This window comes from Sylvia atricapilla, chromosome 5, assembly GCF_009819655.1.
Source record: "Sylvia atricapilla isolate bSylAtr1 chromosome 5, bSylAtr1.pri, whole genome shotgun sequence".
NCBI classification, from domain to species: domain Eukaryota; kingdom Metazoa; phylum Chordata; class Aves; order Passeriformes; family Sylviidae; genus Sylvia; species Sylvia atricapilla.
This window is the reverse complement of record NC_089144.1, coordinates 59,596,259-59,668,347: the sequence shown is the minus strand read 5'-3', so window position 1 is coordinate 59,668,347 and position 72,089 is coordinate 59,596,259.

Here is a 72,089-nt window from a genome sequence, read left to right as displayed (position 1 = left end):
AGACCACAGCTCTGTTTGCCCTTTCTACCACAGCAGCAGTTAGTTTGTGTAATGAAGCCTTTCTTGTGTTGTAATCAAAACCGACTTACATGGTGCCACCAGCAAGGCAGGCTTATCACTTTGCCTGTGTCTACATGCACATCCAGAGACACCAGTTTTCCTCCAAAAGGAAAATAGAACCAGAACCTGGTCATGAGAAAATGCAAGCATTAGGGTAGGAAGGTCTTGTTGCATTAATAGATTTAAAGTACCAAATGATCACACATTTTACAGTCACCCATTCCACTGCAAAGCTGCTATGAAGTACTTCAAAGGCTGACTGCTCATCCATTTTAAGGTATAATAAATGACCACACAAGAGGCAGTGCCGTAAAGACTCAGATCTGTGATCTATAAGTATTCACACTGTGCAGCCAGCCAAGTCCTATCAAATCCTATATTGCTTTTGGCATTTCTACACTGTTCAATGCTCTTGTGAGTGCCAGGTTATCCTGAACTTTATTATATATGGCTTTGAACATTTCATCAAGTCCTTCTCTTGCTGGAACAATAAATAACCAGTCCTAACTAGGCGCAACTCTGGAAAATTAAAATTGCACTGACGTGGAAAATTAGCCCCTGATAGCAAGACTTCAGCATCTGGACCAGTGGGACTGTGCAGACCAGCCAGGGAAACACTGAAGCTGGTGGTGGGAAGGATTTAGCTGCTTGAAGCAGAGGTGTCTTGTGCTATTTTAGTCATGTGTGCGTGTCATGCCCAGCCCTTCCCTGCCAGTCCAGAAGGGCGTGGGACTCTCAGGGGCTGTGTGTCAGACATGCCAGGCCCATATGGGTGTGTGGGGCACTGTGGGATGTATAAACCAGCCAGTCAGAGGCTGGGCAGGGTAAACAAATGTGCTTAAAATAGCACTGCATGACTACATTTAGGCAAATGAATGTTTTCTTGGCACGTCTGAAACCTGCCCTGTGCTGTCATTGCCATACCTGGCACAAGGCAGGGGGGAGACTTGGTATCCTGGGCCACACAGATCACACTGACGCAGTGCTTAGAGAAAACCAAGGTGGGGAAGGAACGATGAGTTAGATGGAAACTGGACGGGTGTGGCCTTTTGGAGGGGTCACAGCTTGGGGCGTGAGGGTTTTGGTTCCCTTTAGGTCGTGCCTGAGATACCTACACCCACCTGCAATCGGATCCTGCCACGACCGACCCCTGCAGCCATTCCCTGCAGGCTGGAAGGGGCAGCCAGGGGTGTTTGCCTCACTGCTGGCTCCATGGGCTGCAAATGTCCGAGGGGATCCTGCACAGGAAAAGAGAAGTGAGGCCTCGTCAGTGCTGGGGGAACTCATTGTGAGCTCAGAGCAAGGAGGCTTCTCCCTGCTGGAAGCGTCTGCTGCAGCCAAGGAGGGAAAAAAAAAGTCTTTGTACACAGTCTTTATAAATAAGTAGGTTACACCGAGCTCATCCCTGACTCATGCTGCTGTCATCCCAGGGAAGCAGCTCTGGCAGGCTCTGAACTCTGGCTGCCCGGCAGGATTACGTGGAGAGGCAGCTCACTGGAGGGCTCGGGTTCAGCCACACCACACAGCTCCACTGCAAGCTCCTCTGGAAACAGCGCACAACCCTAAATCTGCCATCTTTTCTGGGCTTGGAGAGACAGGTTTTGCAGTGAGCAATGGCCCTGCTACATTTCCCGTCAGTTTGTGATCAGGCAGGGAGGAGAGACCACTCATCCCTGTAGCACAGAAGGCTCTCTCCAGGCAGCCTGTGTAGATTGCTGGGGGAAGGGAGAATAATTTTGCCTTTTGCCTCGTTTATAACTTAGCAAAGCATGACTTTGGTCTCTCTTTTTATTTCCAGTGATGATATCTGCACCAGTAAAGCAAAGAGAGTCCAGGCAAGGCGTCAAGCAGCAGCACAGAGCCCTATCTATATGGTTTGTAAGTGTTAGCACATTCCCTGCCACCGTTTTGGCCCAGAGTGCCCTGGGATGTCCCAGCTGGCAGCCCTGGGGCTGGTCCTGACCGCAGAATGGGTGAGCTCACCCTGTCCTGGGGAGAAAACGAGGTCAGCCCTGAGGACATGAGCTGGGCTCTGGGCATGCCTGCCTGACCTCAGGGCAGAGAATTGGCCAGTTGCTCACTGCTGCAGATACTGCCAACATGAATGGACTCTTTTGCTCGGGAAACCATAGCAGTGGTGCCATGTGCCACAAGAGTTAACAGTCTGACACCCTCCTTTCAACTGCTGGGGTGATCTCAGGGGCTGCCACTCAATTTGTAGGTTTTCTGTGGAAAGAAGAACACCCCGACCTCTGCTTTGGTAAATGCTTGGTGCAGATGCTTCCACAGGACATTGCTGCATCCTTAGAAAGCCCTCGTTGTGCTGGTGTGTGAAGTGGCTTCTGAAGGCCAGGTACAGAGCTGCAGACAGGCAGATGAGAGAGATGGAGCTTGTGCTGGAGCCAGGGAGCTGCAGCAGGTAAACCTCTCCTGCAGCCTGTCCCCACTGAAGTGCTAATGCAGAGCAGAGCTTTCAAGCAGCACTTCCAGCTGCTCAGCACTGTCAGCTTGCCGGCATCCCGACGGCGTTCTCCCAAAACTGCTGAGGAAGCACAGTGTGCCCCAGAAAAAAGTCCTCAGAAACTTCTGTGAAAGTTCAGTATAATGCTTTACTTTGCAAATTCCTACTCATGGCTGATGGAGGGACAGCCCTGCCCACATCCCTGAGGTCCCAGTGCAAGCAGTGGATGATTAACGATCCCCATGTTGGCCTGGGCTCCTCCTCCAGCCCATGTTCGAGGCTGTATCTCAGAGGACTGAGGTATCACTCCAGGGAGCAGGTGGCTATCCCCTGGCACCCTACACAGGCTAAGCAGGTCCAGTCCTTTCCTATATCTCACACCAAGGTAGGCTCCATTCTTGCCCTGTGTAAGCCTAGTTGGAAGCCTAAAGCATTGCCTTGTATGAGCAGGAAGGAGTCTGTGTGGGCTGAAAATGTTTCTCCTCCCAGAGAGAGGCACTTTTAGATGTAGGACCTGTGGCTCAGCTGCATCTGAGTGATGTTTCCTCCCAGCTGCTCATGGCCAGAGAGCTCCTGGCTGCAGCCTGGGCTGATGGCTCTGCATCCAATTGCAGCCTCAGGGAGACGATTTTTGGCATCCCATTGTGACAGTGCTTTTTCCTCAGCCACCACAGACCTTTGCTCCAGGCCATTCTGATGCTTTTGGAAGACAGCCTGTGTCTAAAATGCAAATGCACAGCTATGACAGCTTTGAGCTGAAAGATCACAGGACACCTTTGCAAGGAGTTAAATTTGCAGTCATGCAAAAACAAAAGCAGCAGTCTAAGCAGGTTTATTTAGGGCTCAAAAAGCAACCTGACATTTGAAGTCTGTCAGGTATTTTCAGAAGTCTGCCTCTGTCAACATCACCTCTACCCGTGGAGTCGCTTTGTGTCGGTGCTTATGTTCTACATTGTCATTTTTCCCCAGCACAACCACTGTGTATCAGTGGGGATGTCACAAAATGCCTTCTGAAGGCTGGAAAGAAAGAATGGAGCATTGGGGAGCCAGGAAAAACCAGGTACAAAGCTCCCACGGCATCTGAGCAGCACAGCCTTGGACACTCATCCAAAGCCAGGTCGTTGTCCTCACGGTACCTTGCTGGTTCTCAAAGCATCCAGTTAAAGGTAAGCCCTGCTGCATCCCTAAGGCACTAGGTGTGTAGCAAACAGATAAGGATGGCTACAAGTTTCTAGGACACTAAAGAAGTACTACCTATTTTCCCTGGAATTCAGATTATTCATAACATGCTAGTGATAATTTTGCATCTCACCCAACAGGTGGTCTATTAAGGTTTCTTGGCTGCAGTTGCAGAAACAGTACTTCTGGGCTTTACAAGCAGCATTTATCATGGCTGGCAAGGTAGTTTATTTGTGTCTTAAATACTTGTAATTAGACTGCCTCATAGCTAGTGCAGTGAGGAACAAAACAGACTTCAGTAACACGCAGATAAATAATTCAAAGAGCATTCCTTAAAAGAAGCATTTGTTTTTCCTCTCTGTTCTCACTGTCACTTTGAGTTCCTTGATCTAAAAGCTGGGATCAGTCTCCCCAGGGTTTGCAGGTCACATAGCTGCCACCCCTCCCAGGAAGTTTGAAAGTTCAGAGAAAACCAAAGCATTTAAGAGGGAAAGAAGTTCTGTAATGTCAGCTTCTCTATTCTGGAGAGCCAGCTCCCAGCTGCTGCCTCTCCAATAGCTACTCCACCCAGCCCTCAGATAATAATCACAAGCTATTTCGCCAGCTCTGTTTCCTTCTACATTTTTGCTGTTAACTCCATCAGCTGAATTGATAGCATTTAGCTCAAGAGCACAGAGACTTTATATAGCAAAAAGTTGTTACTTGGGTTCTGGGTGATAAAAAGTGTTGCCCCTTGTCCTACAAACAACACAAGCACACGCAAAGCTTTGTTTCAAGGAGAAAGAGTAAAGTTAAGCAGGGGTCTTGAAGAAACAGGGTCAAAAATGCATGGGGTGTTTTGCCAGGGTGAGCTGATTTCCTAAATGGATGTGGATGTTTGTAATGTCAGATTTGTAGGAAAAATCACTGCCATACCCTGCCCTTCTGGCTGTCCCTGGGGGAGGAACAGCTCTGCTGTCCAAAGACCCAGCTCTCCTGCTCCCATTCAGGCAAAAATCCCACTGAGAGCAAGAGTTGAGACAGCAGACAGGTAATTGCAAAACTGGATTCAGATTAGCACCTGGTCAAAAGCCAGGAATCTTCAGTGATAAAATGTTTTTATTTTTCAAAGCATGCATCAGATTCTGAAGCATATTTTAGTTTTCAAAAGTGTCATTTTCCCCCTCAGTTGCTCACAGTTTCCCTCACACACAGGATTATTTTAGCAGCCCCAAATACGTGTATCTGCATGTGCAAACTTCAGCAGCACGTTAAAGAGAACTGCCCAAAACACTTCAGTCCTCGTGAAATGAAACTCAGAGTGCCTGACATGGAAAGTTTGTATTAGCTTAAGCTTGAATAATTCAATCCATCTGCCACAGAGAGCTAATAAAACTCCTTTTGCTGGACTGGTTTTCTCTAAGACTTCCCTTCATCCACACAGGTCTCTAGGATTACTTTTCCTGGCCACATTTGCTGTACACAAACAGCATCCATACTCAGGACCTGGTATTTCCCAACAAAATCACCCTCATAAAACCCAGGAGGGTTTTCTCTCTCATCTGCTCACTTGACATGGCTTCAAAACATCAGCTCTGGTGTCCCAGTGTGTAACCCACGTCTGCAGGGAGCTATGAAGCTGTAGAGATGCACACATTTTCCCAAGGCATCAAAGAACACTTCAGCCAGCACAGCAAGGAACAGCTGAGGGAAGGTTACTGTGCATAGAGAACAGTACAGGCATGTTCCCACCTCTTTGAGGGCTTCCCTCTAAGTCCACTAAAGAGCTCAGTGTACTCTGTTACTCACAGGGGTTTTTTGGGGGGTCTCAGTTGCCCAGAGCAGGAGTTCTCAGTGCCCTGGGACAAGTTCGTGCTCAGCTGGTCAAAGCTTGCCCTGCAGTAGAAACCCTTTATTTCAAAGGCACCTGTACCCTCCACTGACTGATTCCCCACTTGGTGAACACTTCTTCCTTTTCCTGACATTTAGCCCTAGAAAACTAATGCAGCCTGGGTAGTTGCCTTCTCCAAATCCGAGGGCTCCAAATCCACAGCAACTGCAGCTGTGTTCAAGAGCTTTCCATTCCATGCCACCATGTCAAATTTCTACCCCCTCGCCATAGAGTAGAGTGGGTTGGAAGGGACCTTAAGGGTCATCCAGTTCCACCCCCTGCCATGGGCAGGGACACCTTCCACTATCCCAGATTGCTCACAACTCCATCCAGCTCCTTGGACACTTCCAGGATCAGGCAGCCACAGCTTCTCTGGGCAGACTTCACATATCTGTGTGGCCAAAATCCTCTAATCAACACCCAGCAAATGACAGCAGTTAAACGGGAGAGGGAAACTCAGCTGCGTACAGACAATTGGTGATGGTAATTTTCAGCAATGTAAACATGGGGAAGCTGTCCTAACCTTCTGCTCAGGGTGACAACACTCCAGGCAATATTCTGCCGGCTTTATTTATCCTGATTCCAGTGGGAACAGTCAGGGGCTGGAGCAATAGTTGCTGCAGGTCGATGACAGAGTCTGGCATGCAGAGGTGATCAGAGAGCTACAATTTCTTTTCACTGAGCTGATAGAAGTAGCTCAGATATCTCTGTTAAGCTCTCATTTATGGGATGGTTTGGCTGCAACCCTCTGCTTCATCACATTGTTTAGTTAGTCCTGGTTTCATACAGCACTGCTTCCTAGCAGCTATCACAAAGATGAGTTTCTCAGTGGGGAAAAGTTGATTTTAATAAAATCAGCAGCATCTTGCCATTAATTTCATGGCAGTAGGATTTGACCAAAGAAAATCTCTACAAGTCTTTGAGCATTTTGATTCCATGAAGAGCATGCAACTAGAAAAGGACTTTGCTCAAGAAAGTGTCTGTAAAGAAAAGGGAGTTCAGCTAAAACTGGGAGATGTGAGTCTGAACAAACTCAGCACACCCAGTATCTGCCAGTCTGATTTGTAGGCAGGAAGTTCCAAAATGATTGTTGTTTGGGCTCCATTTCTGAGCTAGATAATCAATATGGGCTGAGGCCAAACCCCACAGCTTTTCTAATGCTAGGCTATTTATTGCTTCGTATTATTAGGCACAAGAGACAGACCTGACTTGGATTTACAGAATCTTGGCTCAGACAGTTAGCATTAGCATGACTACTGAGGATGAGTGCATTCTCAGTTAAGGCCCCTTCAGGAATTGGGTCTTTTCATGGAATTTCAAAAGCCCAGGGGAGGTGCAGCATTCATTTCTACCGCAACATCACTTGTGTGTTGCGTGAGGAAGGATGAGATTACATCCAGGGTATATTTGGGTTGTAGAGTTTTTCCTGATTTCAGCCCTCAAGCTGAATGAGCCCAGGCATACCCTGGAATTGCTGCTCCCTCTGCATCCTCGCTGTCCCTGCCTATGGTCAGGCTTTCCAGTGTCAGGAGCCACATCAGAGGCTTCCATCAGGCACCCGAGTTCCTGCAGAAAAATCCTTTCCAAAGTGGTTTCCCTGTGCTGCACTGCTGGGATGCAGCTGACTGGAGATAGGCTGGATGCAGTGCAGACACACCACAGAGCAGCTCTGAATTTGAAGAGAAGAATAACTTCTCCCAGTAAAAACTCCAAAGGGGATTGAGACAGTGATTTTGGCAACAGCCAGGATGAAAAGCATCTTTTTCTCTGGGAGGGTTGTCTGGAGAGTTTTGGATGGCTCTGGGAACTTAGTACAGTTTTCCACGTTATCCAAAAGATGGCACTGTGAACATTGCAGCCATGCTCTGCTCCTGCCCTCGCCCTGCTCAGCTCCTGGGGGTGATCTCACAGCTCACCCTGCTTTGGCACCCAGATTTCTACAGCATTTTCCATAGCTGATTGTCTTTGTCCCAGAAAAAAGAGTAAATCAGAGCCTGACTTGGTTCAGGCACTGTTTGATTCCTCTAAAATCCCATTCCTCAGGTTTTGGATCAGCTTTTTGTTTTAAAGTGAGATGGGATACAAGGAGAAACAGGAGAAGGATGAGGGGGAGAGGGGATGAGAAGTTGTGAGAAGGAGCATAGGGTAGGACTTGTGTCAGGAGAGGGGAGAAGGAGGGAAGGAGGGAAGGAAGGAAAGGAGGGAGGAGGGAAGGAAGGAAGGAAGGAAGGAAAGGAGGGAGGAGGGAAGGAAGGAGGATCCCTCCTTTGCTCACCACGAGAATTACCTGGTTTAAGACCTGGAGGGGACATGTGTGACTGCCCAGAGCAGGATGGGCCTTCCACTTGGTCCAGCTCCAGCCTCACGCTCACACCGTGTCCCAACTAGACACCTTTGTAGAGAGGTATGAAAATAATGCATCAGGTTGTTAGGCAAGCACAGGAACATCACACAGGAGTGCTGGACAGGAAGCGAGAAATTTTGCATTAGCTTGAAACTACAGAAGTTTAATTATACTTACATGGCTTTCAATCCAATTTGTAACTTTCATGATGACCCCAGAGGGTTGTCAGTTTGAGTTTAATTGACCTATTTGCAACCGAGCCAGTTCATTCCTACAGCTGGGGACACTTTTTTAAGATTCCAATTCAGTGATTCAAGCTTCTGAGGCCAAAGGGACCATTAGATCATGTAGCCTGGCCTCTTGCATATGGACTTTCCTCCAGACATTTTTCTGAGCTGCACAAGATATGCCTGGCAAAAACCTGCATCCCAAAAAGGAGCTCAGGCTGGACCAGTGTTCCCAGGCATGGGCAATGCACCATTTCCCTTAATCACTTACTCCTGTGGGAAATCACTCATTTGGAGATTTAAATGGAAGCATCATCAGGATCTTGGCCATCCAAGATGTTGCCTGACCCAAAAACGTTTAATGAACAGTGTCTGATGGACATGCCATTGATTCTTTAAAGTAAATTTTTTAAAATATAAATTGGATTATGAAGTACTTAGGAGATGTTAATTTTGCTGAGTGGTCTCATTAGCTCCAGATCCAGACAGAGCAGACTAAACAGCAGGACCCATCAGTTGTTCTCTCAGCTTTAACTTATTTTCTTGTGAAAACTCAAGCCCTTCTGAGCAATGGCATGCACAGAACTCAGTTTTTTTAGTTACCCTTTGGAAGCTGTGACCAGGAAATGCCCCTGTAAGACACCACAGATGGCTCTTTCCACACGCTGCTTGGCAGATGTGCAGGAAAATTACACTGGAAAGTCAGCTCTCAGCAGGGCTTTGCAGTGAGGTGCTAAATGCATGTGCTGTAACACTCTGTGATGTCGTGCTTTGGGCTGCTGGATTGGTTTTTTCCAAATTTCTTTGCCAAATTACAAATCCAGTTGCTGGTTGGAAGCTCAAAATCTCCCATCTTTACAAAAAAGCAAACAGTGAACTGATGCCTTCCAGCCTGGGATGTGGTGATGCCTTCTGGGGTGCAGCTCTCCCTGTGGGCACAGGCACTGCTCTCCCAGGTCTAACAACACCTCTCAGCCCCTCCAAGCTCCCTTTAACCCCTGTTCCTCTTGCTTTAACCCCTGACTTCCTTCCCCACTCCCAACACCATCTTCTCTGCTGCTTTTTCCTGCAGCTCTTCAGCCCCTTCCCTCATGGCCATGAGCTGAGGGAGAGGAGGGTTTTCTTCTTCCCTGATGCCCAACTAACTGGAGACCAGCTGCCATGAAATAACTTTCTATAAAGCAAAACACTCACCTGCCAATCTGAGACACAGGAAAACACGGCCAGGGGCTGCACACTCGTACACTGGGCTTCTCTTCACACTGCAGTCAAACTCACTCACCACAAATGCAAGCATTGCAACAGCCCTGCAACACGTCCAAAAGTCTGTCCAGGGAGCTGGGAGAATCCCCTCTTCCCAAAACTCCAGCACACACAGAGTGCATGCAGGGCTGGGCCATGTTTGTTAGAAGCGCTTCATGTCTTTGCAGCCTGCCTGAGGATCAGGGCTTTGCCATAGACAAGGAGCTCCCTCTCCATTGTGCTTCCACTTCTTCCAGCACCAAGGCACATTGCTATTTTCCAGGGATTCAGGCAATCTGGGGAGTTTTGCTCTCTTTTGATGCTATTTAGGCCAGGCTGGGTGGAGCTGTGAGCAGTCTGGTCTAGGGGAAGGTGTCCTTGCCTGTGGCACAGGGTTGGAACTGTAGAATCTTTAAGGTCCTTCCAACCCAACCCATTCTTTGATTCTATGATTCTGTGGTTCCATGAATATTCTTATTATAGTTATTTGACCAAGAGAAGCAAGAAATTTGGCTCATCAAAAAATCTGAGGGCAAGGCACATCACACCTGCTGGCCACAGGACAGTGAAGCCCTGCAAACCCTGATGTGGCAGTCTCAGACAAAGGGGAGGTCTCAGCTCTTTGGAGCAGAAATGAGGAATGCTGTCACTAAAAAAATAAATTGCAAAGGGAATTTTAAATTAAATTGGGATTTTAAAATTTAACAGCATTTAAATTTTAAATAGTCCAGCTCTCTGAAAAATGAAAGCTATCTTTCTGTTCCAACATGGAACGGGCCAGATCCTCTGCAGCTGTAAGTTGGTGGCTCTCTCTGTCTGCTGGAATCAGAGGGACTTAATTGATTTGTAGCAGCTGAAGGTCTGCCAGCTCAGGCTGTCTCCTGAAAACACACCACTCCAATCTGGCTGGCAGTGCAGCCTTGATGTTTCATTAATTCACAAGAAAGCTCCTTCCAGGACAGACACACGTGGCTGCAAAAAAAGAAAGAAAATTACTCTAAAACTTGTTATCATCCATCATGTTATTGAAGCTAATTTAAAAAACACTTCCCAGGCTCCCAATCTCAAAGGATGTTGTTTCTCCTTCTGTGTGCCTGTGTTAGGAAACCAGCAGTCTCATTGTGTTTTTCAGGCTCTGTTTCTCTCAGGAGGGCGAGGGTAGGGAGTCAGTGAGGAGGAATGGGAAAGACCCTTCATGCCCTGTCAGCACAGAGCCATTCCCCACACTCTGGCTTTTTCCCCTCAAACTTCGCAATGACTCATTGATAAAGGCTCCCACTGCTTCCTTTGAGAGATATTTAACAGCCCCTTTGGGCTTCAGTGTTGGGATGTTTTTCTTGATAGTCAGCCTAGACATTGCTTTGCTCCATTTCCTCCCATTGCCCCTGGTTACACCTCGTCCCGCCCTAAACAATTCCTTATCCCCTCCTTGTGCTGATACTGTGCATATCAGAAAAGGAGGGGGTGACTGACACAGGAACAACACAAAAGCATGTTTTTAGTCCAGCCTGCAGAATAATTTCCAGCCAGAGCTGTCATAGATTACTACTGACCCATCATCTTTTGCATAAAGAGTGAGGACAGGGGTATAAAATGGAATCTGGGCTGTCTCAAGGATTTAACCACCCTTTAGGTACCACCACCACCCCTGGGAACTGGGCCTCCCGGTCCTTGCTCCTTTTAGTGGGCACGTGGCTCATTGTAAAGATTGAATGTAACAGAAGCTGAAAGATCCCTCTGGATGAGGCAGCATATGGAACAAAAAGATTTAATGGCAACGTTGTATCATAATCACAATCTGAAACGTACTTGAAACTTGTGTTTATTGACTTCTCTGCGGCAGTAACAGCCTGGCAAAACAAAAGGCAAGGAAAGCTGACAAATGCAGGGATACAAATGCAGTGCAAAGCAAAGAGCAGCCAACAGCTTTACTGATGAGAGATGCACTTTTCCTTCCTGGTTTATAGTAATTGTGCAGCTCCCTCTGTGCTGCTGAAGTGCAGCAGAAATTTTTGGCTTATCAATTGAAGTTGCTTCCAAAGCTGTGCTTTGAATATCTCTGTAAATTTCGGGGTAAAACCTCATCCTTCCCAGGTCTTTTGGCTTCCTGTAATGTATTAGACCCAGGATTTAAAGGCACTGCTCAAAATGCAAATGAAAAGGTTGCCTTTGTTTTTTGCAAAGAAACAGCAAAGAGAAGTTCATTGTCCCAACACTGCTGCACTGTGATATTCCCTGTAAAAAGCATCACCTACAGAACTGGGGTGGGCAGGGAAGGAGGAGAAAACTCACCTGGTGTGCTGGTGTGACCCACAATCAGATTTTGGAGGGAAAACTCCAGAAACACCTATTAATGAATATTTCTGCACATAATGCCTTAGAGCATCAAGTCAGGTCACCAGAACAGATTAATTCTGGGGAGAGATTCAAATGTAATCAGCCTGGGAGAAAGCTGCACCTCAGAGGCAGGAAATGGGAATTGTTTTGCCTCCTTGTATATGACTTCAGCCGACTTTCTCCTCAGATTTTGGGGTCACTGAAGGCTTTGAGCTGCTTTGGCTTTGTTGCTGCCATCTGGGTTGTTCAGTAGAATGTAAAGATCAGCGAGGTCAACAACACACCTCTGGGGATTCAGAGTGCAAGGCCAGGAATGCTGCCTGCATCCCTGAGCACTGAGGGGGAGCACAGGCACTGCCCCGGGTGGCAGAAATCTCACAGCTCCGTGGTCTCCTGCAGGGCAGCAATTCTCTGTCCAGGGAAGATGCTCAAAGCTGAGGGACTGGTTTATCAAAGCCTGTAGATGAAACAGGTCTGCAGAAAGAACTAAAGCAAGGTTTTCTTGCTGTCAGTGGGATTGAGGCAGAAGCACAGCTTTCCATACCTGGATTTAAACTGGGAATTTAGAGTCTGGATTTAAATTTCATAACCCTCTCATAATGAGGGAAATCAAAAGGGCCTTTGGGATCTCAGCACTCCTGTGTTTACAGGGAGCTGGGATCTAAAAAAAATTGCTTTGAAAGCCAGACTCTAGACAGGATAAACATATTCCTGGGGACAGATCTGATTAGGTGAGCTCCTCTGAAGGGGAGCCATGGTATAAATAGAGCTGTGGTTGGCCTTTCTGACTCAGATAATCTGATCATTACCTCCTGCTTGCCTTGAGGTCACCCTATCTGACCAGCTCTGCTGACCCCTTGGAATATCCCAGCAGCTCCCACTCCAGCAGGTGACTTGCCAGTGGCTTATAAAGCTAAAGAAGAAAGAAAATAGAGGGAGGGAAAGCACCCTGCAAAATCTTTTCAATATCCCTTCCTTCCTCATGCAAAATGGATGTTGCTTCTGAAGAGCTCCTGAGGTAAAATCACTGACCTATGTAGTAATGGGGTTTTTTTTTTTTCTCTTAAACATTGCACACAGGTGTTTGTACATAGAAAATTTATAGATTATACACACCTCAGTGTGCATCAATACAAATGTGGAATTACTGAGCAATGCTAAAGTTGAGAACAATTGAAATAAACATTATTATTAAAATACACTTATCAGTCTGTGCTGATAACTTTGACGGCCTCTGATGTCAACACAGAGCCAAATTTCTTCCTTTCTTGAAGAAATTGTTGTTTTGCAAAGGATTAAAAAAAAAAAAAAAAAGTCAAAAACTCAAGCCCAGATAATCTCTTCCTGTTCATGGAAGTGGTTCTGGAAGCTAAAGCAACTGATGTATTTGCAGCATGGAGATGTAAGGTGGAGTGACACAGTACTTCCAGAGAGAAGTGACAGATGGAGTGAGACCCTACAAAAATTACCAAAATTATGCTGGAAGGAAAAGAAACCCCAAGATCTCTTGTAAGTACTGGCAATGCACACAATTAATAACTTTTAACTTGATCCTTGCTGATTTAGTTTAGATTTTATTTTCCTCTTAGCAATCTAACTGCTCACCAATGCCTCTGGTTATTTATTCAGTATTTGGCTGGTTGAGCAACAACAGGAATATCCCTTGTGCCACTCCTGCTGCCTTGGCCCTGGCACCAAGGCTCCAGCAGATGTTCTTTCTGTGTCTGGGTCCTTTTCCTGAGACTTCCATGGGAGGCTAACTGGTGTTAGAGAAGATCATGGTGTTATTTCTATTTGCATTCATTTACTGGGCATTGGACTGTACATGATTTTATATTTAACTCTCCAAGCTGTAAACTGATCATTACCAGTAAATTCTATTGGAAAAAATAGTCAGGTGAGGACCCTGGTACTATAAACATCACTGTCCTTCCCTGTTCTATGACCCATATTGTCCCTGCCCTTTTTTCTGAAATTTCATCAGAGCAAAAGATAAGGAGCAAAAAGAGAAAATGAGATTTTCCAAGTGTGCTTCTGACCTTGGAGAATGAAGATGGTATTGCAACAGGGCCTGGTTTTCACTGAGTACAAACATTCATTCACTTTTAGAAAAATCAGTGGTTACTCAAGGTCATCACTTAAATTATAAAATGGTTTTGGTTAGAAAGGACCTTGAAGTTCACCCAGTCCCACCCCACTGCCACGGGCAAGGACACCTGCCACTATTCCGGGTTGCTCTGAGCTCCATCCAGCCTGGCCTTGGACACTGCCAGGGATGGGGCAGCCACAGCTGCTCTGGTTAGAATACCAAGGGATGGTAGATCAGTGGTCTCTTTCTACACAGAAAGTACCTAAACTGTTTTAAAAAGTGGTATTCAGGTAACATTCTGAAGTTCAAGACTTTACATTTTCCTCTTCACAGTGGGAAAAAAAGAAAAAAAGTATGTCTCAAATTTAGCCACTGCTTCTAAGAATGTGTGCCAACGAGTTGATATTTTCATTACCTTGCAGCCTTTAACTGCGTTTCTGGTAGAATGCAAGCAGGTGAAAATGGGAGATATTAGGAAAAAAATCTTTATTGTGAGGGTGGTGAGGCCCTGGCACAGGTTTTCTGGAGAACTTGGGGTAGTGGAAGGTGTCCCTGCCCATGGCAGGGGATGGGAATAATCTTTGAAGTCACTTCCAGTCTTCCAGGCCATTCTGTGATTCTATAATAGGAATTTTAGGTGGCTGCATAAAGAAGCACCAAGAAAGCAAAAAATGTAGTTCCTGAACCACTGAGGAGACAATTCAGTGATGCAATTACTGCTGAAGCACTCACAAAGGGAAGATCCAAACTTTGGGGTGGTCAAGGTCAACATGACTTTCCACAGCTTCCTGTGGGCTTCTGCACCTTAGCAATGCTCCTGCTTAAAAACAAAACTGCTGGGTTCTCCTTCTAATTCAGCTTCCATCAGGCCTTGTAAGCTTGAAAACAATGTTAAATCACTCTGAGCCCCAGGTGTTCCTCCAATACTTTGTTCAACCCAGCTGGAATTGTCCATTTAGTCAGAAGGAAAGGTGTAAGACACAGCTGACACGTTTGTCAAAATGTCTTGGCCAAGAGTCACTGGAATGACAAATATGATGTGAGATTGCAAGATTTATTTTTTTTTTAAATGTTTGCAGTAACTGCAGTGCCCTGCCTGGGAATTCATGGAGGACTAAGGAGGAGACTTTGCTGTGGAAGGATGTGGGCCAGTGGCTAGAGGAACAGTGTGATTTTCAAGAGAGACTCAGAGTTTTATTCCTGGCAGCTCTATGCACTGTGACCTTCAAAGGGTTACCTGAGGCATGAGGCTCATGTACCTAGGAAATAGGGGTAGTAGAGAGGCTTAATTAATCACAGCCTTGAAGTTTCAAATCCAGACAAGGGAGGTGAAAATCAGTATTATTTCAATAATGTGGGCCTTCTGGCTGATTATGTTCAGGATCAGATAGCCAGAGTGATTTAAAAAGGACGTGTTGGCAGTGCCTTGCAGCTGGCTGTGACAATTCCCTGCTAGGTGCAGGTATTTTTAGCTGCAAATGAACACACTGTATAACTCAAAGATTTCCCAGGCTGTGGCATGGAGAGCTGCTGTGGAATTTAGGAGCAGAGCTGTGCAAGTTTCCAGCCATGGAGCATGGACAGCACCAGAAGTTCCCAGAGAAGAGGAAACGGGGGCAGAAGTGGGAGTGAGTGGAGCAGCCACAGGGTAACTCCTGGGCAAAATTATACCTTGCAGTGAGAAGATCTCATCATTAACTGTACACTGTGGAGGAGAGTCCTCTTTGATCTGTTCTAAATGCTCAGTTTAATTAAATTCCTTTTATTCTTCTTGAGAAGAAATAATAAGTTTCACTGAAAGAGTTACCTCCTCTCCAGTGTTTTTCCTTTTATTCATTGCTAAATGACAGCTCCAATCTTTTGAGCTTTGCTTCCCAAGAACACTTTTATCTGGTAATTTCAATGTCCCATTTCTAGACCTTTTCTATTTCTGCCAAATACTTTCAATTAAAAAGACAACCAAGAATTAATACAGTATTTCAGATATGCCAATAAGCTTGATTTATCAAGGAATATTGTAATATTTGCGGAGCCTGTTTTGCATCCTGGGCTGTGCAGTATTCACAGAACTTGGTTCTTGGATGTCTCTGCATTTTAAGTGAGGATTTTTATTGTCACCAATGATGACCCACTCTTTTTTCTTTTTCCTGAGTGATTTTCAGCTTTTATGAACAGCTGACTTTTAGCGTTGCTTTTTTTTCCCCCTGCTAAACTCTGATTGCTTTGTATTTATTTCAAACAGAAAATTCTGCTTGATCTCATATTTCTATCTCATGTTGCTTTCCTAGAGCCCTCTAAAAGTTTTCATGGCCATCCCTAGTCCTCAGTGACCTTCAATCACTTTGTGTAATCGCCAACATTTCTGACTTTGCTGCTCACTTAGTTTTCCAGACTATTCATAAAACCAGCAAAGAACACATCTGACAATGTGGATCATTAAAGACACCTGCTTCTAATCCTTTGCCAAAGTGAAAATATCTAATTTTCTCACACATTATTTTCTCTGTCTTATCTAATTTCTAAGACTGAGTAGTAATTTGACTTTTGCTTAAGGTGCTTACAAGGAACCTGATAAATAAATCTCAGGTATTGGTGTTGTGAGATTACATAAAAAGTACTTTGAATAAGGAGTGCTGCATGAAAAGCTGTCTCTGATGATTGTCATCTTATGTTAATATTGTCTATTCTCCTTATGCTCCTAATGCCAAATTGCATTAGACCTTAAAATGATAATATTTTGGAACATAAAGGCAGCCTGCTGATATTTTTGATCTCTGTATTTAAGCACAATGTGCTCATCCAAACTGTTCTGTTATTTTTTCTTTATTAAAATAGGAATCTTAAGTATGTACCTGGGAAGAATAACTGGATTTTGATGGAATAGAAATTCCATTGCGTACAATGAGGGAAAACAGAATTATCTTTACCTGTTAAAGCCGGAGATCTATTCTAGGAATAAATCTGCTGGGACTGATATTCTGAACAGATAATTTCTGTACATTCATGAAACCACCTTTCAAAGCTATCTGCAAAAAAAAAAAAAAAAACCCAAACCCCAGACTGCTGTTCTCTGGTGTTTAGTAGGGCTGTAAATTCAAGAGGCTTTGACTATAGTAAATTGTTCTGAAATAATCTGATTTTAAGCAAATCAATTCATTAAGTGTTGAGTCCTTTAGTGGAAAGTGGAGGTGACTAAACTAACACATGTAGGAAATAAGTTTGCAAGCAGAAGAAAGAGGGCAGCAAAAGGACACCTGATGTTCATCCAGGCTGGTTTCACCTCGGGTTATCTGTGATCAGTGCAGCCCCGTGTGACACAGAGCTGTCCTGCATGGGACACTGCTCAGAACAACCCTCTGTGATGACACTTTGGCTATGGAATAATAATAAAAATAATAATCTCTAAAGCTGGAGCGATTAGCCGGGGGTAAAATCACCACCCTGCTGGAATTGTGATTCTGAGGGGGAGAAAGTCTGATGAGAAATGTACAGATTCTTCCCCTCCTCTGGCAAATGCAGCAGAGGCAGTGGATTCCGTGAGCTGTGTCAGTGCAATTCTGGGAATATTTGCAGCACAGTGAATCCCTGCAGCAGCAACCACTGCAGCTGAGTGTCCCCCAGGCAGGCAGCTCCCACAGCTGCAATGAAACTCCACCAAGTCACAAAAGCTCCCTCATTCAAGAAGGAGGCCAATGCTTAATTTTGGAGGGGTTTCAACGTGCATGACTGGTTTCCCCCTCATCAATTTCTCTGTCATTTGCCCCATTCTTGCTCCTGCTGTTGACAGAAGGATTGGGTGGTCACCCAAGGGAAATGGCCGTGTGGTCCTGGTGGCCTGGCTTATGGCCACATTAAAAGGACACAAACAGGAATGAATCAGAAAGATGGATCAGTTTAATCACTCTGCAGGCCTAGCAAAGGACCATCCATCTGTTAATGACAGCAAAGGGATCCTTACAGGGGTAATTACTAAACAGCACATTTGGAAGGCGGGTTGTTCCGCTTTAGTTTTTAATTACTGATAAAAAGGGAGAAATTAGAATATTTTAATGAACCTCCAGATGTCAACAAGTTGGTCTAATAAATAGGATGTGGAAGATAACAATTTACAGTTATGATTTGTCATCTCAGAAACTCTAGTGGGAAAGAACATCTCTCAGAGGCTCCCACATGACAAGATCGAGTCATGCTGAGCCCAGCTCCCACAAAACATTCAGCATCTTGAGAGGAGAGAGGGGTTTGTGTCTGCATTAAGGCCCTTCTGCTCCCTTTCATCCACACACACGTTACTCAGTGCAAACTTCATTGTAATACCAGGTCTTTCATGGACTGGTTTTTTTTTTTTACCTTGGGAATGAAATTATCTTTGCTATTGACTTCTGTTCACCTTACTCGATCTCTAGGAGGGTCCAAAGCCTCTACTGAAATTGAGAAACCCCAAAGGACTGTAACCAAATACCTTTCAGCACACCTTTCTCACAAATATGTGACCAACTAAAAGACAGACATCCCATCCAAGCTGGTCATACAGATTTTTCCTGGCAGTATGGAGAAAGATAACTCCACTGGGAAAATCATCCAGTCAGCTCTAGGCACCTATCTTTGGGCAGGATGAATCATCTTCTAAAAGCACCTCTCTCTTCACTGGCTACCAACAGAGCCCAGACTGAGACTAAAACTGATTTTTTTTTTTTTAATGCCTGGTGTTCAATGAAGGAAGCCTTACACTAAATCACAGTATCATTATGTTTCAATCCAAACAATTTATTGTTAAATCTTCACGGAGCAAAACCAACAATTTGCCACACAATCAAACAGAGATCCTGGTAATAAAATGGGAGGCATAATTTATTCTAGAAATACCAGTTAAAAAGTAGGAATGATCAAGGCTTAGGGCCTTCTCAGTAAAAATAGATGCCAATCTTAAACCTCAGTAAAGGAAGCTAGATTGGTGCTGTATTCTCAGTCCCTCCTTGCAAATACAGTAAAAGCTCTGGGTCTACCTCCTGCATTTCCTTGCTATTCCTCTGGCTTGGTACCTAGTGTAGTAAATAAGAATTATCTTTGCATACAAGATAAAGTTCTTAATATGTCACATTTATATAATTTCTTGGTGCCTCTTCAGGATCTTGAGTCAATAAATCAGTCCTGTGAGGCTTTGGCTCCTCTCTGCTTTGCTGCCTTTTGCAAAAATAGGAATTGTTTTTCCAAAAATATTGGGCAGCTTTGAGTTGAGCATCCCAAAAGGTGTGGGGAGTGCAGTCAGTGCACACAGCTTTTATAACATACCAGGCAGAAGGCTCTGTGCTCCATGCATGCTGCAGGCAGAGCAGGCATCACCTGTGCATGGAGGGGATGGGAAGAGCCCAAGAACAGATCACTGCTGGGTTAGGGAATCAACACATCCACTCCACGTGTCTGGAGACAGATTTTAGAAACTTTCCAAGGCTGCTCCACCCTTCTTGGCAGGAGCCCATCTGCACTTAGCTCTCAGCTTGTGGGTGAGGCTGGATTTCTGTCTCCAGGTCTGCAGGCTCCCTCTGCCTCCCTCTGCCTTGGAGGGGCTGCAGGAGCTGCCTTAAAACCTCGTGTTGCCTCACAAAGGGAATAGTGCCAATGACTGAACCGCCACAGAAATGGAACACAACACCTTGGCTCCAACCATTCATTCCACAGCCTCCTGACCTCTCTTTCTGGCAAGTAAAAGGAAGTTAAGTGGAGCAGCATTTTCCTTTCTTTTCCTCTGAATAAGGCCTTTCCTTGCTGAAGTTCCAGGCATCTCCAGTGATCTTTTTTCTGTCTACCTGATCTCAGACCAGTTCAAAAAACACTCTTTGGGAATGCCTCTGGAGTATCACCAAGCTTAAAGTGAGTTTTCAAGAGAAGGATGTATATTTCATGTATATTTCAGTGGCAAATTCCCATGACTTTGGGTCAATTCTTTTGATGCAGTGATCTGGCATGGTTCATTCCTGACAACAGAGGTGTGTGCTGGTTTATACCAACTGAAAGTTTCATCCTGTCTTTGTTTACCAAATTAATGCTGAACTTCCAAAAAATGATGACATTACCAGGTCATGCAGCTGCAGCCTTCTGTTCCTGACAGAGAGGCAGAAGGGAAGTCAATCCCACTTTCCTCCCTTCCCAGCAGAGTCCAGTCCCACTGGTGGCACAGAGATGGGAATCTTTGGGGAGCACTGTAGTCTCATTAGCTTCTCCATAAGTGGGGAATTGTTACTTTTGAAGCAAAAATGAAACGATCTTGTTGATTCAGCAATAATTACACAAAAATACAGAGCAATGAGTTAGTAGAAAATAGGTGCCCATGGTAACAACTCAGTATTTAATAATACTTATCATGAGACTCAGCAGGACTAAAGATAGATGATTTTTTTTTTTGTGAAATTAAAGCAGCTCTGAAATTTGGACCCGATTAGAGACAATGTTCACCCATTTCTTCTAGATGCTTAAAAAGACGGATAAATTCTAGGAGAAAAAGAGGAAATCACTGTACTGGACTCTCCTGCTTCTTTTTAATTAAATTTGCAAACAGAAGAGGCTCAAATAAGAATCTGGCCTCTGATTTATTTATCTAATTGGAACCTGAATCCTGTTACTTTGAAAAACCACCATATACAAGCCTGTTTCTAGCCAAGGATTTCTTTCTAGCAGGAGATCCTTGGATTGGGAAGAATTATGTGCTTCATACCTCTTTGCACAACCCCACAGAAAGGGGGAACATCTCAGTGTGGGGAAGAATGTGAATGTGTATGCATGGATGCAAAATCCCAGAGGACACTCAGAAGAGCCACATATACTCTATATCATTAGGATAAAATAAATCATGCTATTTTGCTCACAGATTACAATGGGAACACAGAGATACTTAAGCTGAGAGTAGACACTCATAGCCTTTGCTTGCTACCTGCTTGGCAGGAGATGTATGTGGAATTATCTCTAGTTGGACTATACACCACAGTGCTCAATTCAGCCATAAAAATGCTCTAATTTATTAAAACAGTGCAGTTGGATGACACGAAAACTAATCCAGCTAGTGATGCCACAGCTGCCTGGAACAAATCATATTTCACTGTACCTCAGCCCATGCCTCTACCATTTAGGAGCAATCTCAGCACTATTAAAACATGCTGGAAACACAGCATTTGAAACTGAAGTTCCCCTGTTCTCCCACAGAACAGAACAAATAAAAAGAAGGCAATGTAGCTCCATCCTTGCAGTGAGGCTGTGCCACTCCTGCCAGGAGAGACAGTCACCTCTCCCTTTCCTGTGGGCAGCCTCTCATGGCACAGGTTGTGCCATGGATACCCTAAATCCAGGCTGTTTCTGGGACACTGCAGAGCACAGCCCTCATGAATGAAGCTGCACTGGTTTCTCTGGAAGAAACTGTGCCAAGAGCTGAGACTGAGCAGTTTTGTCTCCACAAACCTGAGCTGGCAGCACTCAGTGTTAGTGTGGGTGGCTCTGCCTTAAGTACTCAGTGGAAGAGGGCAGGATGCAGGTGCTGGAATATTCAGGGAAAAGCCCTCCTGAGACTGGCAAAGCTCATGCACTCTAGGGAAGCACAGCATCACCCTCAGGAAGAATTTCTTCATGGAAAGGGTGGTTAAGCATTGGAAGGGGCTGCCCAGGGAGGTGGTGGAATCACAGTCTCTGGAGGTGTTTAAGGAAAGACTGGACATGGCAGTCAGGGCTCTGGGCTGGGTGACAAGGTGGGGATCTTCGTGATCCTGAGGTCTTTTCCAACCTAAATGATTCTGTGATTCTGACAATCTGAGCAGACTCCCTCCTGCACCACTCAGGGATCTTTCTAAAGTGCTTCTCACAACAACCTACTGAATTTATATGACTCAAATAGTCTATTGATTCATTCTCCACTATCCCAGATAGAGAAGAACCAGCTGTCTTTAGAAGACTCTGCAATCCTGCAGATGGTCAATATTATTTTATAAGAGCTTTCAAGTGCTGGGAGATCCTACCCATGCCCACCAAAATAATGATTTGAGAGCTTCTGTTCCAGCCCCCTGAGCACATGCAATGACCTAAAGAAGCATCAAAACTGAAAAACTGGACAAGGGGAGGCTGTTACCTTTGTGACAGGGGGTGGAGAAATGAAAGATCAGACACTTCCAATCCAGAGATGCACACAACAAGCTCCGGGTGTTTTGACCTCCAGGTCTTCTCAGTCCTGGGCCATCTAAACTGGCCCAACTCTAAGGATGCTTCCTGGCCTTCACCTTCTCTTGTCAACTCATCTCACAGGGTGGTACCTTTATCATGGGCTTCAATTGTAGTTACCAAGGGGGCACAACAGGCTGAGCATCACCTTCAGCCACACCCTCAGCCACAAACAATTTAAAGCTGCAGCTGGAAGGGCTGGCCTGTGACTCCACCAAAGCATGTGTTGTTTCAGTTCTAGGTGGCCTGGAGTCCAGTGCCATCACTTGGGAGGGGCAGGAGGGAGCTGCCCAAGGTGCATTCACAAGAAGGTTTGGCCTCAACAGAAAAGCTGTAAATTTGGGAAAAAACACTTGCAGGAATATCCTGTGGTGTATCCAGGTCAGCTTTGGGTGAAACCTGCAGCACTACCAAAGGGTATAGGGGTGACCCAACCAGGGAAATCATGGAGACAAAGTTAACTCCCTGTTCTTCTGCCAGGGTAAACCACACTGCACTTGATTTAGTGAAACGTTGTCATGCAGCAGGTGAGGGCTGAAGCAATCACCTCTCTCCTGCTTTCAGGCTTCTCTGCAGCACCGTGTCCTGCTGCTGAATCAATTCACTCCATGTCTGCAGCTTCCTGCAGTAATCCCTGGTTTTACAGGATGAACATGACTCAATGTTTCTCTGTGCTGCACTTCCCCATTTGCAATGGGGTTTTTACAGGCTCCGGCTCTGAGGACACAATGTTCTGGCCCAAAAGGATGGGTCTGACAAGACATTTAGAGTGAGACTGCATCTGCTCTTCTGGGGAGACACGAGCCTAATAGGCAATCTACTTGATTTATGTACCATGAAGCATGATTAGAGTAGGGGTAAGATTCTCATTCATTACATAATTTCTTTGAAATGATGGACCTGGCGTGTTTGTTATGAGATCCCAAACAAAGAGTAAAAGGACATTTTCAAGGTTGGTGTTAAGCTTGTGTTCAGCAAAACCTTTTTTGTTGCTCCTCAGCTTATGAAAATGCTCTGGGATTTTATTTATATTTCTAAGAAATTTTTTTGTTTGTTTTACTTAGTCCTCTGTGCTTCAGGTACTATAAAAACAAGCATCATTTAAGCTTCACAAAGGCATTATGCCTTTGTGCATAAGGATTCGAATGGGTAAACTGAGGCAAATGGACAGATGAATAATTTCTCTCAGAGGATGAGATCACCCTCCACCAGCCTTGCCCTGCTTTACCCACATCTCTCCTGCCTGGGGTTACCTTTTCCCTCCTCCTGCCTTGACCCCCAGGGTTCCCCACTGTCCCTTGACACCTTTGCCCATCTTTACCCTCCTCAATCTCTGGCACCCTGCCCTCCTTGACTTTCCACCTTGAGCCTTATGTCCCCTACCACAGATGGGGAAAAGGAAAATTAAGGTTTTAAAATGTCAGAGGCACATCTTTAATTAAGTGGTTTCCCAGCTGTGGAGAATCTTTGTGTAAGGGACATTTAGGACCTGATGCACAGTCTTCTACTGAAATCTCACCCTGGCTTAAATAAAGCCTGGATTAGGGCCTAATCTTTGGTTTGTGCAGATATTTTTCAAGTGCAAGAAGTGACAGATTATTCCATGCACATGTTAAATAAAAGAGTAGGGGCAGCTAAGGTAAATAATATCTATTAAAGCAGAGCAAGGAAATGTCGGGAGACCATTCAGCTGTCCTTCCCGTTTTAAAAAACAAACTGTCAGAGGAAAGAGAAAGTAGTAATTGGGAAATGAGATGCACTCCATGTCTGAAAAGATGGTGTCTATAAAAGAACAAAAATCTAATACAATATTCATTTAGAATTACTCTCTCTCACTCCCCTACCAGTTTTGAAGCATACGTTTACTTTCATAACAATAAATATATATTTTTGTCCTATTAGGAGATTTGAAAAAACGAGTTTGGCAGTTCCTATGCAATTACTATTTGATTTTCTTAGGTTATAAATTATGAATCTTCAGACTGTACTCTGCTAGTCTCTATGGCTGCTCCTCAAGCAAGGTAAAACAGTCTGTCCTCTGAAGCCAGCAGGACATCATGAGAGAAAAAGATCTCATTACACTGGGTTTGAATTTACACTTACTCCCAGAGAGGGAGACTCCAGGCCCTCCCTGGGCAGCTCTTCCAGGGCTCTGCCACCCTCAGTGTTCAGAAATTCCTCCTTGTGTTGAGGTGGAACTTCTTGTGTTTAGTTTATGGCCATTGCTCCTTGTCCTGTTGCTGAGCACCACTGAAAAAATCTGGCACCATCCTCTGACACCCACCCTTGAGATACTCGTATGCCTTGATGAGATCAGTACCCAGCCCCTTCTCACTGCCAGTGCAGGGCAGGATTTACAACCATTAACACCCACAGAAGTGAGGAGTGGAAGGATGAGATGAAGGCACCTTCTCATGCTCCCCACAACCCTCCAGATCAGAACTCAGATTGTACAAAACTTGCCACCTTCACTGCTGGCCAGTGCTTGAGTCTGCTGCCTCTTCCAGCCCACCTAACACCCCAATTCAGCACTGCCTGGGAGACTGGAAAGGCCCCAGTCATGATTTGTGGGAGACTGGGACAAGTCAGGGGCAGGGAGTCTGTCTAAGTTACCCCAAGTTTGACTGGCTGCCCCACAGACTGAAATATTTTCTCGGCTCCCCAAAGCTTCGCCACTGCTCACCAGTTTTTATTAAAGGTTCAATCACAGGTCAGAACTCAAAGGAACAATCTGGATCTCTTCTCTGTCTATCCTCTAGGATAAAGAATAAAAGGGGCAAGCCCACAGACTATCTGTGAGTCATACCAGTGCATTTGTACTGACTGCATTTGTAATATTCTCTTCATAACAAACATTGCAAACTCATCTGTGTGACTGACATATTTATGGAAATTTGGGCTTGTATGGAAATCAGCCAGGGCCAAAGTATACTGGATAATTCATCCAAAACAAACAACTCACCCAGTGCTATGGAAATACGATGTAACCTGCTTATTTGGTGACCTCTGTGAATTAGTGCCCTTCACTCCACCCTCACTGAGATATTGTTTATCCTCAGTAGAATTACTACACAGCTGGTATTATTTGTTATCTCTCTGGACATTCTCTGCAGAGGCACTTACAAATGAAAGGGCACAGAGACTCAAGTACCATCATCAGTTTTCAGAGGAAACTCAGCCTGCCACTTCTCAGGCTTCTCTTTGATTTGTGGATAAAAGCAGAGTCTCGAAGAAGATCAGTCTGGAAACTCTGAGAAGCCACAGGTTTTGCACATACTGAAGTTTAACTGATTTTGCAAACTAGAAAGGCAAACCCCCCACGATTAAAACAGCTGATGGTATCACAGCATCATTTATTTTGAACTGTAAGTTTTGGTTTTACCTATTATGTATACAGCCATAAACTAAAATGTGAGAAGTTCCACCTCAACATAAGGAAGAACTTCTTACACTGAGGGTGGCAGAGCCCTGCAGCAGCTGCCCAGGGAGGGTGTGGAGTCTCTGGAGAGATTCCAAACCCACCTGGAAATGCTCCTGTGTCACCTGCTCCAGGTGACCCTGCCTGGGCAGGGGCATTGGCCTGGGAGATCTCCAGAGTACCTTCCAACTCAAACAATTCCATGATTCTGTGGTTTGTACTAACACTTCATAGAGGGTCATTAAATCTTGTGTGGCAGGGTGTTGTGAAAGCAATGAAGTGACAGGACATGTGACCACAGCACTGACTGCCTTTCCAGAGGGAAATCACTGGGTCTGCAGCACAGCTGAGACTGATCAAGATTTTTCTTGATGCCAGATGAACTCTGTTCAGAGATTGTAAGACAGTAAAACAAAAAACTCATAGCTGAGAGAAATTAAAGAACACAAAATTAAGTGTTGTAAATAAGAGGAAATAAATCAATTATTTCCAAGTCCAGCTCTCAGGCTCTGTTCCTCTCTGTGTAGAGAACATCCCACAGCCTTTACACCTCCTGCTTTGTGTCATGCCAAGCTGCCTCTGGTTTGCAGCCAGCACCTCTTGCTGTTGTTCTTGTGGTTCCACAGTCTAAGAAAACAGCAGCTCTTTATCTCTTTAATCACCATTAGCCAGCACAATCACCTCCCCATGATCACTTAGGGCAGGGGTGCTAGGTTGTGGTTTCAAATGTGGTGATCTTGTAAAACTCTGAAATAATAGTTTCCAAAGTCAAGACAGACTGAGACGACCTTTCCAAAGTGAGTTTCATAATTAGAGAAATGGAAAAAATCTCCTTTCTGTCTAGTTTCTACCCTGCAGCATCTGATTTGCTTGTACTCAGCACACTACAACAGCAGAAAGAAAGGCAAGGACAACACAGCACCCTTAAACCCCAATGTCAGCAAAGGAACAAAGCCACTTATGTGGTGTGTTTAACTGCCAGATGTTCCACAGGCTTCAGTTCAGCTTCTTCAAGATAAAGGGACACCAAAAATAAAGCTTCTTTATGATGGAAAAAGGCCCCAATGTCATCCTATTGCAAATGTATGCCCAAGTAAGACAGAAAAGGACACAGCCAAAGAGCAAATAGACCCAAATCCCATGTTTTAAAAGTCAAAAGAATCATGAAAAAAACCCCTGAACCAACTTCCTGTTGTTTGAGTCATATTGATTCCCTTCAAGGGACTATGAAAAATAAATTAACAAAGTGTTTTGCCATTAATTCAGTCAATGACCATAAATATAGAGTGGATCAATGAGTTCAGGGAACTCCTCTGTCTTTATCACTAGCCAGCACAGTGACCTCACAGTGGTTGCAATGAAACTTCCATCCACGGGTTTCCAGCATGCACACAGGTACCAGCCTTACACACCTCTCCATAAACCATTTCCAAATCAAATTCTGGTGAGAAATGTGATGCAAATCAAAATATTTTGAAGGCAGAGATGGCAACACAGAGCTGGAAGAGACTGAGGTCCACATACTTTGGAAGGAGTCAGGAATTTCCCACAGGAGGATGGGAAGATCGAGTAGCTAGATAACAAGAAAAAAGGAAGGGGAGCTAGCTGGGGAATCTAGTACAGCTAGCAGAGCTAGGAACTCCCCAGTTAAAAATACTGGAAAACACTTGGAGGATCCTGGAGCTTGCCAGCAAAGCTTGGTCCAGGCATAACCCACATACATCAAGAATTGAAATGAGACAGGGTGGAGGGCAGAGCTCTAATTCCTCAGGGATCTAAACTGAGGTTGTACAGGATATCCTAATTCTGGCATTTGTCAGTTTTTGCTCACAGAGTTTTGCATCACGAACAATCTCTTGCTGTTGCTTTTTCTGTACACTGTCATTTTTCATTTAAGTGAGGAGTGAAGTGTAATTTACCCCTACTGAACTCAGAGAATGTATTTTCATCTGAAGCTCTTTCACAAAAAGCTTTATGCACCTGTACCTCACTGTCCTAAGTAACCTTCCACCACAACACTGTGAAGGCCTGGAATTGACTGGTGGAATGCATTGGGATATTTCAGCAATAAAATTTAGAATGTACGCCTGGTTTCCTTCATTAGTTACATCTCACTTGAAATTGCTATTGAAAATTAAAAATGAGCCCTGAGCTGAACAGGTGGAGTCACAAAACATGTGTGGACATCACTTCAGCAGGATGACTTGATCTTTGAAACTGCAAAGATATGCACAGTGACAGATTTCTTTTGGCTTTAAGTTTTGTTATGAAAATTTCTCTCAGCACTGTGGAGAAGAAAAGGGAACCTGTCAAAAGCAGACACTTCTCATGAGGTTTTGGGAATGCATTTTTTCTCAACAAGGCTGCAAACCAGGCTTCTACAATACCCTGAAATTCACAGGAGCCCCTGTTGTCTTCCTAAGCTCTATTACATTCCCTGTCTTTCTAATAACTGTGATAAAAATAGCATGTGATTCCAGTCTGCCTTCAGAGCTGTATCTAAAGAAGATGTGCAGTGACACACGGACATGTCCCAACTCCCTGGGATTACACACAGTAATATCAGCCTACAGATTGGACAATAAATTTTTAACATTCATCTTGAGCCCCTGGGGGAGTTCACTCTGTTTTACAGTGTCTCCTGGGTGGAGCAGGCAGCAAAATTGTGATTCACCAAGTGTTTTGTTTAACAGGGGAGAGGCAGACACAAGGAAAATGGGGCACTCTCCAAAAACTGCGTGTTGCCTTGTGATTGTGCAATCATTCCAGAAGGGAGTCATGGATGTCCTTCAATTGTTTGGAACTTGTACCAGATATTCCTGCAAAAATGGAGTGCTGAGGGCCCAGACCTGTGGGCAAATGTGGCTGCTGCATGTGAGGAAGGACATGGAGCTGTTGGAGTGAGTCCACAGGAAGGACACCAAGGGCATCACAGGGATGGAGCAGCTCTGCTGGGAGGAAAGGCTGAGGGAATTGGGATTGCTCAGCCTGGAGAGGAGAAGGCTTTGGGGTGACCTCATTGTGGCCTTGCAGTGCCTGAGGGGAGCCCACAGGAAAGATGGAGAGAGACTCTGGACAAGGGCCTGGAGTGTCAGGACAAGGGAGAATGGCTTCACACTGACAGAGAGCAGGTTTAGATGGGATATGAGGAAGAAATTGTTCCCTGTGAGGGTGGTGAGGCCCTGGCACAGATTTTCCAGAGCAGCTGTGGCTGCCCCATCCCTGGCAGTGTCCAAAGCCAGGCTGGATGAGCAAACTGGGACAGTGGAAGGTGTCTCTGCCCATGGCAGGGGGTGGGAACTGGATGCTCTTTAAGGTCCCTTCCAACCCAAACCATCCCATGATTCTGTGATTGAAGAGTAAGACAAAATATGGAGTGGCCTTGCACCATATTACTTCCATGGGGTAAGTCTGGATAGAAGGCTTCCATATCAGAAAAACTGTAAACTGTAGAGAATACAGGGATCAGGGATAAGGTGCAGATTTAATTTCCTTCTTTTGAAATACCCTGTTCTGTCCCACAGTGTCCAAAACAGCCTCAGGTGTGTGTGAAGAACTGAATGAGATAAAGTTACACCTGGCTTGTCTTCACAGATCTCTAGAAATATCAGGATCTATTCTAGGTTAGCTTCTAAAAGAAGCCATGCAGCTAGCCTTGGAGAGTAAATGTCATAAATTCATAAATCCACAACACAGGGTAAGCAGTAGAAACTATGTTTTTATGCTGTCCATCTATTTTGTTATAAAAGTGTCCCACAGCTTTGCTTCTCCTCTCTGCCTGTGCAGTCTCTGCCTTCCCTGTTGGGATTGCTACCAGCAGCACACAAAGGGCTGGCTTCTCTACCAGAGGCTCAGCTGGCACCCACAGACACGTCCCACACAGCTGCAATCTGCTTGTGACAGCAGCTGGCACATAATAACCCACACTGCTGACTCCAGGTGAGAGAGCCTTTGGAATTAAATCCCTGTCTTTAGCATCCCCACTGCTCAGGCTCAGCACTGGGCCTGACTGTAAAGCAACACAGACTGCGGTGGAAGAGGATGAGAGAACAAAAGGGTACCAGGAGAGGCTGCTTGTTCCATCTCTCCTCTAACAGTAATCCAGAGTGTCACTTGTTCCTGAGCTGTTCCCAATGACCTGAAATGCAGTGAGGAGGATATCAACATGAATTCTGCACTGCTATTCTGACAACTGACTGTGTGCCTGCACAGAGTTTGTTTGTACTGCTTCTAATTTATTGTTTAAAAAAAAAATACCTTGGGACACAACAACAGCCACTGCAGAAAAGCCAGACTGAATGGAAGAAGTATGGCTCACCAACCACAGGACCTTGCTGATTTGAAATCTGCATTTTGAATTTTTTAATCCTTGTGTTTTACATGCTAGGACTCCTCATGAGAAAGAACAGATACGCCAATCCCTTTTCCCATCCTGCAGTTCCCATGAAGCCCCACAGAGGAATTTGGGAGGCAGCCAGCCTTGTCCTCTCTATGCTGCTTTCTCTCAGCCACAAAACAGAGCCTGGCACTGGGATGGACAGCAACACTTCTGATCTGGTCCTGTCATGGAATCAAATTTCACTTTTCAAATATTCTATGCTTTCCCAATGTCTATTTAGTATGGAAAAGGTCCATCTCCCACCTAGAAATAAAGCCACTCTTAGACCAATTAGTTTTAAGGGTAAAGCCTCTTGATTATGGCAATCAGAATTTCCTTACATTAAATGCTGCGAAAAACCCAATTCAAGAACAACAGAAATCACTCAGGAGGCCATTATTAAGTAATATTAAGTAATCTGAGCTCAGTGCATACTCACAGGTATTTCTCTACCATTATTACACAGAAAAGAACATGTTATCTATACTTAGTGAAGGTATTTATTAAGGTGATCTCTGTGGGAAAACTTACTTGTATAATTTTACCACTGAGTTCACAGGGATTGCACTGCCCTCATAGATACTTCATTCAAAATAAGAGTTGGGAGGTTTGCTTGTTTCGGGGTTTTTTTTTTTTTTTTTGTTTTTTTTTTTTTTTTTTTTTTTTTTTTTTTTTCTGGTTTAGTCTATATAATTTTGAAACTGGGACAGATTAAGCCAGGAAAAGGGAGTTCTAATTAGGAATAAGACTATCTCTATGGCATGCATTCAGTGATTGAATTTTATCAATTCCTGTTTCCCACACTGGAATTACCTTTATATGGGATCAAACCTTTTGTGCTTCTGAGTTTCTGGTGTCTCTCAGAATCTCCTGTCTACTACGTGGTTTTAGGACAGCATTTAGGACTACATGAACATTCTGATTGTTTCTATAAGAACATAAGGTCATAGTGAGCCAAAAGACCTTACACACAAAGCTTGTCTTAACAGTCATCATTGTTACAGCACTACAAACACACACAGAGTTTGGGAAAATCATTAAAAACTGTCTATAACCATCATCAGCAGTAAAATATAAAAAAATATTCTATAAGGCAATTAGCAAGTGGATTTGCTTGGGCACCAGAGCGAAGCCCCACTTGAGTTCTGTGTCCTCGTGGGGGCTGTGCACACCCCACTTCCAGCACCACATCCCACAATCCTTTTAGCTCCAGCACAATCAGCTGCTCTGTTATTTCTGACCCTGTGCAACAACTTCCAGATCCATCCCAGTTACTTTGGACCACTCTTCATGGCAAAGAGAGCAAATGGGCAGCTCCTGTGAGAGCTTTTCTTGGGACTGAAGGCACTGCTCTTGACAGTCTGGCTTGACTGGGAGCAAAGTGTTATCAAGTGAAAGGATTTTTAAGGAATATTTGAATGAAAGCCTGACTTGGCTGAGAAGCAGATGTATTTTTAGGGCTCTGCAGCACAGCTGTGACACCAGAATTTAATGAGTTGCCACAGAACAGCTAGGTCAGAGTCAAGCTGGATTTTTAACACCCTGTAATCTCAAGTATACTTTGAAATCTCTTTTGCTAGAAACAAAACAAATATCCTTGGTTTCATTTGCTCTGAGAGAGCTGTGTATAGAGTTAGTTACTGCTGATAACATTACAGGTCACAGGATGAGTTTGTTTTTGAGCTCTGAAATATCCACAGTGTGAACCAGCATCAAGCCCACAGTGCTAAAGGCCTCCTCCCCATAAAGCTCTAATATGTCACACAGTTGTCTAAAATCCTTCCACTAAATCCTGACTATCAGGTAACAAACCTCAAGATTAGAAAGCAAATTACTTGGTCATGGTTTTCTTGAGGTCATTTAAATTCAGCAATTTCCTCAGGAACTGTGGAATTCTTAATCAAAAAGCATTTAATGTAGTGTCACCAAGAAAAACACCAATTCATTGCACTTCTGAAGTGCCTCTCAGCTAAAGATAGAAAATATTTTTACAAACACTGCTGACTCACACTGCCCCTAGCAGAGAAGTGTTATTACTAGCATTTTATATAAGGCAAAACTGTAGCACTGATGTGTAAGTCTGTATGTGGGCAAAGTAAGCAGACGGGCACAAGCAACGACCCTCCAGTTCCTTTTTTCTTCTTTATTTCTACCTGATATGCATAGGCTGATTCTTATTGTTCTTCTTCTATATTTTCATATGTATATAGGTCTGTTTATTCATGTTCTCTACATATATATATTCATATACGCCTACATTTTCATTTATATATTTATAAAAATGTATAAAGGACTTTGGAGAACACTAAACACTGCAACATCAATACACGTTACACAATTTAATTACTATGGCAATAATAAGAGAAAATTATATATATCACTAGTTTCATGGACAAACCCCACAATTCCTATACCTTTTGCAACAGAACCGAAGAAGTAAAATAGGATTTTGGAATGATATTTAACATGTCACAATGCTTTCCCAACGCCTGAATATTTAACAATATTTTGTAGTACAGCCATAGTTAAAATATTCTGAATGACAATGAATCCTGCAACTGATATTAAGTAAAATCAAACATCCAACTCCCAAGTAAGAGTTAGGAAATCAAGAAATTGGAAAGTAGAACTTGCAACCACTCCAGTTTGAGGGTCTGTGTATTTACATGTGGAGGTTTCATGACAGACCTCAGATTCTGGCCCTTTAGAAAGGGTAGTGCATGCAACAGAATCCTCAAAAAGATTAAAAAATTATATCTGGGTGCACACTTGAACCTTTATTTTCCCAGGAAGGAACACTTAATAGTTTTCACTAAATAGTTTCCAAGTGAAAGCAAACCTAAGAAGCAAACATGGAGTTCTCTAGTTAGATGTGTGTGGCTGTGATCGAGCCTGCAGTGCCTGAATCCAGATGCTTTTCATCTGTGGTCTGGCATAGGTCTTTCTCACAGAAGGAAGACTAAAAGGATTGTCAATAAAATAAAGAATTTCTTGTATTCTGAAATGTGGGTTTTTTTTAAACTCCAATATTTTTTTCGTTGTTTTGTTCATTTGTTTGTTTTGTAAACTGTTTTGTAGCAACTCTACTCACCCATGGTTGAGTCTGCTACCTTCCACCTTTCCCACTCACCCAGTTGGGAGCTGAAGGATTTTTCTTCTGGCTACTTTCTTCATGTTGATGACAACACTCATTATTTCCACATACCTGCTTTGAAAAGAAAGCCAGTTTAGGAATCACACACGCTACAAGAAAAATGCTCTGTTTCTTCTGACTTTATGGAAGAACATTTTAAATAAAAGCCACATGGGGATAAATATACAGTCACATGCAGGGTCACAACCTGTCACTAAGGTACTTTTACTTTAAAGGATCAAACTCTCAGGCTTTTGGTTAAATTGGGTTCCAACATGCATTGGTTGGCCAAAATCACAGTTGCTCTGGCTGCCCATGGACAACATGTACCTCTCCCAACCTTTATCAGCTTCTGAATGGAGATTACCTCATCTTCCTCCCCCCCTGTCTCTTTCTGTAGTTGGTGCTCTCAGACTCTCTGCCTTACATCATCCCCACAAGTCTCACTGCAAAAGCCATCATATGTTTGGCTCCCTCTTTTCACTTCCTGCAGTCCTTCACAAGTTCCTGGCAGGGAGGGAACAAGCTTTCTCACTCCTTCTCCCTGGACTTCTGTCAGTTCTTAGAGCTGTGTCCAAACCTAATCTCAGCCCTGGACATACTTTTACCATAAAATCATCTTTTAAATTACTCCACATTAGTACCGACGTGAGCACCACCTCCAAGCAAGTTCACCTGGAGATTTCCTCAGTGTTGGGGGTTGTTATGACATGAGAGCAATTTCCAGGAGCAAATCTCTGGACTCCATTTAACCACTCCATTATATGACTCAGCCATGGACAATGGGTGACAAGAAGATAAAGGGCCACCCTTAGTCATGGCTTCTTGAAGGTCAGGCTGTTCTGCCAAAATTGTCCAGGAGGGAATTGCTTTGTCACAGGCCAACCTGACACTTGCAACCACAGTTTCCCCATAGCCATCAGCTTTTAAGAGAAGCAAAGGGCAATAAATGAACTTTTCATCCAGGCAGCCCTGCTGGTATTTCCAGGTGACTTGTGCTTATGGAAGTGTCCCCATCTCAAAAGCAGCTCTCCAGATTTTCCTTTAGGTCACAACTAGAGCTGGCAAGTGCCAAAAGTCTCAGCACACCTCAGCGTGGTCACCCACATCAAAAGTGGGAGAGGCATTTGGCTTCTTAAAATTTTTAGATGGCCTCCTATCAAATGCCACCTCCTCTCTCACTCAGCAAAATGACGGTTAAATATCTGATTTGTTTTCTATGGCACTGAAGTATCCACAAGGTGATTTACTTGACTATGGTGGAAGGAGGTGAGTTGTTTTCTTGTTTATATTGTTTGAAGATGCTGGCTATAATCTTGAATTCCTTTCACAATTTCCATGTGTGGCCACAGGGAACTATTATTTCTCCCTTGATTTGCCCTGTTTTTCCATCTCTACAAGAATTCTAGGTCAGAATAACCTCTCAGTTTTGTTTTTTGAAGCACCAAAAATACACAAATGCACATTGCATCATTGTTTTTTAACTGGTAAACAACAAAAGATAAGGAAATAGTTTTGATTTTTTAAATATGCCTGGCAGATAGAGAAAGACAGTGTCAGGTCATAAGATATCATAGCTGAGGTGCTTCATTTTGTGTCAATAGGAACAGTTCATTGATCCACTCTGGTCAATTGATCTACTGGAGAAAGCAGCTGACTTAGTTTCTTCCTGTGGGATACCTTGTTATTGTTTGACCTCTTACTACTCAGAAATTGCCTCTGTGTGTTTGTGCAACATCATTTAAAATGGCCAATTTTATTGCTTAGTCTTGCCTGTAAAATGTCAACACCCTAAAGCAGGAGGGATGAATCTGCAAACATTGCTCACAGCTAACTGGAAATTACTGGGCAGTTCCATAAACTGTGGCAGTTCTTGGGACAAGTCAAGAGAGGAAATGCATCATGGTGTGAGTGCATCTCATCTCACTCAACGCTTGATTTCTGGGACAAAACCCCCGAGAACCAGTGGTAAGAACAGAAAGCTCTCAGTGGTAGGAATTGGCTCTTTCTCACTGAAAATATCTGCTAAATGTGTTCCTCGTCTGCAGGTTCAATTTGGCCCTGAAAGCTTAATTAGTGTTCCTTAGCAACAGGGAAACATCCTGATTGACAAAGCCTGCCGGTTTTGGCTGAGGCTTCAAAGTGCTCACTTCACAGTTATTTTTAAACTTCCCAAATTCACAGCTGAGCATTTCGATTCACAGTGAAATTCATCAACAACAACAGAAAATAAACGTCCCCAGAGTGATGCATTTCTGAGGAAAATGGGAGGCAGGAGCTCAGCTCAAACTTTGTGATCTGTGGCAGCAGCAGCTTTTTGCCTCATCCCTCATTCTAGAGAAGAAAATGGGGCTATCTGGGTGAAGAGGAAACCAGATAGTTAAACAATTAATGAAAAATATTATAAATTAAAGAGAGTGAGGAATTAAGTTAAGCCATTTGTAGATAACTTGTGAAGTCTTTTGCTGCCAGCACTAAAGAGCTTCAGGAGGGACTCAGAAGGCCAAGTGGACAAACAGTAAAGAAAAATCAAAATATAAAAAAGGCATGTATTTATACAGTTCAAAACCATAATACTATTGTATATTTGAGGATATTATTCCATCACCATCAGAAATAATGTCTGGTGGCATACTTACATAAATCTGCCTAAAGCATTTGCAATTTTTGTGTTGTAATAAAATAAGAATGATGCTTACACATCTATGCATTCAGTTCTGGAAAAATCCAGCAGTAATATGTACTACACATGAATATTTATAAGAGTAAAAAAAATTATTATACCCTTATTTAATTTTTAAACTGAGATTTTGGATGTTATTAACTCTCCTGGCAGTATTAAGAGGAATAATTTCATAATTCAGTAGTGAAAAGAACTGCAAATGAACTGTAAGTAAATAGAACTGAATTATCTTTTGCAAAGATCTCAGGGACTGAGGGTGTGCAGGCTGCATGTGAAAACCTACAGAAATCAGATCTATTTAATGTGTGACACACCACTTTTCTCTGAGATCCCATCCTCAGGAAATAAATCTGCAGGCATCCCTCTCCCTATGCCTGCAGCCCTGTATCCTAGAACAATGTGACTGCATTGCAGTCTCAGGTGCTTTGGTCTTGATTTCCTATTTATTGAAAAATGTTTTTAGTCCTAACAATTGCAAGGAGGGGAAAAAAATTTTGAAACCAAATGTAGGGAGTGGCAAGAGCACTGACCTCCATGTGGGGAGATGTGATAGGAGATGGGAGCCCAGCGAAGGGATGCACACAGATTATTCACACTGTGCTCCCTTTGGAACAGCCTGGGAATGTTCATATCCAGAAAGGAGCTGTGCCATGCAGAGGTGGGTGGGACTTCCCAGTCTAGAGCTGGGATAAAGTAAATTGTCCCTAAAATTGTGCAGGGTGGATCCCAGACCTGCAGCAACCAGGGCTTTGTCCTACAGGCCTGCTCCTGTTTGTTCCCAGCATCAGCTCGTGTGAGCACAACCTCTGATGTCACCAGCACCCCCAGGTGCCAATTCCCACTCTGTCCCCACTTTTCCCTGGGCAGGAAACCAAAAGAACACACATGAGGGAGCCAGCTCTGCAGAAGACCAGTGACACACAACAAAAGACAATGAAGTTTTGACAAATGAGACAAACCAGGACTACATGAAATAGACTCCCAATAGCTGATGCTACCAATGATTAAGACAGAGCAGGAAACAAAATCTAGTCTATTACAACTGACTGCATCAGGTCTTAATCTTACAATCACAGAATGGTTTGGGTTGGAAGGGACCTTAAAGATCATCTCTTTCTGAACCCTTGCCATGGGCAGAGACACCTTCCACCATCCCAGGTTGCTCCAAGCCTCATCCAACCTGGCCTTAGACGCTGCCAGGGATGGGGCAGCCACAGCTGCTCTGGGCAACCTGTGCCAGGGCCTCACCTCCCTCACAGGGAACAATTTCTTCCTTGTATCCCATCTAAATCAACTCATTTCCAGTATGAATATATTTGCCCTTGTCCTGCTACTACTTGCCTCTATAAGAAAGGTCCCTTTCCTGCTGTCTGCTTTGCCTGGATTTAAGAATTGAGAAGGATCTTTCTTACAGTCCTCCCTGGTTGCAGGATGACTACTTGGGTGTGTAAAGTGTTTGTATAAAAACTCCCCTGTCTCAAGCTGAAAGGCTTTTCCTAGGCTGGCATTCCTAGAAATCACATTTTAAAATACTTCAAAGTCTTTTTGTATTTATCTCCTCCTTTTAAATATCTGTTCAAGTGCATGCTTTACAATGTACATAATAGATACTTACAGTAGTAAATATAGATCATTCACAAATAAATAAGTGTATATATTGCAGAAGGGGACAGAGTGAGTGTGTGTGTTCAAGGGTTTTTTACTGATACAGGTGCACAATTACAAACTTTTGGAGATCACTGCTACAGAAGGAAGAGGTGGTAACCTACACATATTTTAAGTCTTAAGTCTGCTGTTGTGTTTTTCATACATTTTGAACATGCATGTGCGTGCACAGGGTTTAAAAAATATGTGTATTTCATATATTACTGCATTACTTCTTGTGTTGCATTAGCATATTTATTAATATATTTTGCATAGATTTACTGAGCTTCCTACACACATACATTAAATTTATGCAATATACCTAGAAAACAGCACACATATTTGACACGTTCTGAATTTAGTTGTAGGTAGAACTGCAACTTCTACACTGTTTGACATATCACATTAGAATTTACCATTTGCCTGTGGTTATAATTCTACCAAGTTTGACCTCTTTGCACTGAATTCTTACATAATTTTGCCCTGCTTCTGAGTTACTTTCTTTGGAGAGTTTGAGAAAGTGTGATTTAGCCATTTTTAAAGAAATAAACTTGTGAAAAACAGCCAGTGCAACCTATGGTGAAAATTGTTCATCTTATGAATATCTCCAGCCACAGTCTGGAGAAGAAAATTTGGAGAAAAGCAATTCCCCCAACGTTACCCACTTTTTTTTTTTTTTTTTTTTTTTTTTTTTTTTTTTTTTTTTTGTGCAAAAATATCCAGAGTGGCCAATACTTTATTTTTAAAAAACATATTTTGCTCTTCTGAATCTGGCTCACATCTTGGCTTTCCCAATTGTGATCTCTGAACAGGGCTGAGAGGATAATTTGTAGCAATGAAGTCACATTTGAAGAAGAATTTTACTTGGATTTTACTTTCCACCTAGTCTTGATTGACAGTGAATGCATTCCTATACGGAGATTTGGGCTGTATTCCCGTTTGAAGCTTAAGGTTAATTTGTATTTTCAAAATGCAGAGCTGCTCTAGAATTGCTTACCAAGACACTAATTTAAAAGCATTCACTTACAGAGCCAGTCTGGCACAATGCTGCAATTGCCGAGTGCACATAATGAATGTCACACACACCTTTTAATGAAGATTTGTCTTTTCTTGAGCTTGTCATAGGTCAGCCTCTTCCACTTTTCATCCTTTGTAGTAAATTCCTGTTCATTTTGCCATCCCTCTTTTTGCTCTGTTGTTGAAGAAAGTTGTAAGGCAAGTTCTCAAATTGTTTTTTCCTCAACAGCCATCCTTGTCTTCTGTTGCAGTAGAGAGGAGTGTACCAAGCCATAGCCTGAAAAAAGCCAACAAAACAACATTTCACAGCCTACTTATATTCTACATCTTTTCATCAAGGTAATTGTTTTTTGTGGATCAACAGAGAGGGCTGAAAGGGGAGGTATTTCAATGTGTTTCTGAGTTATTTAATGTTTGAAAGATAAATACTTATCATCACCACAAAACCCCAGCTTTTTTTCATCAGTCTTTAAAATCCATCTCCAGTTTTTAAGTATATTTAGGATAAATTCATCATTTAAGAGTCCTGAAATTCCATGACTCCAAATAAATAAAGAGGTTGAAGAAGGAGAGAAAAGAAGAGCAAGTATGGCCAAACTGAGTTAGGAGAGGAGTAAATGTGAAAAGGTGAGACTAACAGCAGTTTGTAAGGTGTGAATTATGGTGCCTTGGGGAAGCTGTATAATTTACACCATTTATGAAAATCACAGATCTTTTCCGTGTTCTCACTAGCTTGAATTTGTTTGGCTAAAAATTACTAAACACACAATTACAACTGGGCAACTCTGGGGTAAAAAATGATCTTGGGCTTTCTCTCATTGCCAAATTAACAGAACCTTGTCTAAAAGTACTCAGCAGGGCTGCCAAGCCAACGGCAGCTCCTAAGTGGGCAGCCTGGACTGGATTGTTCATGGCTGAAACATGGGCAAAGACTGTGGGCTGCTCTCAGCAGTCTCCTGGTTTCCTTCAGATCCTAATAATCAACAGCCACACTGAAGCCAGGCCGACAGAGAGAAATCACAAGAATTCTTGTGCTTGATTCAACAAGGACTTGAACAACACAGTCCCAAATCTCTGAAGGAAGCTCAGTGACAGAGCTGCCACTGGACCAAGGTGGTAATTTTGCTCCTGCTTGACCACTGGGCTCACAGGCAATGACTTGTCCTAAATCTCACCAGATCCTCCCAGAGAAAAGTTTGTGAAGCACTGGAGCATCTGCTGCTCAAAACTGCAAAGATTTAAGAGAAAATGGTTCCTGGATATTTATACAATGTAAGAACTCAGTAAAACATGTTTTCCCTTTTCTCTTTGATTTTTGTAACACTGTGTGATCTGTGACATCAAAGCTGAAAGAACTTGCAGCTTAGTTTTAGTGATTATTTTCAAGTACCTTTCCTGTGGATTAACAGAGATTAGCAAAGACACTTTTTTTTCCAAGGTGTGATGGTAAATCCTGGGCTTTTTAGTCTGGCTTGCTGAGAATAAGATTAAAAATAGGCAGTTTCTTTTATTTTCTAAATTACATGGGGCATTGGAAGAGATCGGTGATTTTAGCTTTAAAATTCCAGTCTCTGCTTGATTCTGGATCCCCTCTGTTCAGGGAGAAGCTGTCTCTACTGGAGACTAGACATTTTTTGTACTTTTATCCTTATACAAAAGATTTAACAACGTTGTGCTTTAAAATGTGAATGCAATTACCTGTGACCTTTATCACTAACACAGGAGCCAAAGGACCCATTATGAAAACATTTCTCTTACATGAGACAACCACAACACGTTTTTGCAAATGGTGCTCCTAAAGGATTTGGCATTTGCCATCTGTGATAAAATAGCTGCAACCATTTCCTGTGAGCCAAGGCAATTCTCACACAATTTTAAAGGAGAAAGATCCTGAAAAAATAAAGTGTTCTCCTCCAAAACTCCTCACCCTACACTTCCAAAGTCTGTTTGTGGCTTTTTCACACATGCACCAGAAGACATCATTGAGTGCAGCTCTTCTGAGTCCCCCCAAAAATTGCATTTTCAACTTTCTTATGGGAGGGTTCCCACAGGGCTGCACTGAGCTGGGTGATGAACAGAACTTGCCTCCTTTTACTCTGCCAGACCTCAATTTTCATTTCAGAAAAAAGAACCAGCACTGGTGCACACGTTCCAGCCATCTACACCAGTGTCTAAGTGGAGCACTCTGCCTTGGTTCAGCTGCTGCTCTCCCAGAGGGCTGGAAGGGTTCCCTTGCTGGCTTGGCTGACACTATTGTGCAGGAATTTTAGATGCAGGAGTTGGCAGCCTGAATATGACCCTTGGAAATTAATAAACTTTAAATAATAAATTAATAAATTAATGAACTATTCATAAATAAATAAATATTTTTTAAAATAAAGCAGAGATTTTCTGCTTGCCTGTGCTGGGTTGAGACTGAAAGAGAGGAGGTTTAGGTTAGATACTAGGAAGAAATTGTTCCTTGTGAGGGTGGTGAGGCCCTGGCACAGGTTTCCCAGAGCAGCTGTGGCTGCCCCATCCCTGGCAGTGTCCAAGGCCAGATTGGACAGGGCTGGGAGCAACCTGGATAGTGGAAGGTGTCCCTGCCTGTGGCAGGGGGTGGAAGTAAATGATCTTTAAGGTCCCTTCCAACCCAAATCATTCTGTGATTCCATGAATCAGAAGCTGTTTCAGACCCTCTCCCTCAATTCACTGCTTATCCCAGAGCCTTTTAATTATAATATGAACAGTAATAATTAGTTCACATGTTCAGGCTTTTTTCATCACCATGGATGTCAGATGCACATATTTGTTGTTTTCTCTTTAAAGCTTTTCTGGCTTGCAATGGAACCATCTGACTCCTCATCTTAGCTCCTACCTACCTCTCTAACTCTTATTCAAACAGGCAAAAAGATACATCTGAACTAGCTGGAGGGGAAGTAATTTCTGAAGAGCAGCAGCCCATGCACTGAATTTTTAACATCTAGTTCTGGCACAACATCAAAGCAGAGCACATCATTATCTTCCTCTTCCAGAACAGGAAACTAAGGCACAGAGTATCATCATCATCTTGCCTAAAGTCATCCAAGGCAAAACTGGGAACAGAGTCCCATTGCCAGAACTCTTGTTTATGGCTTTCTGTGCTGGCTAGAAGCTGTCCTCAGATAGTGGACACACTCTGGAAAGAAATATAATTTTTCTTTTTATTTTCAGGTGAGATCCTACTCTAGTGACACCTCAATCTATACAGAAGCCCATAATAATTCCTTCAGTAGCAACAAATAAAACTCATTTCCTTTCCAGTTCCCTGATTTGTGGGTTTCTGATCCAAGGTTCACACCTTGGCAAACACTGGCACAGCTCAATGTTCTGACAGTACAGGGAGCATTTTATGTGAGCTATGGTTGGAAAAAGAAACATATCAAATAGGACTCTCCAGGACTGCCTCCCTTTGCTGGGCAACATGAAACGATGAACAACATGAGATGCTGGACTTGTCATGCAAATGCCAGGCTTGTACTGACAATGGACATTTGCAGCTTTTTCTGAACTCATCATTATTTGTGAGTGAGAGCCTTTCTTAAAACACAGATTTAACTTTGACTCTGTACCAGGAGGCTGAGAGTGTACCCTGGTCTGGCAGCTGAGAAAAGACACTCATATCCCCCACATCATGGGGGAACCAGAATACAGCCACTTGGACATCCTGGTTCAAGAGATAATTCCCAATGCTTTCCTCTGCTTCAGAGGAACAGTTCAGGGTCTTTCTAAAATGACTGCCAGGATCAACTTCACCATTCATGTTTCCAATAGCAGTGAAAGCACAGAAGTTGGTTTGAAAGTGCAAAAGCATTGCTTAATTGAAAAAAAAAAAAACACCCATGTATTTCCTTATAGCAGCTAGCCTAGATGTCTGTAATTACTGGTAAGTAATTGTACCAGAGGAAGAATATTTACAGCACTGCCACTTGACTTTTTATGCAGTGCCTTTCATCTGAAAAAATCCATTTACATTAAAATTATTAGTCTATTTCTCTTTCACATTTAGATGGCATCCATTACCATCAGAAATTAAAAGATTCTTTGAGGGGCACAAAGTCATCAGTCTACTGTTTGAATTTGGGTTTGTCTAAATTTATATAGGCTACAGTCTCTAAGGCTGCCTTGGATATTAACTTCCTGTGATTAGTGGGAGTTATATAGCTGATTCTCTCCAAAAATTTAGACAATTCCTCCTGTCTCTCACGATTTTTTCCTTCCTGGAGAAAGACAAATCTTCATTATTAACACTTTAGCTTTAACTCAGAGAGCCCATGCTCAAAGACTTCAGAGATTTCAGCCCTCCCTTGTTTCAGAATCCCAACAAAGCGGGGTCTGTTTTGCATCTGCACTGAGATCAGGGACTTCTTGTGTGAGCTGGGGAACACTCAATCCCCCTTAAGCACAGGAAAACAAATTTATCACTCGAGTGTTCCTTTAAGTAGTGCACGTGTCAAGGGAGCCCTTTCAAACACTCAGTCCCAGACTGTAATTCTCATCATAGGTCTTAACAGACAGATTGTGAACCAAGTCTAAAAAATGTTCAGCTTTCGACATGGCATCCACTGCAATAAATTTCATTATTTAGTACAGATGCAGTGCCTTGCCTGTCTTCAGTGCATGTAATGCTTTTGCCCTTGCCACATTCATCTTGTTCCAATAAGTTTAAGTCAGAACTCAGTGTGTTGGGACAACTCTGTCTCAACATCCCAGAGAGCCTATGTGCTTGCTTAAAATAGCCAAATCCTCATCCACAGTGTGACAAATACCACCCACCTACCCCAAGTAACTCAGCAGAGTGGCGTAGCAGTGAGTCACACTTGCTCAGGACAGCCAGGCTGCCTCCAGGCTGCCTCTGGCATTGATGGATTTGGAAGCAGAGCCTCAGGGAGCTGCCCCCTCCACATCCAGGAGATGTGCACAGCAAAAGTAGCACTTGGCTGCCTCTCCTCTGCCTTCCTGCAAACTTTGGGAACCTATGAGATCTCTGCTCCTACTCAGTCCTGGTCTATTTGTGCTTCTTGTCAGCACAGGGAGACTGGAGGTGGTTCTCCCCCTCTTCTGACTTTCATCTGGCTGCCACAGTCTGGCACATTTCTTCTTCCTTGCTTCATGTGGGACCACACTCTAAGCTGGCCACTGAAAGAACTCAGCACAAAAAGTTTTGAGGGGGACATTATTTTAAACTGATTTTTTTGGCAGGCTCTGCATGCTTCTGTATTACTGCAGCCAGAGGAACGGGCAGCTGTGCCTCAAAACTTTGGAAATGCTGCACCTCAAACCCACAGCTGGTTTGTACATACATCACTATAGCAGTGGCCTGGGGCTCTGAAAACAAAATGACACCAGCAACAAAGAGAAAACCTGACACTTTTACCCTTAGGAAGGGTCTAGAAACAGTTTGGTCAACAGGAGAAAGTTTTTAAACCATAGGGAAGGCGAAGATCTTCCTGATCTTACATTTCCCTCTATCTGTGCAAGGAAAATTTTGGGTGCCAGTATGTTTATAGGTGGAGGACAGAAAAATCCAGATGGGAAAAGGCACCTCCTAAAATGGTCCAAAGAGGATCTGGGCAGGGATGAGCAGCAAACTTTATCTTCTGCCTGTACATCTCAGAGCTGCTAAGTCAAGAGCCCCTTTTTTTGTTAACACGTGAGAATCTAAGAAAAACCCCCCAAGTTCCTTCGGAGTCCGTTTTTCATACAGGCATGGGGTCTGCACATAGCAAAAGAGAGAGAAGTGGAAGAAAAGCAGAAAGGAAGGAGAAAAGTCCACAACACCCAACACCAAGGACTATGACTGCACTCGCCACAAAACTTAAGAGCAGGTAAAATTCTTCTCGCTTTACTTATAAGAGAAAGTGGAGCTCTGTCACACTCTTCCTCACATTTGTTCCTGCTCTTTTCCACTGAGACTTCCCTCTTAATCAGTCATCTTTGTTGTATGTTTCTTTACATTCAAATTGGCTAATCTTTCAAATTTTGAGGAACTCCTTTGCCAGAGAATTCCTGGGGATATCGCATTTCTTTAATAAAATCCACAGCGACTAAATTAATAAAGGACTGACCAAATTTTAAACGACTGACTAGAGATAAGACTCTTTTTTTGAACTGGAAACCTGCTTTACCAGCAATGGCTTTTAAAGAATCCTATAATAAAATATGCATGCTTCCATCTTTGTCTTCTGGTATCTTATTTCTTGGTAACCAAGATTCTCAATTTATTAATATCACAATCTACATGTATGTCTCATTGGGAATTTGGACCTTAGGCTGTGCACTTATTACATTTGACCTTTAAATCCGAAATGCATAAGTACCTTTAGAACTAATTTTCCCAAACCAATCTGGGTTTTACACTAAGTGTCCATGCACCTCTCAGCTCCATGCCAAAGACATCCAAGGGGAAGGGAGCTGGTGGGGAAAGTAAGACCTGTGGGGTTTCTCTAGGGACTTCTATAAGCCAGGAAGAGGTTGGATGTGAAAAGATTTCTGTGAGTTATGAGGGAGTAACTTCTCTAAGGAGATGTATACTGAACGCTTCAAAGCTTTTTTAGTAAGTTAGTTTACTTTCCAAAACAGTGGACCAGCTCCTGTGAGACTAAAATGCTAAAGTGTGTGGGGAAGGATTGGTGTGTGTTGATGCTGCAGTTTCTTCTGCTGTGTGCTGCTGTTCTTTGCTGGAACAAAATCCAAAGTTTTCCATGACATACTGCACATTGCAGAGGGGGAAGCATGTCAGTGCTCCCAGCAATGGCCATAAACCAAAACATGACAAGTTTCACCTCAGCATGAGGAAGAACTTCTTTACACTGAGGGTGGCAGAGCACTGGAAGTGCTGCCCAAGGAGGTTGTGGAGTCTCTTTCTCTGGGGATATTCCAACCCACCTGGACTTGTTCCTGTGTCACCTGCTCTGGGTGACCCTGCCTTGGTAAGGGGTTGGACTCAATAATCTCCAGAGATCCTTTCCAACCATAACAACTCTGTGAAAACAGACACCCCAAAACCACAGCCGATTTAACACTGTTCAGGTGTGGAAGTCAGGGAAAGGTTTGGGTGACATTCACTCTCTGTAGACACTATGAGTGTCTGTAAGCATCAGTGCCAGGGTGCCAGGACACATGTAGCAATACTACCACCTCCTTGCACACCGCTGAGAGCTAAAAATCCTAAAACATTGAATCCTGATGGCTCAACTCCCATCCATGTCTTAGGATGACACTGGTCAACAACCTGATTAAACACATAACCTTCAGGGTGCTTTAAGATTGTTCATTTATTCTCAAAAGCAATTGGATGTAAATGAAACTCAATTATAAACAATAAACCCAAAATGTCCTAGTTGGCTAAGCCCACATATTTCTAGTAAGTTTGTGTATATTTGTATTGTGGCTTCATGGCAAATGAGCTTTAGCCATAGCAGTCATCAATGCTCTCTAGAAGTGTTACTAAAACTAAATGTTCACACTGAGACACCCCAAGCAGGTTGGATAATGCAACACCAAATTAAAACATTGGGTATTGTGTGCTACACTGTATTTATTTAAGAGGTATAACAAGAAAAGGTAGAGTGAAATTCAGACTGAGTGGAGTGAAAAAATAAAAGCGCTGCCATTGTGGGATATCATAATAGTAATGAACAAGTGAGAATTGAAAGAATTGCTTGATTTATGACTTTAACAAGCTTAACCACACACAAAGCAAACTGTCATCGCCTTTTACTCTTTATCTGCAACAATTAGCAGAGCTAATGACTCCTTTTGCTTTCTGCATGAGACAAGATGTGATCCAATCCCCACTGGAGAAGAGTTCACACAATACAAGGAAATGCACAAAGGGGAAGGTGATCCCTTTTATCTCCTGGTGTTTATCTAGAGTTATTCTCCCCAAGCCCAGTCAGACACTGTAGTGTATCTCATTATTTGGAAACTGCTTTGGAGCTCAGAACACAACTAGAGCTTTCATGCTGGCCTTCAAAGGGATCTTTTCATGGCTCTCCCTATAATATCCGGAGAATTACACAGATCTCTTTACAGAAACATATGCAAGGAGCACCATGGGTTTACAAAGACTGAGTCCATGAGAAAAATGCACATAAAGTCGACAGAATTACAAAATGAATGAGAGCAGGGAGAGCAGCAGGCATCAAAGAGCTGGGAGCCAGGAAAACAGTTGATAAAGTGCCTCTCAAAATATTATTTCCCATTGGCTCAGACATAAATACTGTCACAGGAGCTGTCTGAAGGACTGCAAACATGGAATAATAATAGACAAGGGGGTTGTGTCTCATTTGTTTCCTATAGAGGCAAGGGGTAGCTCTCATTTCATGGAGCATCTCTACTTGTGATGTGTGAGGGGGAACAAAACAGATGGTTAATAAAATATGTAGATAACATTAAGTTGAGAGGAGAGGGTAGAAAAACATAAATGAGAGCAAGAGCCCTAGAAAGCTTAGAAATCTGGGCAGGAAATAAGTGACATGCAGCTTTTGGAAAATGGTGCACTAATTTATCAGGGGAGAAATGGCATTCACTGGAGGGAAAAGTATGGAGAGCAATAATGCTGAAAGAAGGAGAGGAGGAAGCCAATGATGCATTTGCAATTTGACAGAACAAAAAAGGCTGTTAGGGTTTTATGGCACTGTCCTTGTGGGGCAGTGAGGCCCAAGTGGAAGATTCCCTATGAGCAGCTATGGAGAGGGAAAATTTGGAATACTGATTCTGATGTTCACCAGTGCCTGGTGTTACCAGCTTCCACTTTGAGAAAACTCCTCCTAGGAGAAGAGACAGGTAAACAGAATTCTCCCACTTCTAATCCAGGCAACACAGAGTTCACACACCCCTCACATCTTGTCCTGAGCCACCGATCACAAGAACTCATCCTTGGCACTTGGTTTTGGTTTAACTCCTACACTGATAGAAACGCTGGATTTAGGCTGACATGAGACCAAATTAAAATGTACTGAGTTAATTTCAGGACATTTTATCACCAGAAAATTACTGACAATTAACAAGGAATTATGAAGAGCAAGGGATCCAGGGGTTAATATGTCTGGAGGGATAAAAGAGCTAAATGCATGTCTTCAATAGATAATCACAGGGATCACAGTATGGGTGTAGCAGGTGGGTGGGAAATCTCAAAAAGGGATGAGAAACCTCAAAAAGGCAAAGTTCTTGTGCAGCTGAACTATCACCAATAAAATATCCCTGTAAAAGGAAAAATGCAGGTTGAGTATTTTGGAATCAATCTCAGCAATAGCATAAGCAGGCCTATCCAATGACCAATGCAGTAGAAAACTATGTAGCAGGTGGTGTCCCCATGGGATAAACTTTAAAACTGGGGTTGTCAATTGTTGTACTTTCTCTGTAGGAGACAGATCCAGGATAATTGAAACCAGCTGAGGATCTGTTTTTCTTGCTCTCTCGCACCCTTAGTACACGTGGCACTAAATTAAAGATGGCAAATGCCTTTTTGGGGCAACTAACTTCCCCAGGAGACAATTCTTGATTTTTGAATGGGATTTCTAGGTGGGTGTAAACCACCTAGAGCCCAGTTCACTCTTTTGGCTGCCTATTACTGCCTCAAATACTTCATGCAGCCCACAACAGTTGGATCCTCTGAAACCCCTGCAGTATCTGCTCTGTTCTTAGATTCAAAACTAGGTGGGATCAGCTGAAGACAAGGCTAAATCAGCCATGAAGTCTGTGTCTCTGCTCCTTTTAAGGACTACCGTCATAAGGAGATATCTCTGAATTTGTATTAACAGCCACTGGAAGGGACATAGTTAAAGCAGGTGATTTATACTTTCTGAGAGTGAAGTCCAATGTGGGGGAAGTTGACCCTGAAGCAATAATTGAGATATTTATATTTCAAAGCCTTTGATGTTCTCCAATATTCTCCTGGGTAATGACTCAATCCCTTATCGAGAGTTTGTTTGCTTGTGTTTCACAGCTCATGTAAACAAGACACTGCAGCAAACACCTTCTCTTCCTACAAAAATAACCTGAAGACAAGTCCCAAACACACCTGTACCTGGATGCAGACTTTTGGTAATCCTCCAAAGCACGTTCCTTCCAGGATTCTCCATACGTCCCAGGCTCAGGGCAATGTTCCTTCAGTCAGCAAACAAAGGGCTGAAGCAGTTCTGGTGTTGTCCAGTTTGGCATGTCAATACCATCTCTGGGCTGAGCTGATGAGCAAGCAAAAGGCAAAGACATGGAGTTATGCAATATTAACAGAAAGACAAATTTTGGAAACAATTATTTTTGGTAACAAAAAATGGAACATTTTATTTCCTCTTTGACTCTAATTGCAAAGTGATGCTTAACAAACACTCCTCTCAAAGCATTTAAATCTATGGCTATAAAATAGAGCACAGCTGGCAAACTGAGTATTTCTTACTGACACATAGATTTATGACCTCATTGGAAATACCTTGGGTAACAACAAAATCAATAAATTATGCCATCAGCAGTATAATTGTCACTCTGCAACTTCAGTGCTGTTAGTCAGCATAGCATCAGCTGTGAATTAATATAAAATATATCAAGGCTTCCTTTAAATTACAAAATGAAAGTGGTAACATCTCATCTCCTTTCTGATGCCCTTTTCAAACATAAATGCTCAAGAAGAGCCCCCCATCCTGGACAGGGCTGGGAGAACCAGAGAGAGGGAATATACCCAATGAATTTGTCTTTTACCACGCAAACTTAGCTCATCTCCCCATCCAACATCTTCCCAACAACCTAAACCCTTTCCTCAGACTTTACATTTGAAGCTTCCTTCAGTATTTTGTGTCATGTATTGTATGAGACTCACCCCCCAGGCATTCCATCTCTAACCAGATGTGGTGGGGCAGGGTAAATTTGGGGGGGGGAAATGATCCCTCAGCTCATCTTAGCACTGAAATGACTGGAGCACAAATCAGCTTCTCTTGGATGAGCGTCTGGGTCAGGCAGCACCCCTGCAATGCAGATCAGCCTCACCAGCTCCCTGGGAGTGTTGTTGACAGTGTTACTTTTCTCCATATGAGTTTTTTACTCACAAGAACCAGGGTGTTAGAAACCCTGCCATTCCTTCTCGTTGTGCATTTCCTCACTGTGCAGTGATGGCCCCACACCAGACACTCTTCCAGCAACATTTGTGACCCATTCCCCTGTAACGCCCAGGGAAGCACCCCTGGGACACTGGTGCTGTTCCAGCTGCCTGGGTTAAACTAGAGACAGGGACACAAAAGCGCATTAACACAGGGGCAATTATGAACTGAAACATTCCAGCATAAGCAGTCTGAAAATAAAGCTACAGCTGGAGTACAGCTAAATGGAGTGCAACCCTAGTTGAGGATGAATCAAACTAGGAAATATTAACTAATTACCTTTGGGCTTTTGGTAGCAGGGAGACAACACAAAGGGCAGAGAGTTCCCTAAGCCAGGAACTAGGAAGGCTGGGCTTTGTTTTTCTGGGCTGGAGCCTTTGCTAGATCAAACACTGGGAGCTGGCAGCCGCAGGGTGAACAGACTGTGTTGGAGCTGCTTTTCATTGAAGTGTCAACAAGCCAGTCTGTTCCCCAGCTCAGACCAATTGTTGCTTTTGCTGTTGCTAGGATTTGGCATCTTCAAAAGGGGCTTTAGTGGAGCCTCTAGGAGGGGCACTGACACTGCTGAAATTCCTCGGGATCAAATGACTCCTTTAGAAACTGCTGTCTAAACTGTGATAGTGCTCCACAAATAGCAGGGGAAAAAAAGCTGCAGGAGAAGCCTCCAGGAAAGCATCTCCTGGGCAATGTCTCCTCTCCTGTGCCACCCTGAACTCTGGGAAATCCCATCTTCTTCAGCCATTAAGCTACCTTAGAAAGTTCTCCTGAGAGAGAGGAAGCTCAAACACATCATATCCAGATCAGAGCAATGATTTAAATTACAGTTTTCCTCTTAGAGAGTTGGACTAGCTCTGAGACAATGGTGTGGAGGGGACAAAGGGTCTGTCAACAAATCCCACTGTCTACCATGCTTCAGTTTTCACCAACACACATTTGGGAACAAGAGGGAAGGACTTGAGGCTAGTGCTGGTCTAATGGAAAATGTCCCTGCCCATGACACAGGTTTGGAACTGGATGATCTTTAAAGCCCCTTCCAACCCTGACCATTCTATGATTAAAACATTTTCACAACTTCTTTTTCTCTTTAACAGCTGTTCAGGGCAGGAGGACATACACTCCGTTCCAGGCAGATTGGGTCTTTCTTTGATTTCTAATACCTGGGATGAAATCCACATTAATTCATCAATACTTTGGAGACGATCAGTGCTGCACTTTTGGGACAGGGGTGTCAACCTCTCCCAACTCTGCGGCAGAAAAGTTCTGCTGGAATAAGCTGCAGCTGCTCTCTGCCCAGACTTTCATTACACCCCTCCACCAAAGCTCAGTGTTTTGATTTGGTTCAACAGGCAGGAATGAAACATTTGAACTGAAGAATGATGAAGCATTTTGTTTAGGTCAAATGAAACATCCTGACCTTTCCAAACATGATGCCCCCTGAGCAGCGGAATTAATGAAGCCTGTTTTCTAATGACTTTTTTCCTTTCATTCTGTTTTCCCACCCCCTGCCCTGGCATCATGTTGGTTCCCTGATATCTGACAAATAGGAAGGAGGAAAGGAGGGAAGGACAATTCAGCCTTTGCTTTAAGAGGAGCACTAAAAGTATCTCTCATACCTGACTGTCAGTTTTCAGAAAATATCGAGGGCTGCATCCCTGAGGACACTATCCCATGACAACCTGGAACAGAAGAAACTGGTCCATGTATTTCAAAGTTATTAAGGTTAGAAAAATGGGTGTATATGCACAAGGACCAGTAGCTAGAAATAAAAATATCCAATTTTTCTTTGTTTCTCCCAAAATGGCAATATTTCCATTTTTATCACTGTGTGAATCAAATGCCAAAGTATCAGAATTGGGCATCTCTGTGGTCCCTATGACAGAGGCAGGATGGGATAAATCCATGAAGAACATATCAGAGGAATACATTGGTCCATCTGCTGTGGATCTTGGAGTGATGGAATCTGGACCAATAACTCAGAAGGGTGCTGGAAGGATGCCTATGATTCTATGTCAACTCCGTGCTGGATGAAAAAATGATGCTCCAGTAATTTGTCCAGAAAGTGATCTTGAAAACAAGATCAAAGCATACACTGGTTTCTTCTTCTACTAAATAAATGAGTGAAAACAGGATCTTATACAGGAACAAGTCATATCAGTGTAGACCTGGAGAACGATATCACAACCTGTTCCTCATTTTAACATGGACACAGCCCTAGCTGGACAATGCTGCATGGAGAGGGAGCTGATAAACCTGTCTCAGGGTCTGAACAAAATCCCTGTGCCATCTCATGTGCCTGCATGCTGGGCTGTCACATCCTGCCACCTGAGCAGGTCCATACTTGTGACAAGATCTTTGTGTTCCTCTAGGCTACCTAAGCTGATGGGTGCTGGTGGCTTTTGGCTGGAATCTGTAACTCTGATTCTCTCCTGAACATCACCAGAGGAGGAGCAGAGTGGAGTTGAGGATGTAGTGCCTGCTCCTTGGGCCAAGGGCACATAAAGCCACTTCCCACCTGGAAACCACCTTTCCAAGTCAGCACAGCACCGTGTCCTAAATACACCACACTCATTCTAACACAGGTATGGAGCAGAGCTGGTTTATATTCACCCTGCTGGGAGCACAGAGGGATTTGTATTTGTCTACATTCTTTAATCTACATGTGTTTCCAGGTGCCAGCTCTGTGGATTTCTCCCTTAGAAGAATGACCAGGCACTGGCTTGAGAGGTTCCTGATATTTTGCCAGCACAGGGCAACATGGTTTGCAAACATCTTCAACCATGATCTTACAGAAATGGCTGAGTTCTCCAAACTAAGTTCTTAAAAAAAAGTCTTTGTCCTTGTGGTTAAGGTGAACATTTACATGGTTCATTTTAGGTCATTCAGGGGACCTTGCAGAATTCCTTATTGTGACACTGCTGCAGAATCAGGACAGCAAGAGAGGTTCAGGGGAGGGGAGAGAGGAAGCTTAGTGGAGGCCCTCAGCTTCACCTCTTGGGACAGGATGTGGGAGCTCTTCCAAGAGCCTAAAAGGGTGGGAGCTGCATCACCTGGAGGACAGTATGCTTCCTAAACAAGAGTTGTTCTTGTGTTCATGAGCCTCATGAAGCCACAGAGAAGGCGAAGACATTATTTACCTCTCAGAGCCAAATAATTTAACTGATGCACTCCTTTAAAAATGTATGACATCACACACAACGTGCCTGTAAATACAGAGGCACCCCCTGCAGACACAGAGCATCCAGCACTCTCAGGGCTGCCCTGGATCCTCACTATGAAACAGGAGAGCAGAAGAAGTGCCCCAGTTCATCCAATAACTGACCCCTGCAGGACACTTCCCAGTCAGAAAACTGAAAAGCCTGGTGGCACCTGTTCAAAAACTCTAAGTAAAAAAAGTGTGTTTGTGTTTATCCTTGTAAGGATTCCTGAGAACACTATTTGGCCACACAGCTGAGGCTGGCCATACACAACCTTGGCAGAAAAAGGGTTTCCTTCTCTAACATCTGGCTTTCATCTGTGCAGACTCACTCAGCCAGGCCGTTTATTTTATGAACCCCACCTGCACCTCTGTGCCTGTGCTTCTCTGCCTGTGTGGGCAGGCAGTGCTGAGTGTCTGCTGTAGGTTAAAAAATTTAAAATTTAACTTAATTAGCTCCTGCTTCCACCTATGGTGCTACAAGTGCGGAGAGCTTTCAGTAACTTAGGGAAATGACTGATGGGTTTATACAGAGAGCACTGCTGAGCCCAGAGAAAATATTCACGGAGAGTGGCAATTTGATTCTAACACCTGACAAAACCCCTGCTTGTGCAATGAATGCCACTGGGCATTAAAATACATTATGAGAATCTTAAACATGGATAGATTTGTTGCAAGCCTCACGCTTTTTAAATGTCCACCCCACCTTGCCACCTTTTGTAGTTAAAAGCTCCATGCCTGCACTACACATTGGAATTAAACAGAGGAGTGAACCACAGCCTCTCTGCATTAGAGGAGGCAGGTAAGGGCAGAGGTAGCCTGGGAATGACATATCACAAAGAAAAACCATGCGGATTTGTTTTCCACATAAATCTCTGCTCTTCCCAATCAGAAAGGCAAAAGATGAGCCTGTGTTGATGAAAATTACTGGGGAGCCCTTTAGTTGATCAACTAACAAGTGGCTCCAGTAGGGGGAAAAGCAGAAGGTTGCTTCATATAATACCTAAATTAAATTTATGTTATGTTATCATGCTTGCTACATTACATCATATTATCTATTTTATGTACATGTATACATGTACACATACAGATACCTATATAGATATATGTCTGTGAACAAATGAATGGTCAGCAGGATTCATCAAGCCATTAAACCAACAAGGTTTATCAGTGCAAAACACACTCCTTGTCACAGGGAGATCAGTTCAATGAAAGAGGTGTTGCATTTGCAAATCTGCTCTTTGCTCCTCTAGACTTTCTAATCAAAAGAGATCAGATGTGCCTCTATTTACTGATGTATGTGCAGCCCTTATGTTTTCCTTCCTTTAATTCAGTGGGTTCTGGCACTACAGCTGATTAGTGAGCCCTCTTCCTCTCACTTCAGTTTGCAGATCTCTGGCACATGCAGGTTTGAACTGCAGGGAGTAGCAAGAGGAGAACTGTGCCACTGAAATTCGTGGCTGCTCCAGGAACCTGCAGCACAGCTCAGATACTGAGTGCCCAGTGGAACCTGAGCACGCCTTTCTTGCTAAGTGGGTAGAGAAAGAAGAGTGAAAATAAGCATGATCATTTCAGCAATTCCTCACACAATTGTTGTTCCTCTGCCTTTTCCAGGCACAGCCCTTCCAGCAGGTGCTTGGGGCTTCTTGCTTTGCTCAAAGGGAAGGAAGCAGTTGTCTTTAATGTTGTATGTGCAGGAAACAAATTAAGGTCATATTTCAGAAGTTCCAGGTGGTGGCTCCAACTCTCAGGGTCTCCTTGGAGAAGCAAAGGGCTCCTCGAGTTCTGCTCAGAGACACATGGGGTGAGGTTGGGTTGGCAAGTCTGCATAGGCTGCTTTGCCTTGGGAGAGTCTCTGTGCCTCCCAAACGAAGGATTTATAGAAATTCAGCATGCAGGGCACTGGAAGTTGGCTTGGAGGAACACAAGGAAGAAGCTGAGGGAGCTGACTGGGACCTCTTTGGGATTTATCAATCTTCTTCCCCCAAAGGGAACAGATATTAAAACAGATCCACCAAGGGGAAGGGAAGGGCAGGGAACAGCAAAGAGTAAGAGCACACACAATATAGGAATTAAACTTACTGGCCTTGGGCAAGTGGGAAACCTGATGAAACTGGGGATCTCATGCAAGCTCTGACCCTGTAGGCTCAGGAGTACTTCCAAAATAAACATGGAGAGCATGTGAGCACCATGCTCTGATCTGGGAGGATGGATGGAGTGAGAAGGGAGCAGTTCAGAAAGAAGAACTAGTAGGAACTCAGGAGGCAAAATTGTGTCTAGCACCACATGGCAACAACATAAGAACTGCTCTGCCATACTCTTACAGGGACTTTCTAATATTTATCTTGGGTTCAGGACTCCAGTGACTGACTGACATTTTAACTTGGGCAACAGACTAGTTGTGAGCGGTGGTGGCACAGACCTTTCTTTGTCTGCTCTCAAACTCAAAAAATCTGAGCTATGACCACTTAAATATAATTTTTCAAGCAATGTACAGCAAAACAGGAAATAAGATCAACAGAGATTGATTTATTCATTTAACTCTCCCACCTGTTCATCCTCCAGGCACATCTCTGGGTGACCTGATTGCACTTTCCAGGAAGAAGTAATTCTCCTGAACTTTGCTCAGTGCTTCTTTCTTGGCAAGAAAGTCTTGTACCTCCCAGTCACAGAATCATCTGAAATCAGAGAGAAAAGGGTTTTGAAGCCTTGATCATATCACCCAACATAATATGGAATTCAGATATGAAAACCAAAATCTTCATTCATATTTTGATCATTGAGCCAAAGGAACTTCAAATGTCTCATAAATTTGGCTACCTATAACACTGATTCGTCAAGACAAACGGGATGGTGCCCGTTGGAGGAAAAAAAAATAGGGACAAAAGTGGTCCAATATCCATTAAATCTTAAAATTCAGCCATTTGCCATTAGTTTCTCACATAAGTGTTCCTGCATTTACCATTTAAGTGATGGAAAAATCATTTATAATCAATAGTGGCAGTAGTTAAAGACTGCAAAGAAGATAAATGGCACTAAAATTTTCGCTCTAACTTGATTGTACCAGGTTGGAATTTCTTTCTTACATACATACACACAGAAAAGGAGTTGTCCTAAAATAACTGTACAGTCGTGTACACTTTAAAGGCAAAACAGAAAAGCAGCAGCCCCAAATCCCACCAACACAAAGTGACCTCTGAACTCTCATCCAGGAAAAAGCTGGGAGAGCTGATACTTCTGCACACAAACCAGTTCAGTCACTGGGCTGGAAGATGCTCCCCATGGGACAGTGTGAGCCGGGTACAGCATCCCAAATGCACATCCAAACATTCCTGGTGTGTGGCTTGGGACAGCTGGACAAACCTTCTGTGGAAATGTGCAGATATCTCCCATGCACTGACTGAAGAAGGTTGTCACAGCTGCCCAGACTGGGCACCAAGGTGAATCCAGGCACATTGGACTAGGGAAAGAAGTTCCTGGGACTCCTGGGAAATTGCTGTTCTGCTTTCCTGAGCAGGGAGAGCAGCACGAGGCAGCACAAGGAATTTAGAATCAATTAGGCTGGAAATTACTCTTCAGAGCATGGAGACCGACCACAGGCAACACAGAAGCCTCCTGGCACACTGCAGGGTGGGAAGCTGTCTGCCTTTCCTCAGGAAGGGCCCAGACACCTCAGGGTCAGCTGGGACAGTGGGCAATGGGTGCCAGCCCAAAAATAGTCTTGTTTTGCCATGGAAAGGACATTGGAAGCCCCAACAACCATTAGCCCTGAGTATTGTTTGACATGTGGGAGCAACTTGCTCACTGAATGTTTTGACCTTCATCAGGCCGTGTACAGGAGGCAGTATTTTGTAATCTGCAGGCAAATTGAGCTACTTCTTAGCTCGAGTACAATAGGTCAGTGCCCCACTGCTGAGCATCACACTTCCAGTGCCATCATTTTTCTTCTACCATGACAAAAACGTCCAGAGTTTGATTATAGCTGCATCCTGGATGATTTGTGCAATCAGTAACCATAAGCTATGGCTTCAAAGATTAGGAGACGCCCTATAAATTATGTACACACAGAACACGGCAGCTGAAACATTTCTAGAAAACAAATCTTAAATCAGACTTGTTTGTACAGCCCCTGGAGATCTCATCCTTCCTCAGAATAAATGAGTAGGGCTAAAGACATCGCTGTGGTTTGCCTGCTGCCAAATCAGTGCGTGTGAGAAGTGAACTTGTGGCTCCTACACTACACTAAATTTGGGAGCATGGGTTTTACAATATAAACATTTTGAGGAAAGAACAACTATCTCAATGTTAAAATAATATAACTTTAGTCTGGGTTGAGGAACTAATAGAGGAAATTTTGCCATGTGAAACCCGACAGTACCACAATGCACTTATAAACAGAACTAGTCTGGGTTAAAAGATATATCCCAAACACTAAACAAAGGTTACCTCACGTATAAATACGGACAAAAAATAAACATAGGGAGTCATGAGTTCCACTTGGAGGAAAGATGAGCTGGCCAATGTAAAGAAAGCATTGCCTTTGCTCAGATTGGCACAACGCCATTTATGACTTCAATTAAACAAAAAAAAAAATCAAAAATACTGACTATAGTTCATACGTTTTTCTGAGTCATGGAGATAAACCAAATGAAGTTAACTGGAGCAGCCTTTAGAAAAGCCAGCCTGAGAATGGTTTTTCCTTCCCCAGAGGTTTCCCTGATGCTCCTTCTGCCAACTAAAGCCAGCACATCTGCACAGGCCCAGGTGAGTGGTGCTGCCACAGGGCCAAACTCTTCTCCTTCCTCCTCCAGACCCAGACTGGGGACTCCACAGAGGTATTCTGGGGTCAGGGAAGTTTCCGGCTATTAAAAGTTGCCCTCAAAATCAAACTTGAAGCTTTTGTTATCTTTTTTCTACATTGCAAACTAACAAAGGGGACAATAATAATTAACCCTGCATTTCAAATGTTAATTACAGAGGCATAGGTCTGATAATAAAAAGTACATTTCCAGTGAACTTTAATTAACCTCAAAGCCTTACCTTACTCTACTTTTAGACTTATTATTAGTCAATAGAAAAATTTATGATATTTGGATTTCAAACACAAACATAATCTAAGGACGGATGAGTTGTAAGATAAAGGAACCATCAGTTTGCCACTGAAATATTTTGCTTGGACACAGAGTTATAGCACTATTACTCAGTACATTTGAGTCATTATTTACTAATTTTGCTGATGCTTAAATACACATAGAAGATCTCTTGGGTGCATCACACTTGATGAAACTATCATATATATATATATTGAAATCCTATGTACATGGGGGGCAGCTCAGGTTAATTGAATGCTGATTGAGTGCTCAGTTTTGCTGAATGCTCCAGACAGATCCACATTCATCACTTCCAGGGTGAAAATTCATCTTGCTCTCCCTAGTTGTTTCCTAATCAGCTGACTGCTCAATTCACTTGATTACTCCCTCTGACCACACTATGGCTGGCTGCATCCTTTGCCTCCCAATCACACTAATTGACCACTTAGTCAAAAATATTCCAGGTTTCAGTGCTCTGCTCACAGCTAATTGCACCCTAATGTATAATTTTGGCTGAGCATTCAGTGTGCATTTCCAGGATAGGCATGATATTTTAGGAGGCACTTGAATTAGAGGATTAGTGGAAATAATCTGCATGAAGGCACCACGTGTGGTCCCATGATCCTACAAAACCTGGGAGACAGCAACTAATTTAAAGTCTGTCCAAGAGCTTGGGCAGGGAGCACAACTGGGTCTGTACAAGAAATCACAGCGCTTCAAACAAAATTTACCAGCCCAGTTCTGGGCCAAACTAGCATCCATCCATGGAAAACTGAAGGCCTCCCCCATTTACCAAAATAAGGTTCTGTTAGAACTCCAACCATGTGCTCTGCACTCTCCACATGCTCCAAAATGAGAGCTATTAGGAGCCAAGGAAAATTAATACATAAATTTAAAAGCAGTGTATCAAGGAGAGACTCTCCTGCCATCGAACATTAAAATAACACCATGTTATTTGCAATAATAACAATTTGCACAAACAGCAGGGAGCAAGCTGAATAGTGCTGGGAAACTTATCTTTGTCAAGAACAGTGTCTGTTGTCAAAAAGATTGAAATTAACTTGGGAAAGTGCATTCTAGTCAACACTTTGTTTGCATTATGTGCTGCTAGTGCAAATTAAGCACCATATAAAGTTTACCCAAGGTTGTTAAAGGTTTGTTTGCTGCCAAGAAATTAGTTTCTTAACACTAACCATTTCTGACAAATCAAGGAAACTCAGCATGTAAAAACAGCAAGCAATTTGCTTACTGAAAAAATGTACCGTCCTCTATATTTAGAGATTTACCTACAGTTTTGTTCCAGATCTACTTTTAAAGGCATAGAATTTTGCAGATCTGACCTTAACTCAGATGACTCTGGAGAACTAGGAAGCACATCACAGAGACTATGTGCTTAGAAAGCAGAAAAACTCAAAATGTGGAAAGCAGAATTTCTGTGGGGCTTTCCCAAGAGATTGCCTTGTGTTATCCTGCACCTGGTGTAAGCTCAGAGACTCCACCTGCACACCCAAAGATGGAACTCCCTGAGCCCCTCTCTGCAATTCTCAGAATATTTCTTAGTTTTCGCAGAGACATTAAATTAATATCAGTAACAACAATACCAATAATGTTCTACTAATAGGTCTTCACACAATTTGAAGGGACAGCAGAGGGCATATGTGGTCTTACTACCAATAAGGAGCTATTTGAGAGAGGAAGTTTTCAGAAGTAGAAACTTCAGCATCTTCTGTGGCATCAAGCATTTTAAGAAAAGAGCTGTTCTTGTCGGCTTAATTATAACTCATAACAACGGTAGGGCTCACAGTGCAGGTGCTGTTAGCAACTGCACAGCATAACCAACTCCATGAATCCAACAGGATTGGAAGTCAAAAGCAATATATTAATTTGAATTCTTGTCATTCTGAGATAATTTAGGGGTGTCTCATCTTAGCTAACACGTGTCCCATGCTCAGGCAGGGCCTTTGCCTGAGCTCCCAGCTGATAGACATGGATGAGAGACCTTGCACACACTGGGGATCAGCCCTGTTCAAGGCTCCTGCTACAGAATTTGGGCCAAGAATCAGGGATTTTAAAGCTTTCCATTGATCCTGGTACGTTCAGATAGAGGTTGTAGCACCCCTGTGCTTTGTCCCATTTCCAGATACCATCATTTAGACCTGTGAAATTCTTCCAGCACAGGTGCTTTGCTAAGCTGAGGAGTAATCATAAAGGAGAGAGACCTGGCAGGCCTCAGTGGGGTATTTAGAACTTATAGAACACACTAATTTATTTTTTTCTTTCTAATTCCTATGGCACTTCCCATCCAGAAGTGCTGGAGTACCTTCAGGGTCCAGTGTACAACTGGAAGCAGCAGCAGCTTTGAGAGCACGTATAAAATGCTGTATTTATCCACCTCTCCGGGTGGATGTGCAGGTGCTGTCGAGCACCACGTTGCTATGGCTACTCCTGGAGCACTACCTGAGCCCACTGTGTGCCAAAATCAGCCCAGGAGGAGCCTGTGAGAACAGCAAGCAGCACAATTAATGCAGGGCAGAGCTGCTCTGAGCCACCATCCACAGCAAACACACTTTGGGCAGGTGGTGCTTTGGAATTTGCAGTCCTAGAAGCACCTCTTGGGAGGAAAAAAAGAAAAAAAAAAGCTGCAAGGTTTGATTCACTTTTACTCCCTTTCCTACCTGATTCCCACAATGGTTTTCTGAGACTTGTCATGAGTTCATTGAACTGCCCTCTCTAAAACATATTATTCCATCTGGTGTTATAAACTGCTTATATTTTATTAGTTACTTCTCTGATGGAATAAAAATACTTATTATAGTGTTGTAGAAAGCTGTTACAGTGTTTGTGTTACACCACAGCAAGCAGGCTTCAAAAGACAAGAGGCTTTCAGTGCATTATTGCTCTGAAGATAACCATTGCTGTTGTGATTTCTGTTACATTTATCCCTAAAAGCCCCACCAAGGCTGTACTAGGCAGAGATCTGCAACAGATTTTTTTCCCACCCTCACACATGAAGCAAAGGCAGACAGGCAACTTAGACACAGAAACTAATGTAGCTTCCCCAGGGAATGATCTCTGTAGGGATAAAATCACATTTCCTGTCTCACCTGAAGTCCTCATCCACGAAACTGCATCATCTCTGCTCTTGCTTTGTATCTTGTATTACTTGTAGTAACTTCTCCACAGAAGACATTTGTTGTGCCTTTCAGGTTACATCAAATAGCGTGGAAGGTACAGATCTGTACCACTGAAACATCAGGCTTATTTGGACATCAAAGAGTGCAAAGATTTTCAGAGAGGCTCCAGTGCAGTCCCTGGAAGAGGGATGAAGAGAAACAGTGGGCATTAAATAAATCTGCATGAGGAGAAGTCATATGTCTCTCTGCAAATCTGTGTTTCAGTGCTGCCTGGTTCATTCCCCTTTCCAGGAGAAATCAAGTTCTCAGTATAACCCAAAATGCTGGTGGCAAACTTTAGTCTTCCCCTGCCCACCTACAGGGTTGGGGATGATTTGCATGAAGCTGTTTTGGCAGTATTAACAAGGTGATATTCACCTAAGCAAGAATTGGCTTTCAGAATTTAGTAAACTTTACTGGAGGTCAGTGAGATTTGGGTTCCCCACTCACAGGAACATCAGATCCGAGGAATTCTCATGTGCCTGTGTCCAAAAATTTCCCATCTCAAAAAGGGCAGCAATACCTTTGCACTTTGCTGTAAGGAATGTATCAGGGCACAAAAGTATTATCTAAGTGCAGGCCTGACCCAGAAAACCAGAGGCAGTTTTCAAACAGCTGCATCTGTCTCCAGTGAATCCATGTGCCTGTGCACAAGGGTGTGAGGGTTTCAACAACCATCTTGGTGCATTTTTATGGATGGCAAAGTACAGAGCTGGATTCTTATTCAACATTTAAAAAAATAATTTATGAGGTATTTTTGCGTGGCATAAAGACATACTCTTTACTTGGTGTGCAAGTATTACAACTAACCCTGTGAAAACTGCTCAGAATAGAAAGATAGGTTAGGGAGACAACTTTGCAGAACAGGAAAATATTTTTCCTCAAGGATGAATCAGACTTTAAATTTGATATTGAAAATAAAAGGAGCATGTGGAAAAGATCAGAATGATTACATTCTTTGTCATCAAAGAGCATAAGTGAGGTTGCTGCTCTCCTGGAGTGAGAACAAGCTCAAAAGCATATCACAGAAAAGAATGCGATTTCCACAAGATTTCATGGGTGGCCAGACACCTCTTCCCCTGAAGGCTGACCTGGAACACCTGCAGACTGCTGGAAAACTCCCCCAACAGGCTCTTGTGCCAAGGAGCAGCTGTCCTGGAGAAGGATGTGAGGTTCAGGCCGGAGAGTTCACTCGACTCCTGCTCAGGTTTTGGCTAACCCAACTCATGCTAAAGCCTGATGTAAGCTGGGAGCAGCACCATCCCATCAAAGCCAGGCAGCACAGGCAGCCAGGAAGGGCCATTCTGCAGTCATCATCACCTGAAAATTGCAGCTGTTACCTTTTGTCTGGCATTTTCCCGCAGACTCCCTAAATTCTGGAAATGGCAAAGTCCAAACCTCCAAGCTGGAAGGTATAAAACTTCAGCTTATCCCAAAAGTTCTTGAAGCAGATCCAAGAGCAGATGGACTGCTGACACTTTTGTGTTTCCTGGTGGGATACAGGGGATGCTGACATTGTGATGGAGCAGGAAGGATGAGCACTCTCACCACTGAATAGGGAACTATTTTTTTTTTTTTTTTTGTTCATAGGTGATAATATTAAGAGTCAGGGGTTATAAGTTAGGAAATCCTACAACTTGAATGGTGGCTGAGGGAATTTATGCAACAGACAAGTCACCAAAAGGCAATTGAGCCCTTGTTTGTCACCTTTCTTGAATAATGAGCTCATGAAATAAAGTTTAAATCACAGATTGCACTGTCCTGTAAATGTGAGAGATCTGAAAGTGCTCTGACAGTCAGTGCAAAAGATCAGGCTGCAAAAATTTGCTGTTCTTCAACTCTTTCCCTTCATGCCTGTGGCTTTTTGGAGCCAGAAAGGATGGGACACCTTTGCTGTGGAGGGTCAGTGTCCTTCTCTGATGGTTTTCCCTGCACTGCACATGGAAAGTTCCTCCTCCTGTCACAGCAGCCTCTTTGTGTTTAATATTCATAACAATCTCCTTCTGCTCAATTCACAGCATGGATCCCAGATGGTTGAACAGCCAGAACCCTGCTTTGCTGGATGGTCACAACCAAAGATACACAAGAAGATCCAATTTCTTGTGTGCTGAAAGAGGTGGTTGTTGGTCCTCTCCAAAAGCCAGCACAGGAAGTGCCTCTCCAGCTTTGTTCTTTTCCCACTAGTTCTGTTAATCTGATTATCCCATACATTATAGTGATGCAGATTAGGAGTGAACATATATTTTCACATGTCCATAGTTAAACATCCAATAAAAAAATGCTCAGAAGTATTTATTAAAATGACTCATACATTTTATAAAATATCTGTATCAATTAATTGCTAATAAGTAGTTCAAAGCTGACTCAGTGCTGAATTAATAATTTAACACTCATAACTTATTCAATTAATTCAGTCTCTCTGCTTTTTTTTTTTTCTGGAATGACTTCTCAGGAGTTATCTTCTCTTTGTGTCCAGGCAAGGACTTCAAGTTTGTCATTTTGAATTAAAATCTTTCCGTCTTCTAAAATGCTGTTACTTCACAAGATTGATCTTGTACAATTCATTGCAACTATTTGATAGTAAAAATTCAAGTGCTGTTGAGAATCATGATGAGAGAAGTATATGTATTTTTTCATTATAGTTGAGAGTCATTCTTTTCATTCTAAGGAATGTTAAAAAAACCTTCTCAAACTCTGCATTTTTCAGGGACAGGGAGGGTAGAGAGAACAGGTTATTGTACTGACTACTGGAATTTGGGAACCTATCACAGTGTTCCCTCTCTGGCACAAAGAATTGACTGAGGCAGCATCACACTGGAAAAAACAGGCGCCTGTGAGATTACTGCATTTGCAAAAAGATGCACACAGCATTTTAGACACCACAGTGATTTGTTTTTTTCCTTTCTCACTGCAGGGGAATAATGACACAATCAAAAACACACTGAAATCACTGAAAACCTTCGAGTCCTTTCAGTTGAGTTCAGAGGGCTGAGATGCCAATAAATAGAATTGCTTGGCAAACACTGACACTTTAAGGACAGACACTATATAAATGTTGAGTACTCTGTGTCTACCCAGCTTGACATTGAAGATTTAAATATGTTTTTGTTTCTTTAGCTGGTCCTCAGTAGAGCATCAGCAGAGAGAAAACAAGTTAAAAATGGAGAAAGATGGGACGAAGTAACAAAAACAGTGACCTTTATGTAATGCACCCAGAGGACACCATGACAAGATCCACAGATGAGCAATCTGTGACCCCTGTGGCTTCAATACAGGCTGAAGCCTCACTGATCACAAATAAAGCTGGGAGATACAAACACAGAACTTGCTTACAAATGAAAAGAAAATAGCAGCCATCATTCTTGGTTCTTAATGCCTGCTTTCTATTCATTTCTCCCAGTGAAGACGGTTGATCAGCATAATATTTCTCTGCTTTTCTAGAGCTTTAACTTTTGTGTAATACCACTAACTTGGGAAGAGACTGTGCTTTGATGCTGTCTCTGTTAATTATTTTCATGAAATTTGAATTAACACTTTGCTCATTAAATATTTCTAGAGATGAGCTCGAGGCATGGAATTTGAAGGCAATTTTCTCTGAAGTTCAGGACAAAATGCATCCAAGGTTTTTATGACACTGCCTGGGATACAGGATTGAAGATAGTAGAACTGTAAGGGAAATTGTTTTGTCTTTCAGAATCTCTGTTTGAACATGTGAAACTAAAACTATTGACAGTAGTACCTTCCTTTGTGATACAATTGTAACTCGAGTTTGGAACCTGGAAATTGTTCAGTGTCATACCTGGATCCATCTGAGAGTGCTCCTGTCTGGCATTTTGGGTTTTGCCCATTTATAATCGCTTAATTTTGAAATATTTACTGAATAACAGTAAATATTCAACTCTTCAGGTAATTAGGATGCTGATCAACACAGTCATACCTACTGGTACAAGAATTACAAACTTCACAGCATATAGATTAACTTGCACGATTTTAAAAATAAATACATAATTCACAAGCAATACCACAAAGCATAAAGGATGTGACCTGCCTTGCCTAAGTGTATTCCAACTACAAAAACTCAAAGAAAAATAGGAACTGTTCAGAAACCTGGGAGGCTGGCACTTACCACTCCAGCTGCTTACTAGAGCAGGAAAGAATTCCCTCCAGCCTTGCAGGGAGCAGGAGTTACCAGTTACTGCATTGCAGCTCTAGTCCTCGAGTGCTGCACAGCCCCTGTAAGCCAGCACAGGAAACACAGGCCAGGCAAGAGGCTGCAATCAGAGCCAGCCACATCTACCTGGGTGTGTGGGGAGAGAGAAAACCCCTTGTCAGAGCTGCAATGACTTCCTTTCCTTCATCCTTCTCCCCGACAAGGAAAGAGAGCAGACAGCACTTGCGAGATCCAAGCAGGTCTCGCTCACAGTCTGGAGCTGTCTGAGCAGCACTGCTTTCTCCTGGAGGATCAGTCAAGCCCAGAACCACAAAGAAAACACGTTCAGGTTATGCTGTGGAATGATTTATGTTTATACACATCTGGTGGGTGGGTATGTTCACATAAAAATTCTGTGTAGTTGATCAAACGTGCCGGTGATGGGTTATAAAACGTAACCGCTGATTGCAGCAACTCTGAAACCAAACTTCGCAGCTCTTTAAAATTAACTGAAGTCCCACTACAGCAAAGTGGCTAATTATTTCTATGTCATTAAGCAGGGGTTTTGTCAGCATGCAGAGACCTGAATTCCCTAGTAACCATGAACTGATTTCAGTGCAAAATGGGCACCACAATCTCTCTGATGTATGAGAGAACCTGAGGGTACTTAAAAACTAAACAGACAGCAAACTGAGAAGGGGAGGGGACGGCAGGCTTCATTATATCCTAATTCATTAATAAAAGCTTAAAAAAACCAAAACAAAACAAACTGTAAGGCAAAGGGGAGTTTGGATTTGGTAGTGCCCAGCTGGAGCACCGTGCTGTACCTGCAAGGCAGAAAGGGAAGAGGTTAAGAAGCACAAAGAGGCTCAGGGATGACCACATTGCTTTTCCTTTAACTCCAAAGGAAAGAAGAGGAAGCTGGCAGATTAGGGGTGAAGGTAGCCTGGAGGAAGGATACAGAATCCTGGAGCACTGGTGAGGTCAGGGCTCTGATGGACAGGACTGCAGAAGGGCTAAAAGACAGCAACTGTGGACAGGCTGTTGTGGTGAAGAGGGGTTGAACCTCTCAGGACAGAGTTGAGGGGGAAAAGGAAAAACAAAGCAGTTGACTCATTATTCCCTGGTGCATGAAGGGTTAAAAAATAAAGAGAAGAGAGATGAACTTTTGGAAAACTCCAGTGGTTTGGATTCTGTTCAAGGCTTGGATCAACCAATCCCAACTTGAAAAAACAGGACAATGGTGTCCGCTTGGCTCAGCTGCAGGCTCTATGGATTTTTATTACCAATGGCTGGAGTTCAAGACAAGTGAATTGTAAATAAGGAGAAATGAAACACAATAAAATAGTCTCCAGAGATTTACCTAGAAAACATCTGGAGTTTTGGCACTAACATATAGAAATCTATACCAATGGGAATGCAACATTTTTCTGTGAAGTACAGTAAGAAATAGCACAGATAAATGAGAAGTTAAGGCCTCATATACATCACAATATTTCAGCTCCTTTCGGTTGTGTGAGTTTCCAATACTCTGAAGTCCTGCCAAATATTTCATTGTTACCTTATTAGATGTTCTTGGTTTACTACCTTTTGCTTTGTAAAGCACTGATTTAGTGTCAGTCAATTTAATTTTGAAAAACACAACCAGATGTCCTGTTCACTTAGCATATGAGAAAACCACATCGGAAACATGTGTTTTTATGCATTCCAACACAGACACCAAGATTTCTTTCTCCTGCTAAAACAGTTTCACTCCTGAAATAAGTCTCCTTTTTATCTTGGACATCAAATGCCACATTGGCATGCAACACCATTCTGATCTTTGCAAGCTTTCCTTAGTGCTCGTATTTAGCAAAAAGATCTTTAATTTGGGGTTTGTCTCCTGGATTCCCACAGAGCTTTTCATTTCTTTTACAATGGTGACATCATTGTTTGCATTCTGGACTGACCTGGCCCGCTCTCTTTGGTGGCAGGGGAAGCACTTGAGGCCGGGGGCCCTCGCAGAGCAGGAGGTAGCCAAGCGTAAGGGAATGCTCCAAACCTACCCACGTTGTTTAGGGAAAAGGGTTTCAGCACTGTCAGCACAACAACCTCAGGAGCAAAGGTTAAGGAACCTCCCAAAATTCAGTCTGCGTGGTGCTCAGCTCAGCAGGGATGTGCATCTCCTCCCAGTCAGTGTTTAACTGGCTCCATTCTCCTTTTGCCCAGGGGGTGCATTACCATCCTGTTTAAATTTAAGAGTGGAAAATGAGCCTCTCTGCACCCGATGCAGAGAAAGTGAAAATGAAATTATCTCCACACTGCTGCAACTTAGAAATTCATTGCTTCCCAATGTTATTTTTCAAAGACTAACAGACATCGGTGATTAGCAACTCCTCTGGAATGGCAGAGTTTGGAGGTTACTCCAAGTTGAGAGCTGCTTTTGTTTGTGGTTGTGCTCTTTCCGTGGCCATCTGGGAGATTATTTCGATGATTCGCAGCCCTGCACTTTATTGCCTTCCAAAAGAGTAATTCTGCATTTGGATAAACCTGTAAGCTTTCTTTCTAAATAATTTGATCAAGAACAGCTAATCCTGGATGCTGCCTATTGTGTCAGCACCACAGGACAGATGAGTCTTTCTGTAGGTGTTTACAGTAACCAGAACCAAGCTGGGAACACAAAACCATCAAGGTGAACACAGACTCTCACCTTCCTGATGTTGGCACTGAAGTATCTCTATGCCTCTCTCTTATTTTAGAGATCTGTTTCTACTGTCTGCAAAGACAATACTCTCCAGAAGACATCCCCAGGCTGAGGGGGAGCCCAGCACCCTTTATGCCTAGAGCCCAAACTCTGGGCTTACCTAACACAAAGGCAATCATTTCTGGGAATCACACCATGACTGAGAACTAAAATGCTCCTCCAAAATCTGGCTTCAATGACTACAAACCCAAAATTCCATCTGCATCAATAGCCCAGATGTTCCCAGCCCCAAGCCCAGCTAGGAAGAAAGCCAGGACTTGAAGTCTGGGTTGATATTCATACCAATCCTCTGTGAGCCTGAGCCCCGCTCTCACAAAAGTGAGCTCAGACAAATCTCAGATGTTGCTGAGCAAACCTACAGGAGGTTCTCTGTGTCACTCTGCAGCCCCAGAGCTCTCCGTAGCTTAAATTTCCTCCCACAAAGTTAATAATTTTTTTCTCTTCCATTATTAACACTTCTACCACAGGACCAGGGGAATGGTTTCAATCTGAAGAAAAGTAGATTTGGATCAGATATTAGGAAAAACTCTCACCCTGTGAGAGTGCTGAGGCCCTGGCACAGGTTGCCCAGAGAAGCTGTGGCTGCCTCATGCTTGCAAGTCTCCAAAGCCAGGCTGGATGGGCTCTGAGCAACCTGGATAGTGGAAGGTGTCCCTGCGCATGGAACGGGGTGGGAATGAGGTGATCCTTCTATGATTCCCTCCCAAGTTCCTCATAAATCCCAGGCTGTGGCAGTGGCAGCCACTGTATAAACCCTGAGCTGTTGGACTGGCACAAAACAGCCAGGGAGGTTCAGGGCTCTCTCATGGATCAGCTTCCCCTACAGGCCCCACGCTAACACACGAAGAACACTGGGTAAAAATCAACATCAAGAATAGGTTGTTCCCCTTAACTGTGCCTTGTTCATGCCCCAGATGTTGCAATCACTATGTCCAGAATGAGCCAGGAGAAGTGGCTGGAATGCCAGCTAGGGGGTCCTGCCGTCCTGCCCAAAATTGAATGCAATACTGGAGGATCAGCCTCTATCCCAGCTTTTGTGCTGCGCCACGTGTGGAGACAGGGCACGTGGAGAACTGCTGTGAGAGCTGGAGGCTCTAGGAGGGCAGAAGACCTTGGCACTCTCACACTGCTGCCTGACCAACAGCCTCACAAACAGCCCAGGTAAAAACAAATTCCCCATGGATTCCAGAGCCTGCTGCACCCCTGCACTGGTGCAAAGGAGTCTGGCCAAAAGTCCATCAGCTGCAGTTACTGAAACAGAAGCAGAAACCTGAATCTCATGTTCAACCACTTAAATAATCACAGACTCTTTGATTCTGTAATTACTGGACAGAACCATCACTTCCCATTTTCCAACCACCAGTTAACTGGAGACTCTCATCTGCATCATAATAAAAACCCCTCTCTCTTAGTGATCATGCAAAAATGAGAATGTAGACTATATAATCATGTTAGAAATGGTATTCAATTAATAGTTAGGTAAAAATTATTCAAATAGTGATTCAGGGAATGAATAATAAATGGGAAATGGACCAATTAAGCAAACGGACAGGCTAATGGCTGCAGTGCAACAAAGTGAGCCCAATGACAATTTGATAAATTAATAGAAAGCTTCTAGGCAGACTGACACATAAGGAGCAGGGGAAATAGGGAGGTATGGATAATTGACATTCTGAAATCAGAATACAGCTCTGTCAGGAGACAAAAGGAGGGCTTTGAGCAAGCAGAGCCTATGGAAATTAGACATCACCCTTTGACACCTCACAGAGCTCTACAGGGATGTTTCAATCACATCACTCTAACCACTGTATCAAGTAGATGCTCGCTTCAAATACATGCAGGAAGTTTCTGATATGAAAAAAAGACATAGCCAAAATCTAAATAAGAACAGAAGTTGTCCAGAGGAACTGACAGGAATTAACATAGTTTAGAAAATTAGCATTTTGCTTTAAAATGAGCAGCACAGACTAGCTGGGGACTAGCTGGACCACTGAAACAACTGCCCTTGTAGTCTCAGCAGCCACAGAATATATGCTTAGAGCAAAAATACAAAAATAGCATTGTATCTAGGAGTTAGTTGCCAAATTATGCCCCTGCACTCCAACATGTCAGCCTTAAGTCAGACTTGTAAAGGAACATACAGAATTTCCACGCCAGGCCACCATTCCTTATGACTTCCCATTAAGAATTTCGTTTTGGTGTTTGATCTCAGACAGATTTTCTTTGTCACCTCTTGAGGAAACAATCTGATGTTTCACCCCCAGGTAATATAAGCATCTGGAAATGGTTGAAAGACAATATTAATTTTGCCTGAAAAATACCTTTGCTAAGTGAAGCCTTAATCTGCAATAGAAACACAGAAGTGTAAAGGAGCAACAAGAGGGGTATGCCATCATCCCTTTTCCCCAGGGGTAAGAAATCTTTCTTTTTCTTTCCCTCAGTTTTTCCATTTGCTCAGCTCCATTGGGATTGCAGCAACTTGAACACAGCCATCGCCCTAAACTTCCCTCCACTGAAAAGCATTACATTATATGAAACAATAACTCAAAACATATTTTTTTTTCACTGCAATAAGGTGCCCTGAGCTGCTGGGGCACTGTGACAGAGGACTATAATCCCCCTGTTGCTCAGAGAGAGGAGGGGAAGGAAGGGACCTGCTCCAGGCTCCAAGTGACAGCAACAGAAATTTAATAGGTGGCAGCACAAAACTTCCAAACCAGCAAAAAACCTTGCAAAACCAGCAAAACAGGAAAGCCAGTTCCTCTCATATCATGGTTTCTTCAGCCTGCCTATTACCTTTGAATAACAGAGATCCTATTCATTGTGCTGGAGCAAAGCAGCCTTTGCACTAAGTGGTCCTTGCAGTAATACAAAGCAGTGCAGAATTTTGTGGCTTGGAAAACTGGTTGGTTTACTTATAATATGCTTATGTAGCCATAAATTCTCATCAGGAATTACCCCGAAATTGCAGCGTGTTTTCCAGGGTCATCATGTTACATGAAATGTTCAGCCCTTCCTGAGGCAGGATTATATGTAAGAAACACAGATATGCCTTAAAGCAAAACAATTAAAGGAGGCTTTTTGCTGGCTCCCAGGATTCTTGGTGTCGTTGGGTTTTAGCACACATTCACTTTTAATACCTCATTTTATTTCTGAGGATATTTTAAAAGGTCTTTGAACGCTTTCCAGAGCCCATTTCTTCCCTTTTATGTTGTGTTTAAGATTCAACCCTACATGAGCATTATTTTTTAACTTTAAGAACAATGTACCAGTGACACACATGGAGATTTGGACTGGCAAGTTAAGGACTACATGCAGGAGTCCACAAAAGCATTTCAGTGCTGAGCCACACAGCTTTCACTGTCTGCCTTAGGCTTTCCAGAAACCAAAATTTTCCTGAAGAGCCTCTTACCCTGCAATTTTACCAGGCACAAAAAGCAGATCAGACCTTTGCGGGTGCTGTTCTGCTGCAGAATTTTCTACTTTTTCAGCTCTGCAATGCCAAGATCATAAACTCTGCTCTCAGTTCCTGCTATTTACTTGATAATATATGTAATTTAATGGTACCTCATCCTAATTGTTTTTAAGTGAAACAGATTTTCCAGGGGGCTTCAAGTTATGATCTAAGAGTTGGAAATTCTAGCTGAGACAGATGTGCATAATGCTAGGTTTGTTACCAATGTAAAATTTTTCCCTCTTATAAGCAAGGTTGTGAGCACTTGGGATGAACCAGGACCTGGCACGAAGAATGGGAAAAGCCTGAAATTCATGGCAGATCAGGGGAAGACTTTTCACAGTAGCTCAGCACCTCTGAACTTTGTACACACCTCAAAAGGGAAAAGGATGAAAAAAACCCCAAACAGTGGGAAATGGCTTATCTGTGCTGCTCCTACTTATTAATTTCAATTCAACTGATAATACAAAACAAGCCTACAGAGCATCCTTCTCACAACTCTAACCAAAGGAATCCAAATGCAGCCCATTGTTGAATGCACATGCTCTGACAAAAATTTAGTTTGCCATGGAAACAAGAATGCCACCTACCCACATAACACAGTAATAAATGTTTTTTCCTGCCCTGTGTGTTTAAAGAGGCAAAATACATAAGCACAGATACACACAGACATGCAAATACTAGTTCACAAGAATCAGCTCAGAGCTTTAGTTTCAGTTTCCATGTCTAGATCAGGATCAGGTAAGAATCTGTTCTCAGTCTGAACCATCACATCCTTCTGGTTTTTACTCCCAAGCTGGTTTTACCCCCAAAGCTGGATACTGGATGCCAGATACAGTAAGAGCAGAACTGAGATGAATGCAATCAGATGCAGAAATGAAATATCCTGCTACC